Source organism: Mirounga angustirostris, unplaced genomic scaffold (genome assembly GCF_029215605.1).
Source record: "Mirounga angustirostris isolate CCGP_5_RB_7025 unplaced genomic scaffold, mMirAng1.0.hap1 SCAF_2, whole genome shotgun sequence".
NCBI lineage: Eukaryota > Metazoa > Chordata > Mammalia > Carnivora > Phocidae > Mirounga > Mirounga angustirostris.
The window spans coordinates 59,444,268-59,505,215 of record NW_026991710.1 but is presented as its reverse complement, the minus strand read 5'-3'; the positions used below and the strand labels follow the sequence as shown (position 1 = coordinate 59,505,215).

The 60,948-nt window shown below is 40.2% G+C and overlaps 1 protein-coding gene across 1 annotated transcript; it reads left to right on the top strand.

The window, feature by feature from the left end:
- Window positions 1-8,399: 8,399 nt before the first annotated feature.
- BTC (betacellulin) lies at window positions 8,400-51,567 on the top strand. The gene is made up of 6 exons (XM_045879427.2): window positions 8,400-8,711; window positions 31,753-31,851; window positions 40,279-40,396; window positions 45,595-45,741; window positions 48,283-48,393; window positions 49,687-51,567. Exons 1-5 carry the CDS (start codon window positions 8,648-8,650, stop codon window positions 48,389-48,391), a joined length of 537 nt encoding a protein of 178 aa, XP_045735383.1. The 5' UTR covers window positions 8,400-8,647; the 3' UTR covers window positions 48,392-48,393; window positions 49,687-51,567.
- Window positions 51,568-60,948: the final 9,381 nt, after the last annotated feature.

Sequence of the window (60,948 nt, the reverse complement as noted above, 5' to 3'; positions counted from 1 at the left end):
CTTACCTTTTGTTGTAGGCTATAAAGTTGGTCTAAGATTTTTAAGAAGGTTAAATACTTTTCTATTGTGGTTGCAGTGGTAGGATGTCATACCACCAATGCAGACCTCCCACATCTAGGCTCAGGTGAAGAAGGAAAGTTTATCAAGGGCCTACAAGATTCCATCATCAGGATATATGGCACCACCCCCAGAATGCAAGTATGTTATTACCTCTATTATGTCCCCTCTGATTTTATTTTACCTCCACAGCTTGCAAACGAAAAGAGAGGCCTGATCTTATGTTAGAAAAGTCTGGAGTTCTAACCCATAGGCCCTGAGAGGCCTATTTATGTCACATCCCATCTCTGTGTCCATAAGCAAGTCATTTAACTTACTTTAGCCTTAGTTTTTTTTTTTGTTTTTTTTTTTTTTATCTTTAAGATGGGAGAAGTAACACCTTGCAGGGTTATGATGAAAATTAAATGAGAAATATAACAATAGATTCTTTGCATATTATCTACACAGAGGAGGCTTTAGAAAATCAGTAGGAGATATTCGTACGGTTACAATGCTCATCTTAATCAGATTTTACCTGATTGAATAGGGGTCAGAGGAGAAAGGCCTGTTCTGCCCAGGTTCAGCTCTACCCCAGGTGGAGTTACCTAGGTTTGCATTTCCAGTGAAATTCTGGAAGACTGGAAGAAAGTTTACCATGCAGGCCAAAGTGGACCATAAGCAAAATGAAGAAGGGTAAGCAAAGATTGTCTCGGCTCTCCCTCCCCTGAGCTTTTACTGGGATCTTTCTCCCTCTCTTATTCCTTTGCCATGGCAAGCTGACCTAATTTTTGAGACTAACAACCCAACCAGTAGTCTTTAATGATGCTTTATGTAGCAATCGGAAATTACTTGTCACATCTCACCTTTTGTACAAAATTAGTTCATTGAAACTAACGTGGTGGTAAATGGTATTAATGCCTCGATGCATTAGCTTTCTCAGGTAACAACTCTGAACCTTTTATAAGCCTCCCCGGCAATTTTATTCACTGGAGAACGTAATTTTAGTGAAAGAGAGTTTTAGCAAACCATTTGAGCGCTCAGCTGGGGAGCCCTGAAGTCACACAGCTGAGTCACCAGCCTATCTGGCCAAGGAGTGCTGCTCCAGACTAGAGGGTACTGAGGAGTTTATGATTTTGAGTCTGGGGCACCGGGGTGGCATGGCCGGACCGGCTCTTGCTTTCGCCTCAGGTTGTGATCTCAGGGTCGTTAGATCGAGCCCCACGTCTGGCTCTGTGCTCAGCGGGGTGTCTGCTTCAGATTCTCTCTCTCCCTCTGCTCTCTCTCTCAAATACATAAATAAATCTTTAAATAAAATAAAATAAAATAAATAATTTTGAGTCCAAAATGCCATGTTTTATCTAATATAAAATGCCATCGATAAGATGCACCATTATTTTATGACAAGGAGAATTCTTTTAATTAAAAAAAATTTAAACTATGACCAATGCTTTCTTATTACTTGGAATTTTAATTTTACCCTAGTTGAAAGAGATACACTAGTCTTCTTTAGACATCGATTCTTTTTTTTTTTGCCTAATATTTTATTTTATTTTTTTAAATTTTATTTTGTTATGTTAATCACCATACATTACGTCATTAACTTTTGATGTAGTGTTCCATGATTGTTTGCGTATAACACCCAGTGCTCCATTCAGTATGTGCCCTCTTTAATACCCATCACTGGGCTAATCCATGCCCCCACCCTCTCCCCTCTAGAACCCTCAGTTTGTTTCTTGGAGTCCATAGTCTCTCATGGTTCATCTCCCCCTCCGATTTCCCCCCCTTCATTTTTCCCTTTCTACTATCTTCTTTTTTTTTTCTAACATATAATGTATTATATGTTTCAGAGATACAGTCTTACACAATTCACTGCGCTCACCACAGCACATACCCTCCCCAATGTCTATCACCCAGCCACCCCATTCCTCCCACTCCCCACCACTCCAGCAACCCTCAGTTTGTTTCCTGAGATTAAGAATTCCTCATATCAGTGAGATCATATGATACATGGCTTTCTCAGATTGACTTAATTTGCTTAGCATAATACCCTCCAGTTCCACCCACATCGTTGCAAATGGCAAGATTTTGTTTTGGTTTTATTTTTGTTTTTTTGATGGCTGCATGATATTCCATTGTATGTGTGTGTGTGTGTGTGTATATATATATATATATATATATATATATATACATACCACATCTTCTTTATCCATTCATCTATTGATGGACATCTTGGCTCTTTCCATAAATCAAAACCTCAATGAGATACCACCTCACACCAGTCAGAATGGCTAAAATTAACAAGTCAGGAAATGACAGATGTTGGCGGGGATGCAGAGAAAGGGGAACCCTCCTACACTGTTGGTGGGAATGCAAGCTGGTGCAGCCACTCTGGAAAACAGTATGGAGATTCCTCAAAAAGTTGAAAATAGAGCTACCATACGACCAAGCAATTGCACTACTGGGTATTTACCCCAAAGATACAAATGTAGGGATCCGAAGGGGTACGTGCACCCCAATGTTTATAGCAGCAATGTCCACAATAGAAATCGATTCTTAGTATATATGTTCTATATATACACCAGTATTACTATGTCTATGTTAGTATTATGTATGCATAAAAAGGAACAAATAATAAGTGGAATACATTGGTTAATATATTTCTAAGGCTTTTCCGATTCCAAGTCCTCCTTTTCCTAAGCACTTTCAACTTTGAAATCATCGGTATTTTTGTCTTTCCACACATTATTTTCTTTTCTGCCTTTAAAAGGGTTGGTGATGTTGCATTACTTAAAAGGGTGTTCCCCTTTGGTCTACAGGATTTTCTTCTAAGCCTCTGAGGCTATGCACAAACCATGGCAACTTCCCTGTAACTGCTGCCCGGCAGCAACACAGACCCAGCCCGATGGCAAAGATGGGAAAGCATCAAAAAATTATGCGGCTTAGGACTGATAAAATCTAAATTCATTACGATTGTTAGGGGTAAATGTTTACATTTTCAATATGCATTTTTTTCAGTGCATGAAGCTAAAACGAGCAATAATCACAGCACTTCACGCTTGTGCCTAACTCTGTAGTTGTCAAAGCGTTTTCATCCACATTATCTGATGAAAATTGCAGCCTAAAACCAAGGTTAGCGAGAGTTGCATTTTCTCTGGTGGTAGATAATGTCTTACAAAACAATAAATCAATGCGATTATCCTGCATATGTGTATTCATGCCTGTGTTCTTTCCCCTTTCATTTGCCAGCTATGGCAGAGACCGTAGGTCCACCAAAATCCATCCTTCTCTTCCCCCAGGGCACAAAATCTACACACAGTAAATTTAAAGTGAGATGTTCACTTCGTTTTCTTTGCATTGGTGGATTATAATTCTTTGAGTCTCAAAAATAACCATCTGTGTGGACCATCATTGGGTGGTAATGCTGAAGACAAAATTACGAAAGGCCTCTGGTAGTCATTAGTAGAGACAATAAACACTTTCAGTACACCAGGAATGGAAGACAAAAGCAGTAGAATATTCTGCAGGCATGATATATTTCCTGCTAAGTCACCTGTGAACGTTTTACACGTTCACATGTAAACGTTTTAACATTTTATTTTTTTTTCAAGATTATTTTTTTGAGAAAGAGAGAGAGGGAGACTATGAGGTGGGGAGGGGCAGAGGGAGAGGGAGAAGCAGGCTCCCCACTGAGCACAGAGCCGGACATGGGGCTCCATCCCAGGACCTTGAGATCATGACCTGAGCGGAAGTGAGATGCATAGCTGACAGCCACCCACACGCCCCCAGTTTTAATGTTTTAAAAATGCTACATTTACAAAAAGTTGGTAGGTATATATTACAGGGCTAAAGAAACATTTCAGGAAAAAATTATATTATGAGAAACATAAAAGCAATTTAAAGCTACCATTAAAAGAACACACATGGTTATCTCCGAAAAAAACTTGAACTCCAAACATTATGAGGTTAGGACATAACTGAATTGTTTGTGGGAATCATAAGAGTCACTAAATTATACTGAGATTAATGACAAATACACTGATGTTTCTACCTTAAAACAAAAGAAAGGTGAGAAATGTTCATGGTACAAGGATATCACCTTCCTTACTAATCCACCCCTTGAAAATACCATTCTGCTTCCATGAAAGATATTTTTAAAGAATTATTTCAAACTTAAGTCTCCTCTCCTTCCCAGTTTTGCTGCTTCTGACTTCTTACTCTCTACTTTTTCTTTCCTAAGATGTTGGAGGAAGGAGAGGGAATGAGCAACTAAAGCCTGGAGGATTTATAGTCAACTTACTTTGTTATAAGCTCATTGAACATTAATTTCTTTGACTTAAAAGATTAATTTATTTCTTTGGACTTTGGAAAACTAGATAGCTCATTTATTTAGACCTTCAAAACATAGTACTTTCTGTTTACTGTTTAATAAATTATCACACCCTGGGTTATATGTCATTTTGGTCTTTAAAGATAGTTGAAAGAGAGAGGAGGGATGGAAAGGAGAAGGAAGAAGGTCAGAAGGGTCTAAGGGAGTATGAAGAGGAAGATAATGCCCAAATCCATGGAATTTTAGGCTCAGTGTTTCTTTCCCATCAGGGCTTTGCTGGGTGCTCTTTCCTTCCCTCCACCACAACTCTTAGTAAGAGAAGGCTAGTGAAGGAAGCGAGTTCTTACTTTCTATGTACCTATAAATAGGTTTTAATAGTAATATGACAACTGTAATGCACTGAATAATTTCTTTTTTTTTTAAAAGATTTTATTTATTTATTTGACAGAGAGAGACACAGGGAGAGAGGGAATACAAGCAGGCAGGGTGGTGGGAGAGGGAGAAGCAGGCTTCCTGTGGAGCAGGGACCCCAATGAGGGGCTCAATCCCAGGACCCTGGGATCATGACCTGAGCTGAAGGTCGACACTTAATGACTGAGTGACCCATGTGCCCCCTGAATAATTTCTAATATGCAAGATCTTTGCCTTAGAGTTATATATCATTGGGAATATGAAAACTGCAAATCATTACCATTATTTTATCAATGAGGACACTGGGCTCAGAAAGGTGAGTCATTTGTGACCCAGGCATTCAGTGACACAGCTCCAATTTGAACAGAATGAACAAACTCCAAAAGCAGTTGTACATAATATTCCACCCCTGTTATCTTACTCAGAGGAGTGTCTGGAACCATGTAGAAGGGGATGAGGCCATGATGGCAGGTTTATTGGGTTGGGATGTCTAGGGCCTTGTCACTTAGGTGTTTCCCTACTTAGCCTACACCAGGGCCAGCACAAAAGCCCAGATTTTTTTTTTTTTAAATCAGAAGTTATCTTTTTTGGTGTCTATATGAATATGGGTAAAGGAAAAGATCACAATGATGAGCTAAAACTAATAGGTATAGTATCATGGAGAAGATTATATCTTAGATTTATTGGATTTGTATTAAGCTGCCCTTTAAAAAATATGGCAAGTCAAACAGATTGAGGCATATATATTAAAAAAAAAAAGGATCCTTCGGAAAGGTGGGTGGGGGGATGGATGAAATGGGTGATAGGGTTTAAAGAGTACACTTATCATGATGAGCACAGGGTGATGTATGGAAGGGTTGAATCACATTACTGTATGCCTGAAACTAATATAACACTGTATGTTATCTATACTGGAACTAAGATAACAAACTTAATTTAAAAAAAAGATCCCTGAAAGACTGAAGAAGAATGTACAGTAAAATAGATAAGGAAAAAGCCCCAGGCATCTCCTCCTCCCAGAAAAACCAGATTGTAAAACGAAATCACCTGGATACAGGTTTTGGATGGTGATTTTTCACTGGTTTTCCTTAGAGACTAGTTCAGTGATTTCCAGTGGAGTATATGAAAGCTCTCTACATATATTATACTAATAATTTTTAATAAACTACAATGCAAAATGTTTGTCATTATTCCAAAATATTATGTTTTAAAGAGTTTTTCACCCTTCATATTTCTGTTCATTCACTCACTCTTATGGAATTAAATAATGTTAATGTTAATGTTAATGACCACTAGGAAGTCTTCCTATACTGCCTTAAGGCGATCTTTTGGAGAATACGGGTGGACCTAGAATCAATACATTCCAAAATTTTCCTTTCTACCACCACATGTGTGTCTGTTTATGTGTTGTGTCCCACAAATAACCACTAGCTTATATTGTCCCGTCCAGAGGCAGGGAGGAGTGTTACAGCTGGAGGCCTCTCTGTGTGGGAGAAGATGCCCGTGTAAAGGCCTTCCAAAGGAATCCACTCAAGCCTCATATCAGATTTGGGAGGACTGGTTTTACCTGCCTAAACCTGGCACAGGCAAGACACCATCAAGCATTTCCTTGGCCAGGGAGAGTGGGGATACCAGTCCTACCTTGTGACTTTGGTGCAGTTTTGACCCACTCTTTTCTTAGTAACAGCTCAGCTTAAAATCTAAAGCATTGAGACACACCCCAGTTCCCTGAATGAGGCCATAGGAAGGTCAAACTCTCCCAAAGTTTGTAGTTGTATCACAGATTTACCTTCCTCCATGAGAGAACGAATTGAGAGAGAGAGAGATAGAGAGAAAGATGGGGAAGAGGAGGAGGAAGAAGAAAGGAAAAAAGGAATCAGGGGTAGGCAGAAAGGAAGGAAGGAAGGAAGGAAGGAAGGAAGGAAGGAAAAGGAAAGTGGCTTGACCTTGAAGAGATCGGACTTCCAGTGCCAGGAAATTTGCAAGTCATATTCTCCAGAGTACTTATTTTATTTCTGGCATTAAATAAAGCCCTTAGGGAAGGCTATTAATTTATCTCTGTATTAAATTACACTTGTTCATACTCTAGTGGCCTGAAAAAGTTAATTTACCATTTGAATGGCATGAATGATGAATACTTACATTAAGTCCGGGCACTTGACAATACTTGACAAACATTTAGCTTTTTTTTTTTTTTTTTTTTTGCTTAGATGTGCTTTATTTTTTATTAGTATCTATGGAAAAGGAAAATAAAATAGTGATGTTCTGTGGATAGCAAGGCAATTCCTTGATAGGGTACCATCTAAGAGCAAAAGATGTCTTAACATAGGGCCCTGGAGGGAGGAGAGAATATCAGAAAAGAAAAGGACGGGGGCGGGGGGGTGGAGATGATGCCAAATCCCTTGCCTTCTCCACACCTGCCCTTTTTATTTGGGATGCAGTAACCTTCTATCCCCCAACCTTAGATTTCTCTAAACCCTGTGCCTACCTACTGTATCGTATCACTGCTTTATGAGCTGTCATGTGGGGGCTAGAATGGGATTCTGAAAATTAACAGCTGATTTTTATTCCCCTGGATATATCAGTTGCCTGGGACACTAAAATAATATGAATTAGTTTTGAAATGAAATGTCGTTTGTGGAAGAAGAGTGCATAATAATTTGCTTAATTTAAACAATGGGGAGGAAAGGACAGACATCTGAACTGTATTTCATAACTAATGAATGTTTATTGGACTTTTGGATACTGTAGAAATACAACTCTGTACTGGCGGGGGGGGGGGGGCAGCATGATTACATAGTAATCTTGCAAGAGGAATATAGATCAGCATGAAAACAGCTGTACCCTTTAGTTATTTTGGAGGCAAACATATTAATCACACAAGGTAACATTGGATGTTGCTTCTTGTCTTTGAAAGCTGTGGGGGTGCCTTTGTGTTCCAGAAAATGCTTGGTGCAAAACCCTGGGGTCCCACCTCTCCATAAAGAGGAAGTGTGATGAAGTAGAAATGAGTGCTTGGCAAGCCACAGGCAAAAAGCATTCTCCTTATTTTTATAGATCCAATGCAGTACATGAATTTTTGAAATAAAGGAGAATGCAGTGAATCAAGGAGTAAATGGATACATAAGAAAACGAAATTTCTAACGTAGCTCTTGGTGAGCCAAACTCCCAGATATTCAACAAATTATATATGTAAAGGAAAGGCTTGTAAATTGTCAAATGCCTAAGGTTAACCACACTGTATGTTGGCTCTGGTCCCTCGGGGACACCAACAGTTGGTTGAAATAAGGGAAGCTAGACATCAGGGCACGCGTGGGGCTCTGATGCTCCCTCCGTGCGTTGCAGGAGCTTAGAGGAGCTTAGAGCCCGCTTCTCGAAGCACTGCCCGCAGGCCCAGCACCTGAGCCACCCCTCCGCGGGCATTCCCTCCGCTCCTCACCTACCTGTCTTACTCCCCAAAGGGGAGGGAAACCGAGAGTCAGGTGCGACCCAGCAGGGGGAGTGGGTGAGCTGGCCCGAGGGCAGCCCGAATACGTCCTCGAGTGTGGGTGTGGGTGTGGGGCAATTTGGGTGGGAACAGCGTGGAGGTTACCACCACCGAGTCCCGCGCCTCGCTGCTGGGGTGTGTGCAGAAAGAGCGAGGATAAATAGGAGGCTCCCTCCTCCCAGCCACACTCCCGGAGCCTGCCGCCCGCCCGCCCGGGGTGTTGCCTGCCCAGGGGCCCGGGTGCCAGCCTGAGAAGTAGTTTCATTTCCTGCTGGCCCGAGAGAGTAGTTTCCAGGCCCGCCCTCGGGCGCCCGTGGCCCGGGAAGGGGCGCAGGAGGAGGCGGGAGACTCGTCCAGGGGCTGCCCGGCCCCTCAGCGTGGGGTTGATGGACCGGGCCGCCCCGGGCAGCGGCGCCGGCTCCCTGCCACTGCTCCTGGCCCTCGCCCTGGGTAAGTGGCGCGCCTGGCACTGGAGCCCCAGGAGGAAAGTCTGCGGTGGAGTGGCAGGGAGGGCGAACCCTGATCCGCGCGGGCATCTGGACCCCCCGGGCGCGCTGGGGGCTGTCAGGGCCCAGGCGGAGCGCTCTGACCCCCGGGCGAGCTCGAGGTTAAGGTTTCGGCGCTTGGCACCTAGGGCTGCACCTGCTGGGGCTGCCCGAGGGCCGAAGGGATCCCGCGGCCCCGCTGCTGGCGCAGGTGCCGGCGAGTGAGGGGCGTGGGAGCAGAGCCCACCGAGGAAGGAGCAGGGGACACTGGACGGAGGACAGCTCCGGGGAGGCAGAAGGAAGGGAACGCCCTGGCTTAAGATGCGGCCTGGAAGGGCCGAGCACAGTGGAGAGCAATTTGTGGGGTGTGTGTGCGCCTTGGGTGTGTGCGAGAGACAGGGGGACGACTCCTGGAGGGCCAGGAGTGGATTAAGACCCCTGGCCCTTGTCAGGGCAGTGGGGAGGGGCTGAAGGAGGAGAGAAGACAACTTCTTTTTTTTTTTTTTTTTAAGATTTTATTTATTTATTCATGAGAGAGAGAGGCAGAGGGAGAAGCAGGCTCCCAAGGAGCAGGGGGCCCGTTGCGGGACTCGATCCCAGGACCCTGAGATCATGACCTGAGCCGAAGGCAGTCGCTTAACGACTGAGCCATCCAGGCGCCCGAGAAGACAACTTCTGAGACCTTAGGCCCCGGCTGCTGATAGGGAAAGGGAAATGGCATGTTTTACTGAGGGCACTATCTAAGCAATGCAGAGATGTTTTACTTGGAACCTATTATTCCCTATTTTAAGATGAAATGGGGGAGGGAAGACTTTCTTCATTGAGAAAAAGTAAACTTGGGCTGTTCAGTTCAGGAGCACTGGGTGCGGTTCTGCCCTGAGGGAAGAGTGGTGGGACTGGAGGAGCAGGATGCCTGGATCCGCTAGAGGTTCCCCTCACTTCCTTGGGAGGCAGCCTTGGCAGAGAGTTCTGGAAGGCAGGTGCTGGGGAGAGTTCTTGCAGCTGGATGTGGGAAGGGACCAAGGAAGGCATGTAGGTGGGAAAATCCTGCTACATCAAGACATCCCCTCTGCACCATGGTCATTTTGAGGGAGGTAGAGGGAAGGGGCAGCAATATTTTGTAGTCTTAGCTGGGCTCAGGGGTAGGGACACCTGGGCTTGAGGCGCTAAAGTGGGGGGAGGGGAGTCTCCACAGCTTCAGTGTCTCCATGACATCACTTCTGCCTTCAAGCCTGGGAAAGGCTGGATCTCTCACGTGGTGGGGAAAGAGGCAGAATCTACATGGACACTTTCATTTGGCTATGGTCCTTGGAGTAGGAGAGGTGGCTAAAAAAATGTGTCATGACCTTGGCTGGAAGTGAGTGGATCTGACTTAGGGCCATGGTTAGCGAGAAGGGGCTGATTTAAGAAACCCAGCAGAGGAAGAAGTGAGTGACAATGTAGTTGGGGCATCATGTGGAGTCTGAGGAAGAGCAACGGGCAGAGAGAGTTAGGTCCAGAAACAGTGCTGATGCTTTGGGCAGCATTGTTTGGATGAAGCAGGCGTTTTCTTCCTCCCCCTTGTCTGGATTTTCCAACAAAGTATTGACTGAAAATCTGCTATAGTCAGCAAGATGTTAGAGTATATGGGGAAAGGGGTGGGAAGAGGGCTCAAGAGATTCTGAGACATGAGTTCTGCCTGAAAGATGTTATGCTGAGGGGCGCCTGGGTGGCTCAGTCGGTTAAGCATCTGCCTTTGGCTCAGGTCATCATCTCGGGGGTCCTGGGATGGAGCCCTGTGTCGGGCTCCCTGCTCAGCGATGAGTCTGCTTCTGCCTCTCCCTTCCACTTGTGTTCTCTCTCTCTCAAATAAATAAAATCTTTTTTTTTTTTTTTAAAAGATGTTATTCTGAATTTGGGAATGCAAGACTAACCAATACGAAACAATAAGAGAAACATCCATAAAACCAGAGAAGGGCTAGCTCGCCAGGGAGGGATGGAGCAGTGGGAAAAGCTGCATGAAGGACATGAGTGGGTGTCTGGGTGCCTGGATAGGATTTGAAATAGGCAGGAGAGGCCAATGATAGAGGGTGAAGTGTGGGGCGAGGGGACAGAGCTGGGGGCCAGAAGACCTGACTGTCTCAGGTATAACCCAGGTACTAAGAACTAATTAAGGCCTAGATTAGGGCGTTGTGCCACAGCAGAAGTGTGATGGTAGAAGTGATTATTCCAGGTTGATAGACATTCTTTCCCCTTTACTATCTTGTAGTGCTTTATTATTTTTTTTCTCAAAACTTGTCATGAGACAGAAATGAAAAGACAAAACAAAACTCTAATCCAGTGCTGTTGTTACATTCAAGGTAACCTGATTGTGCAACTGTCCTGTTGAATGTTTGGCTTAGGGAACTGAATTCAGTCTCCAGATCCCCTAAAAGCTCCACTGCATGCAAAATTCCAAAGGATGTAATTTGTTGGCATCAGTGTTCCCATAAAGTGGTTTGATTTCTCTCACACACGCTTGACTTTTCAGTCCCATTCCTAATTTAGATCACATGTTAAATGTTGTTTACTTTTTGAAGAATATGTGAGCAATGTACTGTGTGATGCACTATGTGTGTGTGTGTGTGTGTGTGTGTGATGGGGGAGGGATGGGGGGAGTGCCTCGAGAACAGGCATGGGGCACACAGGAGACTTGGTTCCCGCTCTACCATTCCATGACTCTCAGATGTCCATAAATGACAAGATTCTGGACATTGTTTTTCTCCTTTGTAAAATGAAGGAGCTGCTTTAGATGAGCCTGACATCCTTAGCAACTTGACATTGTACTCATCTTTAACTAACACTTCCACTGGGAAGTTTAACAGAAATTTTTGTACAACACTATGTACCTTTCATTTACTTTGTGATGGGCTCTTTGTTTCATGCAAACTTGATCATAACAGAGAAAACCGTAGGTGCTGATTTCCTTGAGAAATATGGTAAAGAGGCAATGACTTTGGGGCCCCTGGGTGGCTCAGCTGGTTAGGCATCCAACTCTTGATTTCAGCTCAGGTCATGATCTCATGGTTGTGGGATCAAGCCCCGCCTCTGGTTCCAGGCTCAGCAGGGAGTCTGCTTGTGATTCTCTCTCCCTCTGCCCCTCCCCCAGCTCCTGCACACTTGCCTGTTCTCTCTCTCTCTCTCTTTAGGGGCACCTGGGTGGCTCAGTCTGTTAAGCGTCTGCCTTTGGCTCAGGTCATGATTCCAGGGTCCTGGGATCGAGCCCTGCATCGAGCCCCGCATCCGGCTCCCTGCTCAGTGGGGAGTCTGCTTCTCCCTCTCCCTCTGCATCTCCCCCTGCTCATGCTCTCTCTCTCTAATGAATAAATAAAATCTTTTAAAAAAGTAAATAAATCTTAAAAAAAGGCAATAACTTTGCTTAAAGTATCTTTTTTCATCTCAAAGAAATCAGATTATCTTTTTTTGATTCTGTTTTTTGATTTCTCCCTCTCATCCAGTTGCTGTATAAAAACTAAAACGGAAATCATAACCAGTGAAAAAGGTAAAAAAGTGCTACCTTTTAAAAAATGAGTGAATTTTAAGACTAAAAATATGTTCCCCACCTCATTAAAATCTAAAACATTAATATTTGGGGACGCCTGGGTGGCTCAGTTGGTTAAGCGGCTGCCTTCGGCCCGGGTCATGATCCCAGGGTCCTGGGATCGAGCCCCGCATCGGGCTCCTTGCTCAGCAGGGAGCCTGCTTCTCCCTCTGTCTCCCTCTGCTTGTGCTCTCTCTGTCAAATAAATACAATCTTAAAAAATAAATAAATAAAACATTAATATTTGTGAGTGGGTTTAAGTTCCGCCTGAGAATATGAGTGTGCTCATGCCGTGTATCTAGCTTCCAAGTTACTAAGCAGGTAGGTGGCCGCAAGTAAAAGTCCCATGGTACAAATGAAGTAACTGAAACCCCAAATGCTGCAAGATTTTAGGCTTCGCCTCTTCAGTTATACTTCTGGCTTAGAAGAGCATTAGGAGTGGTTTTTTCCTCTTCACAATCCCAGGTTTTGCACATAAACAGCTGTTACAAATTGATTTTTGTTATTGCTCCATTCTCAGTTGCTGTGTGGAAATTCCCAAATAATTCTGGAAGATCCCACCACTTGCAAGCATGCTTTGTTATGTCCAACTGAAGGTGCCCCTGCTGATGCTTTGGTCGGCCCGTGTCTGTGCTGAAGTCAAAGGCCCTGAGGACAGAGAGTCCCTATGTCTGTCTGTCCCAGGGTCTCTGCAGACACCGCTCACCCCAATACCCGGGTGCTCCTCAAGTCCTCAGAGAGACCAGTGCAAGAACCTCATCTTGTTTTTCCTCACCCTTTTATTGTAGTCAGCTCATGCCAAGACATAGACATGAGTGTAATGAGGAAGACAGTCGGGGGGACAGTCAGAGGGACAGGCATCACGCTGTACCTTGAATCACCTCTCTGAACCATGGACCATGCTTATAAACTCTCCATTAGGATTAGCATCTTCCCAGGAGGGTCCAGACAAGCCAGAATCCAGACTGCATGCAGTTAGGCCTAGACCATGATCCTGATACCCTTCCAAAATTACCATGACAGACCCCTAGATCCACAAAGAATCTTGGGGAGGGGGAGGTCAGGGTTAGGAGAGCACCAAAGTAAACTGTAAGAGGAAAGCAACTGATTAAAATGGATATGCTTGGTAATGCTAATAACAGCTAGCTTTCCCAGGCAGATTTGTATGTTGAAGAAGGACTCCCAATAGCTTAAATGAATCTTTAATTGTTAAAATTTAAAGAAATGATAGGGTATTTTTTAGATGGTTGGAGAGAGAGGGGGTATTTAATCTTAATTCAGATCACTTAGGCGATAACTTACTTTGATTATCAGCAAGGTCAATTCCAATAGCCACGAAGTACTTTTACTCATTCTTTACTTTTTTTTTTTTTTTTTTTTGAGGATATGTAGTATGTTATTTACCTGACCTGGAGAGTAGAGGCACTGGTTCCAAAATGGTGACCAAAAGTATCACTGAAGTATAACAATGTTTGTGTTCAGCCTTTTTTATTTAAAAGTGCTTGAGTTGATAGTATAACAGGATGAGTTATTAATATAACATTTCCTCCACTGCAAAGTCATAGCTTCATTCATTCATTTTTTTACTTATGTACTTTTTAATTTATTTACTTATTTACTTATTTACTTTTAGGGTGGGGGATGCATAAAGAGTGCCTGGCACATAGTAGGAGCCCAAAACATATTAGTTAACTAACTGAATGAATGCAAGTTTGTGACAATGTCCAGTCATTGAAAAAATAGCAGATTCAGTAAAGAAAACAGTTCTACTTCTTGTTGGCAAAACATGCACACAATTCAGAGATGTAGAGATACCTGCTTCTTCATCCTTTTTTTACTTGGAACTTGCTTCCAGCAATGCTAGAGAACCTTTCACCAAAGGACTTTTGTTTTGCAAGTAGTTTAATTACTTCTGTTTCTTACATTCTGTATGGGAGATTCAGACTACTCTTTGTCTCTCAGTGTTTGCTTCGATGTCAGAAGCAATCAGTCAGAATAGGGGCTTTTAAAATAAGTGTTTACATGGTGGGAGGAAGGTATTGGATTCAGGGCATTCTCTAATGGGTCGTTAAAAAATGCCATTTGAATTCTATGAGGTGTGAGGTAATTTGCTGTCTTGTTTGGTTATAACTTTTTCTTTTTTTTTCAGCCATTCTTCTTTCTTTTCTTTTTAATTTTAATTTTTGTATTTAAATACAATTAATTAACATATATTATTAGTTTCAGATGTAGAAGTCAGTGATTCATCAGTCTTATATAATACCCAGTGCTCATTACATCATATGCCCTCCTTATTGATGATTATAACTTTTTCTAATACACACGTTTCATTAGCTGGGAGTAACCAAGTTGCTATGTTCATGGTTTCTATTCAGTATTAAATGGAATAAAAACCTGTGGTGGATCCTATAGAAGTTGAGACAGATCAGCTGTGGAGGCTGACTGTGGTCTGACTTGTTAGTGTTGAGGAATCCCTAACTCTAACATTATATGTCAATATCTCATAGCAATCAATGGTCTGGATTTCTTGATGGTTAGACTGAAGCATGTGATGCACAGACCCATGCCCCCTGCCTAGGGGTGAGTCACATGGTCCAGGTCTTTCCAGAGAAAAATAGGACAGCTTGCCTCTGCCTCTTATTCCTGGAAGCCTAGTACAAAGGTCAAGAAATTGTCATAGAGGCTGAATGAGGCACTTTAGGAGATGTAGACTTGACTTCTTCATGACCACCTTCCCACTGAGATGTCATTCTGAGTTTCTGACATTTGACTGGTCCCATCTCCTAGGGTGACTGACGCACATGTTGCTGATGACACAAGCAGATGCCTGCTTGACTTTTGCTGTGGAATCTCCACATAATCCCTTACATTTGGGGGACCTTTACAGTTGGAAAATCATTTTCAAATCATTATCTCATTTGATCTTCACGCCCAAAATAATAAGAGAGCAGTTATGTCGTATGCATGCCAGGCACTGTTCTAAGAACCTAATAACTCCTTGTATCCATATGACACAACCCATCTAACACACAAGCTATACATCATTATCATTCCCATTTATATAGGAGAATATGAAACACAAAGGCATTAAGTAACTTGTCTAAGCTTCTGGCTTTATGAGCATGAACTCTGAAGATGGGGTAACAGAGCCTGGATCGTAGTAGATAAATACATGTTGCTGAATGAGGTAGACAAGAGGAGATGGGTCACCGAAGTGCAGTGCAATGACATATCATTGCATTGAAGAGGGACCCGGTTCTCCTGACTTATCAAAAAAACATTGACGTTCATACTAGCTGTTCCTACCAGCTTTGCTTTCCTTGATGCCGACCTGTGCATTTGTGGCATCCCCAGCTCTGGATATGCCTCAGGCTCTTGGATTCCTGGCTCTTTATCCCAGCCAGGAAACCTGCCTATTTATATCCTAGGCACAGGCCATCCCAGCCAATAGTGAACAGTTGGTGGGATGATGGTCCTGAGAGGACCCACAGGCCTATGACTGAGAATGGCTAAAAAGAGCATATCCTGAGGTGGTATGATGCTGTGGTCAAGAGTGTAGACTCTGAGCTAGGCTATATCTAGGCATGACCCCCCTGGTGCTATGACTTACTAACTCCTTGATCTTGAGCAAATCGTTTAAACCCCTCGGCCTCAGTTTCTTCATCTATAAAAGCCAATAGTAATATAACCAAGGCTATTATATAGACTAGATTAATTACAGCACAAAGCACTTAAAATGTGCCTGGAACATAGTAAGTTCTGGATAAACATGAGCTATTATAATAGGTAACAAGAAAGTACAGAAGAAATCATTAACTATGATCAGTATATTTTTAAAATTGTGGATATTTTGATTCTGGGTACTTCCTTAATGTAACCAGGGTCTATCAATTGATAGAAAAACTTTATTTTGCCTTTATTTCTCAAATTCCTGCTCCCACTAGTTATGAAAAAGGAAATGGCTAAAAATTATCAAAGGAGTTCTATTTGACTGGTTTTGTTAGAAAGGAACAAATGTAAAAAATAATCCTGCAAAAGCAAAATGCATATCTGCTTTCTAAAAATGTCTCTATAGAATCTTATTCATCTGCCAATTTTGATCCTAGTTTTATGCAGTGAAAAGCTCTACAGCACTTGCCTGGCATTGACACCCAAACCCAGCATCTTAAGGTTGGACCAGACACAAAAGTCAGCCTACACTAGCAGAGAAAAATAAAATATTTAGGAGATAATTTTAATATTTTAGACAATCTCATCAAAATGGGGTTATCTCACTTATTCAAATTAAACAAATAATTATCTTAATTAAAAAAAATCTGTCATTACAGAAAAATGAATGATGGCACACTGTCAAAATTTGTTTCTAAAAATCAGAAAAATGGAAAAATGAACAGAAATTGTTTTTAGAGAGTTTTCTTATGACAAAATAATGTTTTTTTCCAGATTATAAAGAGTAGACAGCTGTGCACAAATGCTGTTGTTCCATACTATTGTCTTGTAACATTGAGAAAGTTATTTAATCTCCTTGTGCTGCACCGTCTCATCGACAGAATGGTATCAATAATAATGCCTATCATCTAGGGATATAGGATTGTTTTGAGGATAAAATGAGATAATTCAGGAAAAGATTTTAGCAGGATAATTGGCTACGAAATGTTCAATGTATTATTAATATTTTCACCTTTGTGAGTATGTAGATAATTTAAAATTATTTCATAGGTATTGGCTAAAAAGAAGAAACAGAATGATTTCATTCCTTATGCCAGTTGGAGTGCTGGTGTTTTTGCTTTGATCAAAGGAAATTGCTTTAATATTCACCACTGGAAGCAAAGGGAAAAAACTAGAAATCTGCTCCATCATAACCATGCTTTCAATAGTGCTTTTAATAGTTCCATTAGAATGTAAGCTCCATGATGGCCGAGATTTTCGTCTGATTTATTTACAGCTATATTCCCAGGGCCTAGGACAGTGCTTGTACATAGTAAGTGCTCAATAAACATTTGTTCAATAAACGAATCTGAATGCACATAGCACAGGAGTCCTCCTAGACCAGTCACTTCTCATAGTCACAAAGATCAAGATATAAACTTTGTGCACGCGTGCGCACACACACACACACACACACACACACACACTAGCTTCCATAATAAAAAACAAAGAATCTTCATGTTTCCCAGTAACTCTTTATATTCCATCTTTAATGCCTCTGAATTTGCAAAAAATGACTTATTTTAGGCAGTTGTTCACTTAGATGGTAGCTGTGCCTGGTTTTACTGAGTAGGCTGACCTGATAGAATGAGATTTGCTCATGAAATTTAGGTATTGACTGCCACCACCAGCAAAACATGGACTTATCCAAACACAAGACTCTCTTTCCCATGGCATAGTGTTGGGAGTGGACTGTTAGAAAGTAGTCTTTATTTCTAAAACATGTAATAATAAGGAAGGTATATCTAAAATTGTTTGCTATTTTAAAGTGTGTCTAATACTATTATAAAGTGTGTCTAATACTGTGCTTAGCATTAAGGAGAATTGTCTAAGTATGTCATTGTCTTTCCAAAAAGAGTTTGTGTTATATTGGGCAAAAATGTTTATCAGGAATGGAACATTGTATAGTAGTTGAATACCTAACAGTTTAAATTACTAGTAAAAACTAAATATGACCTCAGAAGGAGAATTTGTTATGGGCTGGAGTGATTGGGGAAAAAAATCATCAAGGAAATAGGGACTTGAGTTAGTTATCCCATGAGGGTGGTAGAGGAAACAATGGGAGAAAAATTAGAAGGTGGACAAATTAATAATGACCTTTTCCTTGTGTGTGCAGCAGAGAGTGAGCAGGCCCACATGCCTAGAACAAAGAGTTAATTTTGTGTGGTATCGAGGGAAATATTGCCTGGGTAAGGACCTGGTTTCCAGAATGAGAACATTAGTCAGGATCCTGAATTCTTGATGCAGTGCCATCTTCACAGGATTTCCTAGGAATTAGAGCCAGGACATTTTGTAATGTAGACAAATTCAGGCATTTAGTTATAGGTTAAGACTTTACTTTAAAATGTTATGTGGTCTCCTACCTGTGGAACTTGTTTGAATACTGGGGAAATATCCAAATTCCATTTTGCTGCGTGCCCTGTAGCTTGGTGAAGAGCTGGCCTCACCTTGCTTAAGTTAAGATTACAGGCTGATCTGAGTGGTTTGCTTTGTGGCTCCTAACCATGTACTGCTAGGCTTTCCAAGGCTGGGGGTGGCTCATAATCACGAGGTAGCTCCAGGCCCATCTTAGAGTAGCAATTGCATTTGGAGAAAGAGACTAATCCAAGAGGACCAATTCAAGAGAATTAACTCTCGACCACAGAGAAAAACAGAAGGAAACGAATTTAATGAACTTTATTCTTCTCACTGACTCCCCCCACCCCGCCACCCCTCTTCTATGACAGCTCCATTCACTAACACTAAAGACGTCGTTTTGTCCCTAACTCATGTCAGAGGGCCTCCTTCTTGGGAGTGTAATAATAATGGATAATGAGTAGCTATTGTAATATTTTCAATAGGGGATTAATACAGGGAACGCAGTGACTTGTTTTGTTTTGTTTTGCTTTTTTAGAGAGAGCAGGGGGTGGAAGGGAGGAAGGGCAGAGGGAGAAGGAGAGAGAATCTTAAGCAGGCTCCACAACCAGCACAGAACCTGACAGGGGGCTCGCTCGATCTCACACTCTTGATTGAGCCAAAATCAAGAGTCCGACGCTTAATCGACTGAGCCCCCCAGGCGCCTCAGGGAATACAGTGGTTTTAAGATTAGTTTTTATGTGCAGAATGGATCAGATGAAGAGGGACGAATAAGAGCAAGTAAAGAGAAAGCAGCTGTTCTAGGCTAGGAAGTAGCCTAGAAAGTCTGGACCAGGCAATGGAGGGAAAGAAATAAATCCAATAAATGCTTCTCAGTAAGATTTTATGGGATATAATGACAAGTCATGTGTAGGTAAGAAAGGGGAAAGAGGAATGAAAGCTGTCTCCAAGACTGCTAACCTGAGAGAGAAAAAGAATTTATGGTGCCGTATATGAAAGAAAGCTGCTTTTTTTCTTTTGGTGAGAATGCAAAATGCTTTTGAGACATTCAAATGTCTTATGAGCATTTGGAAATATGGAAGTTGACTTCAAATTAGAGCAGTGGACCCCAAATCTGATTGCTCTCCCAAGAAATGTAAAAAGTACAAATTATCAGGCCTCTCCCCAGACCTACTAAAGTCTGATTGAGATGTTCCCATGAATCTAAAATTTTAAAGACCTTCCAGGAGAAAAAACAAATTTTCCTTACAGAGTAATTGCAAATAATATATGTAGATACTATCCCATGTAGGAGGTCCTTTTGAGTGTAGGCTAGTTTCCAAAGAATAGAGCATGAACAGGAAAAAGAAAATGGTAACTTTACAGTGCAAAAGTCTGGCACACACTACCTTCACTAAGTGGCCAAGTTCAATATCACCAATGATGTCATGTAGATGTCATGAATCCCTCATGTAATGTGATGAGGGGAACACGTCTCTTCTGTAGAATTTGCTCCTAAAACCCATAACCCCAGTCCAATCCTTATAAAAATATCAGACAAACCCAAAATTGAAGGGCATTCTACAAAATACCTGACTAGTACACATCAAATTTGTCAATGAAATCATTAAAAAAAAAAACAACAAAAAACCAACCAACAAGGAAAGACAGAACCCATCATAGATCAGTGGAGACTAGAAATCCTGACCGAGAAAGCACATTAATGGAAAATTGGTGGAGTTAGAATGAAGTCTTGAGTTTAGTCAACTAAACTCAATTGGTACATTTAGTAATGTACCAATGTTGGTTCTTCGTTTTGGTAACTGTGCCACGGTAATGTAAGATGGTGACATTAGAGGAAAGAAAAGTGGGTAAGGAGGATACAGGAATGCTCTGTATTTTGCAACTGTTTTATAAATCTAAAATTATTACAAAATAAAAAGGTTAGTACAAAAAAGATCCTACAAGAGGTCCTAATGACTAGCCAGTTTGGACAATCACCTGGTTAGAAAATAGGGCTGAAAATAGAAAGTAATCATTTAGCTGATTGTAATTTTAGACTCCACCACAGTGCCTAGTGATGATTTCTAAGTAAATATTTATTTAAATGCTGAGACCATGGGTGTTTTGTGACATGGAATGGCATTATGAAAAAGAATACCAAGGCAAAATCATAGGGATAGAAAGTAGAATGGTGTTTGCCAGGGGCTAGGAGAGGACAGGTGGGGGGTTACTGTTTAGTGGGTATAGCATTCAGTTTTGCAAGATGAAGAGTTCTAGATGGTGGAGATGGTTGTACAACAGTATCAATATGCTTAATACTACTGAACAGAGCATTTAAAGATGGTTAAGATAGGAAATTTTGTGTCATGTGTGTTTTACCACAATAAAAACATTTGAAAAAAAAAAGAAGGCTGGGAGTAGAGTGTTGGTGGCGACCATATATGTGGTGTGGGAGTTGGAAAAAGAGCTGGCAGAGTTGAGTGAAGAGGGAAGGACAAGTCAGGAAGCTGAGAATGGGGGTGGATTTTGGATGGAAGACTTGGGAAAGGCAACCATATCAAATACTGCAGAGGGAGGAGGCTGAGGTTCAGGAAGAGGTCACTGGTGGGTGAGCTATGAGGAAATCATTGGTGTTCTTAAAAAGCCAGAGACAAGACATTGGTAGTAACTGAAGAAGACACACACACACACACACACAGACAACTGAGAGGATAAAAGTTGGAGTGGTGGCTAGAAAAGAGAAAATTTTGGTTTATGAGAGCCAACTTCAAATCATTGAAAAGTTGTCTCAAGAAAGGTTTCCTCTGTGTAGTTCAGAGGGCACAGATTGGATTAAAACTAAAATTCCAGGAAGGTAGCTCTCACCTTAATTTTCTCCCAGGTAGAGCTTTGAAAAAAATGGAATCAGTGGCTTGGGATGTGGTGAGCTTCCCATGCCTGGACATGTTTATGGTCTGGTGGCACTTATGGAAGTTGTGTAAGGGATTCTTGAGTTAGATAGGAGGTGTGCCAAATGACCACCAAGGGTTCTTGTGTCTCTACAAACACAGCATGATGTTACTGCCATTTGGGAATGCTTTGGAGTTTGGAAGACGGGGTTTCAAATTAAGACACTGTCAGCTGACTTCTCTGGGAAGAAAAGAAGAGGCAGGACATTTGAAACCTTGTGAACCAGTGGTGAGGTTTTTCCTTCTTAAACTGTATTCAGTGACCTTGTCTTCTCATGAATGAGATATCAAGGTTAACATCACTAATGATGTCATGTGGATATGACATATTCCTCATATGATGTGATAATAGGATATCTTGGAATTTAGTACCAATCCCATGCCCCAGGCTCAGGTTTGGCCTTATATTTTACCATTTATTAGGATAATAACTTATCATGGGGATTCAATTATGAATTGGAAAAAACCCTGGCATAACTATAATTGATACATGATATTAACAAAAGTTTCAAATGTGATTATTGATTATTTCAGGAGACACATTTTCAACATTGTCATTCTTTCATAGAAAACTTCTATGAGAAAATTCTCTAATCACTTTTAGATACGTGACAATTTTCCTGAAATGGAGGGTAAGATGAGTGATTGAATGTGTGATTTAGATGCGAGGTGAAACTACACCTAAGAATAATAAGCTACACTTCACATTTGCTTTTGCAGAAGCATGACAAAGGAAATGCATCCTGTTCTCTCTTAGTAATTTCTATTCAACAGTATTCACCACTGTTAAATACTTCTTTTTTTTTTTTAAAGATTTTATTTATTTATTTGAGAGAGAGAGAGAATGAGAGAGAGCACATGAGAGGGGGGAGGGTCAGAGGGAGAAGCAGACTCCCTGCCGAGCAGGGAGCCCGATGCGGGACTCGATCCCGGGACTCCAGGATCATGACCTGAGCCGAAGGCAGTCGCTTAACCAACTGAGCCACCCAGGTGCCCTGTTAAATACTTCTTAACTGGTTTTCTAGACTAGTCAGAATCTTTATTGGGACTCTGTCTTTCGGATGTGCTGAACAGACATTGCAGAATTTCAACTGGAAATATGTGGTGTGACCATGTCTCAATGTGTCTTATTTTCATAGGTAACACAGGAAAATCAATTGAATTATTTCACAGTCACACCACACACAACAAGAAGGCCCTTGTTCTTAATACTCTGTATAATTGTTCACTCCAGCTGGACAGCTTTACTCAGTATCTTCCAAACACACTAGGCTCATTTCTATGTCATTGCCTTTGATCCAGTTTTTTTCCAACCTCTGTGAAACTTTTCCTTATGGATTCTCCAGCTCAACACATTGCTCTTTTTTGGGACTCCAATAGAATCTATTTTCTATATACCTGACACTTAAAATATACTGCCTCATCTTTCTTTTTACTTTTGGTCTCTGCAAATAGTTTTGTTGATAAAGATAATAATGGGTTAATGTTAAGTTGGATTGGCTTTCCCTAGCTCATTTTAAGAGCCTAAATTCTGGGGCTTTTTCAGGTTGGGTAAGCATCTACTCTTAAATTCTATGTTCTTTCCCTTACCATTATTAAAGTTTGATGACGGTTTCCTCATGGTTCAGAGACTGTGTTATCACTAAATCCAGAGGCCAACTCCACATTTTCTCCTCATTTTGCAATCGGATAATCCTTCCTGATAACAAATTGTTCTTTTGCTTGGTTCCTTTCTCCTCCTCTCTATGAACTATTATGGAAATTCAGTGAGCCCAGAGCTTTCCATTTAAAGTATTATAATGTCTGACTGTCTGGAATGGTCTTATCATAAAGGAATGGGAATCAAAAAGTCAAGTTTTGACAACCGATGATTTCTAAGAAACTAGCTCTAGGTTATATGGGCTTTCCATTCAATTTAGTCATTGTTGTCACAGATTTAATAATGGTCATGGTGAGAAAAAAAAAAGAGGTTGATTTACTGGCAAAGGCATTATTGTAGTGTTGACAGTTTTCAGATATATGAGTTAGCTTATGTATGACAGGTGGTTAAATTACTTCCCTCTCTGGGCTTTAAAAATATAAGATTGTGGAGTACTTTTATAAGTTAAAAAAAGTGTTATCCATCATTCTTAGCCTTTCTTAAACACCAAGATGCTGTTTCTACCTTTTGGGATAAAATTTTACATGGGAAGAGGAAAGAGTTCATCTATTACTTTCCCGATTTTGAATGAACATAAACTATGAAGACTCCCTTATTTTTTTCTGTCCTGTCTCTATCCCTTCCTAGCCCTGAAAATCCAGAAGCCTGTCTTTGAGTTTGATAGTATAGGCAGTTTTCCAGGTGATGTGATTTGAGAGACCTTGGAAAAGTCCCTCTTTATCTTAGAACATGGCTGTCCATGAGATGTGTTGATGCCTCAAATGCTCATTGGACCAGGGCACAAAAATATGCCCCTCTGAAGACCCCTTTGACCACTTCCTTTGTCACTATTTAGCTCCCCACCCATACTGGGTTGCCCTTTGTTTTGGGCTTGGATAACATCATGTCCAGGGCATGAGTTCTGGCCTCTCATTCAGCAAAGGGCCAGAGATTGAGGCCATTAGTACCCATTACATGGAATTTTGTCCAGGAAATGGGTGATGAAAGTGATTGGGGCAGACATATTTCTCCTTCATTCTTTCTTCCATGAACTACTTCAAGATAAAGTTTTTTTTGGTTTTTAAAATGCTTTATATAGCTTATGTATGAGTGAACATGTGGTCTGAACAGAGTTTGGTGTCGCTTTGTGGTGCACTTTGGAGCTGCATCTGTGTGATGGGCACACACATTGCATTGCTTTGTCTTCTTCTTTGCTTCATTTCTTTTTTTCTTCCTCATTCTTGTGACCCCAGAACTTGTACCTCCCAAATAAAGTGAGAATCCCTTCATAGGGACCTTTCAGGTTCTGCTTTCTAGAAGACCCAGTTTGAAGCACTTGAGTTCAGAGTATTTGAGTTAAGTAATTTCTCTCCTTGCACATCTGCTTTGAAAGCAAACACATTTGGAAAGGAAATTATATTTAAAAGTTACCTTCTATTTGGGGAATGTCAAGGCAGTACAAAAATATTGGTTTATAGGAGGGCAATACAACAATGAAAAAAATGGAAAAGGAGTCAACAAAAATAGATGGACGAGAATGCTAATGTCAAACTTCACCTGTTTTAGTTTTTGTCTCGGTCAGTCACAAGCCCACAATAATAAACATCATTCCATTCCCTAATATTTTTTTCAACTGCATGTTATTTTTTTCTTTTTCTTTTATTTTGAGAGAGAACGAGAAAGAGAGAGGGAACGCTCTTGCGTGTCTGCACAAGCAGTGGGGGAGGGGCAGAGGGAGACGGAGAGAATCTTAAGTAGACTCTGAGTTGTGTGCAGAGCCAACTCGGGGCTTGATCTCATGACCCTGATATCATGACCTGAGCTGAAATCAAGAGCCAGATGCATAACCAACTGAGTCACCCAGCCGCCCCTTCAACATGGTAGATATCGTCTCATTTTGGACTTAGAAAATGCTCTCTGTATAGTATGCATACTCAGGATTCTGTTTTTCTTCTTGACAATGAAGATACAATGAAAAAATGTCCCAGATCCTTATAGCTTTTACTCTGAATGTTGATTAAAACTTTAAAAACTTTATTAACTTTGTTTTTCTAAAATTAGAGATGTAATTTATAATCTCCTTGGTTGTTAGCACCATTCAAGATCTGATTTTATCTACTGTGTTTGTATCACTGAATCACTTAACCAACCCACTGACTCAGTAACCCTGTCAGACATACACAGTATGCTGAGTCACCAGCAGAACTGTCCTGAGAATACAAAGAACCATACAAGATGTCATATTTCTCTTCATCAACTGAGGTGCATTCACTTCAAATGTCTCTTAAAAATGCTGGAGAGAAACAGAGTGTGGAAAGGCCAACACATTGTTCTGCCTCACTAAGTACATACATATAACCACACTGTAGGAATGTGGTATGTGTATGTATATTTATCTTTTGTACCTTATTTCATAGCCATATTTTACACAGGAATCAAATCATAGCATAAATGTAGAAATATCCACTTAGGAGAATGATCATCTACTGTTTTACCAGAAGAATTTGAATCCTTTTTTACTTCAACTCTTTTATTGCTGCTATTGTGTTGAGTACCTACCCTGTGCCAGGCATTACCAAGGTTAATAATTCATAATTTATTTTTTCTCTTTTTTAAAGCACATAACTAGATCTCTACCATGTAACTTCCTTATTATGGGCCTCATTTTACAGATGGGGAGCCTGAAGTTCAATGTTGAGTGACTTAATCATAATCATAAAGCTAGTGATTAGAAAGTGCATCCAGGATTCAAATCTGGTGCCATTTGACTCCCAGTTTATCTCTTTCCCACTAATCTATACTCCTTTCTTCTAATATAAATAGAATTTTCGGGATTTGACTATGAGATATTCTTCCAAGTTCTGCTTATATTCAGAGATTAATAAATTCTCCTTTCTTTGATTTACAGTTATATTTTCTAATGGGACATGGAGTGTGGTTCAAATCCTAAAATGAGATTGATACAATATCATAAGAAATCATTGGATTTGGTAGATACAAGCAGAAGTTAAGATATCCAAGAGGATGTCCTAAGTCATCAGAACACAGATGAATGCTGTCAAAAAAATTATTTTTTGATAATGTTATATTTATTTTTAAAATATAAAATGCATTTGGCTGTAAAAATGGAAAATTCAGCTCAGAGATGAGGCAAATACAACATACATAACTGTTTCAGTTGGTCACATTTGATCTTTTTAAATAGTTGACCCAGCTGGTGTACAACTTACCTCAGCATTTAGCAGTTAACTATGAGACAGTGGGTCATGCTCCTTGTCAGGCTGGCTCTCTTTCAATGCTTATATTGTTCCCAATGACTTCATTCTCCATGCTGGCTGACAGGGATAATACTTTTAATAAATTCTGTAATTTTTAATTTGAGCATCTCGTAAATGGAGCCTTGACTCATGAAAGTAGAATTGGGTTTCTTTTCTTTTTTGTCTTTAGTTTTATGAGTACAGTTGATATTTAAAAACTAGCACCAGTAATAGAGACTCGATTTCCCATCACTTAGCAAACACAACTAATCTAACATTATTTTTGTTTTATTTTGTTTCTACTGTTTTAATGCATCCTTCAGAAACTCTGCAGGTCACGTGAAGTAGGTTAAATGAAAGAATAAGAAAAAAAGATTGTGAAATATTTGACTGATAGGTGAAATCTAATACAATTTTTAAAGAGACCTTTAAAAAGTCTAAAACCATTTTTTTAGGTAAAAAACAAAAGTGAAACAAAACAGAGCCACAACAAAAAAGAAAAAATAAACCCATCAGTACACTGCTTCCCAGTAGTACAAGAGATATAGGAGTTTCCTTTAATTGCAAACAGACTAAAACCCCAGTATTTAATCAGATAGCCAAAAATGGCTGATGTGCTATGGGACTGCATTACCAGAAATATGGTGCCTACAACGTGCGGGACGAGAGCCCCATTCTAGTCTGTCTTTGCCAGACCATGTGAAATGGCACCTTGGTTTGACTGCACAATTAAGGGACCATGGCAAGGATTATGAGGGTCTTGATGATGACAAGTAAAATGTGGTTGAGGGAACCAGGATGTTCAGCCTGAAGAAGAGGAATCCTTTCAGGAAGATTTGATAGCTAGCTTCAAGTAAATGAGAACCTGTCATGGGAAAGAGAGGTTAGGTTTAGCCCAGGTGATTACAATGAACAGAGTAAAATTATGGGAAGGAAAAACCAGCTTAATGTAAAGAAGTATTTATAGAGCTTTAGAAATAAATGCTTAATAATCTCTTTGGATGAATGAACGGCTGCAATTGAAAGAATGGATGAAAGATCTCACTGAAATGGAACGCCTTAGAAGAGAGTGAAGACTCGGTACTGAAATTGTAAGGCAGGCTTGAAGAACTCTCCCAGAGGATGATTTCAGGGAAGTTGAGAGTTGGTTGGTAGCATATTTTAATTCCTCTAAGGTTCTTACTAATAAAACTGGTGACTCTTATGATATGAATGAAAATCTTATTATGTTTTCCACATCTAAGTATCGTATTTTCTTTTATTTTCTCTAAAGTATAATCCATACCTTCCCTGATAAAGATAATGACCATTTTAATAACATATGTTTTTTTAAATAAATTCTTTTGCTATCTTATTTCTTTTGATTTTCATGAACCAGATTATGGGATGGGCAGGAAACCCATGATTCTAATTTTTCTTGATGAAAAAGGTGAGGATAGATTGTTAATTAGCTCAAGGTCACACGGTGAATTAATGACTGAGTTCGATGATCTTTCCACAAGATAATGAAACTTTCCCAAAGAAATTTTTTAAGAAGTCAGAATTTGAGCCTCTGAGGCTGTGTGATTGATTTACATTAAAGCAACACATTCAAAATGAAAGCTATATTTTGGATATAAAAATATTAAAACAGGTTGGAGAGAATGCAATAGTTCTCAACCAGGTCAGTTTTCCTTTCAGGGATATTTAGCAATGGTGGGAGATATTTTTGATTGTGACAACTCAGAAGTAGGGGGAGAGGTGGGGGTAGGATGTTATCGGCATTTGGAGGGCAAAAGTCATGGCTAATCATTATTCTGTGATGCACAGCCTCCCATAACACGGAATTATCCAGCCCCAAATGTCAATAGTATGAAAGTTGAGAAATCTTTGGATGTTTTGCATTCATTTTAAGCCAGAACTTGGATTCCTTTGAACAATGAGGTGAGATATATAGAATGTAAAATACCTTTAAGCTCTTATTTTCTAAAGACCTTTCATTTACTGAAAATAAAGTTATATTTGCAAAATTACTAACTTTGACTGCAAAGGATCATACACTGCAGAAGAGGCCCTGCCTTTCAGGCTACACTTTGTAACCTTTTCTGCCTTTACTGGTAGCCCATCCTTTGCCTCTTTCCTATACCTTTGGCTTCTTTCTATTGATTTTCTCTCACGTTAAGAACAAAAACAAAAACAACTCCCTTTTTTTCTTTATCTATTCACTCATCTTTCCCCTCCCTTTCTCAGTTGGACATCTTTGAAGAGTAATCTGAAATCATTTGCATACTTCTTATGGCACTAGTATTTCTCCTTAATGTTTGTCTTCTGGTGTCCCATGTATCTGTGATTGATACCACAGTCCAGCCAGCCACTCAAGTCCCAAACTCTGGGGTCATTCTAGACTTCTTTTTTTCTCACTTCCCACCCTATCCCACCAGCCACCAAGTCTTTTATATTTTACTTTGTGATTATCTCTCATGTTCATTTCTTCTTCTCCATACCCAGTGCCACCACCTAGGTTTAGGTGTGTCTGAATCACCTATCCTGGTGTTCAAGCAACCTTTTCAAACAAACACACACACAACAAACAAACAAAAATATTATGCTTATTTCTCTCTTAAAGCTTTTCAGTGACCCCAAATTAAGTGCCTAACAGAATCCAGAGTAATTAAGATGGTCATATTTATTTGCCCCCCAGCCTCCTCTCCATCACAAACCCCACCTACCTGCCAGACAAACCAGACAGGTTGTATTACTTACACTGTGTCCTTTTACAAGCTGTCCCTTTTGTTTAGAATGCCTTGGCTAGTTACAACTTTGTTTATCCTTTCCGTAAAAATTAATTTCATTTTTAATAAAGTAATAAATATACATAGATTTTAAAAAATCCAATAGGACTAAAAGGTTTACAACAACAAATAGCAGATCTTGGCACCATGGCTTCCTTCCTCTCCATCTCCTAGAAGCAACCATTTCTGACTCTTTTAAGTGTTTCTTCTGTATTTACCTCCGTCTTGCTAAATCACTTGCTTGTAATACTATTTGTTGAACTGGCAAGTTTAGATTTTACCTACTGAGTTTCTCTACCCTCCTAATTTCAGTATATCACTATAGGGGTGATACTCAAAACATTTAAGAACTGGCACCGCATAGATACTGATAAATCACCACAGTTTCCCCACATGGTGTATGTGGGCTAATTACTGGTCCTGATTTTATGATAATTTTTGATATAATAATTTAAATTATCAGTATTTACATTATTATTACCATATAAATCTTGTCTACTGCTGAAACAAATAACCTCAATGATTATGTTATCCTGCTTACACAATTTTTATCTTCTAGAGGTTATTAATTGATGTTTTAAAAAAATCATTTCTTCCTCGTTAAAAACTCCCCACAATGCTCACCTTCTCTATCAAGTCTGCAGCTAGGTAGATTTGATTCTCCAGCCTGTGTCACCTCCGCTGTTGTCCTTACTACACTACACCTTAAAGATTTGTGTGTCTACCTTCCTTACCAGAATGCGAGCTCCTTAAGGTCAGTGATAATATCTGTTATCTTTGAACCTTCAGTGCCTTGTGTCATGGTACTCAATAAATATTTGTTGAATTATGGATGGAACAGGAATGCCTTTCCTCTTTGAAGCAGTCTTCAGTATTGAGTAAATGGTTTTGTGAGCATTTCTGTGATTCCTGAGTCACTTCGCACAGATCACAAACTGAAATGCCTGTCAGGGTCTAGGCAGTTAGAGTAAATGAGCGCAGCAAGCCTGATGGAGTCTGTGGCATTGAAGGGGGTCACCTGCTGCTTAGCCTTGCCCAGCTGTTGCTGAGAAGGTGTTTCACACCTGTGTTGCCAGACCTTCTGCTTTTTCAGTGGAAGCAGAAAAATCCGGGTTTAAGATGAACTGTCATGATTCAATTTCTTAAAACTATGCAGATCAAGAAAATGTCTCTTCAGGCGGATTTGGTTCATGGCCACTGGCCTGTGACTATAATCTGAAGTTTGTGGGTGGGGAGAGGAGTGCAGGCTACCCCAGTGCCTTGTGCTTGCTGCTTGGTTTGCCTGAGCGTGCTTCCTCCCTAGGAGTCCTGTCCAGACCTCTCCCCAGTGGCATCCCTTCTGCAGCTGTTGCCAGCATGTGGAGTGAGTCATAGCAGAAGAGAGTCTGGGCACAGGCCCCAGCCTGCCAGAATGCTTGAAGGCCCTGGGCAGGGTTTCAGTGGAAGCAGGGCTCTCTCTTTTAAGTGGAAGTGGAGAACGATGGGTTAAATTATAAGTGACAGAAAGGAGTGTGAGTGGACTAAAAATTGTGTACTAGGTGCCAAGCCACGTGCCGTTTCTTATGTTACTTAATTTTATTTTTACAATAATCTCTAGAAGGAGATATTGCCATCCCCAGTTTGTGGATGTTGAATCTCTGTAAGATTTAGAGCGTTTTGTAAAATTCCCACCATTAGAACAGATTAACTCCAGAATTAAGGCCTCCTGATTCTGCCCATGGAGAAAGCTCATGTATGGGAATTTAAAAATGAATTAAACCTATTTTATAATAATAAAGAAATGGATTGAGATTTTCCACTAGAAACGGATACTGGGATTTTTTTATCTGAAAGTTGTTTTGTTCTTTTATAGATTGTTTTGTTCATTCTTTCAACATTTGCGTTCTGTGTTAGTTACCAGGATTACAAAGATGAATAAATATACAATCAGCGTGCTTGGAAAGCCCTAAATGATTATATGTTTCTGGTTTGTTATAAGTGTGAAAGGAGGGTGGCAGGTATTGGGATAAAAGATATGAAAAATCTAGAAATTTCGTGGCCAAATTGTGTGTGTGTGTTTTTCAATTGGGGAGACGCTCCTTTTTTTTTTTTTTTATTGTTGTTGTTTTTTATTGTTGCAACAAATAAAATATGCTACTAGAAAATTAGAAAGTGCAAAAAAGGAAAATTTTGCAACTAAACCTTTTTAATGTATCTTGGATCATTTCCTTCAGAATAATTACTAGACATTCCTCTCACCCCCTTATCTTTCCATGATGTCTGTCCTTCTCAGCAACAGGGATACTTAGCTGAGGGAAGCTACAATTTTCAAATAATTCCCACAAATTGAATATCTAGTTCACACATCCCAAGAAGGAAGTACAAACAATAGTCAATACCCGAGAAACACGGAGTCTGTATGGAATGGAGAGAGTACATTTACACGTGGGTTTGTCATCCAGTCTCCCTGGAAATTCATCAGTGTATTTGTGCATCGGCCGAGAACTCTATTTGTCTGCTTCTGTGATGTCTCCATCACAGGCTATGGCCAAGTCTCTTCACTCAAGACGCACAGTTACATGTAAGTGATGCTGGCTTGAAAATTCTGTCTTTGTCATTGAGCTTAAAAAAATTAGACTCGTTGGCCTGTGTACCCACCCCCACCCGCCTTGCTGTGGGAGAAAGCCTTGGAAATGGAAGTCACAGCCTTGTTATTTTCATAAATGGGTCATGACTTTGGTAGAGTGCTTTGCATTGAGGAAATATTCAAGTTTTCATGCTTGTTTTGGTTCTGTTTTGAACTTGAAGGTCTAGTGATCCTCCACTGTGTTGTGGCAGATGGGAATTCAACCAGGAGTCCTGGAAAGGATGGCCTCCTCTGTGGAGATCCTGGGGAAAACTGCACAGGTAATGCTTAACAAGTGATGCATTTGTATTTTATCAGCCTCGTGTTCAATCTTGGGAAGCTGATTTCCCTAATTTTAATTTTTAATACTCTTGTAATCATAAAACTAGGTGGTTTTTTGAGCACACACTAATATCCCAGGCTCTCTGCCAAGTGCTGTACGTATAGTAATGCCTTCACTCCGCACAAGGGCCCTCTGAGCCGGATAGTATGTTTGACTTCATTTCAAGGTGAAGCCCAGAAAGATTAAGTAACTCGCCCAAGGTTACAGAGCAGGTAAATTGAAAATCTGGGAGGCACACTCAGGTCTTTCTGATTCCAGTGCTTCCATTTTTAATAATTACACTATTTTAGGAGTCGCAGGTGTGTGCTCCAGACTCAAGCATAGAATATCTTCAATGAGATTCATAAAAAGTTGGCACATTCTATTCAAATTATTTTTTTTCTATTCCACACTTAAAAGAAGGGAGTAAGGCAATGACTTTTACATGTTTTTACCTTAGAGATGCTTGATTCAGTATTCTCAAAGCTAGTAGTCCAAAGTAGGGATGAGCCTTGATCTAGAGTCAGATAATAAATATTTTAGGTCTTGTGGGCCATGCCGCCTTTTTACAGCTACTCAACTTGGACATTGTACTGCGAAAGCAGCCATAGACACCTTGCGAACGAGTGGCGTTAGAGGTACTTCAATAAAACTTTATTTAGAGAAACAGGCTGTGGGCCAGATTTGGCCCTTGGGCCATAGTTTGACTGACCCCTAGTCTGTTCTTTATAGATCGAATGGTCTGGTCTTCTACAGGGTCTGTTTCTGATTTAAAACAAAACACAGGCCAATTCTAAAAGTAGGTGGGAGAGAGCCTCCTATATTCCCTGGAAACTTTTTGGAGCTGAGAGGGTAGTGACTTGGTGTTAAGTGTGCCTTTCCTAGCACCCTAGAGAAGTCATAACTGAGCCAGGAACATGCTGACCAAGTTGTCCTGATGTGAGTCATCAGTTCCAGCCCAGTCTTCCTCTTTCTTCCTTCATACTAGTAGGTGGTCTGGAAAGTGCCCACAGGCTGTGGAATCCATTGGTGTCTTAGGTCATGCTTGTGTGGGTCTTGTCACTCACATAGAGAGAAGAACAAGGCCAATTTTATGTGGTTGTGTGCTTTTCTTCAGCTGAGTTTTAAATATCTTCAATGATGGCATTTTCATATTTCCTTTGGGGGATTATTCTATCATCCAGTGATTGACAGTGTTAAAAAACCTGCTTCATCATTATCCTAAATGTGTTACCTATTTTTTTTTTATTTTAGTAAGAATATTTAAACATGGGATCTACCCTTTTAACAGAACTTTAAGCGTACAGTATAAGATTGTTAACTATAGGGGCGCCTGGGTGGCTCAGTCGTTAAGCGTCTGCTTTCAGCTCAGGTCATGATCCCAGGGTCCTGGGATCGAGTCCCGCATCGGGCTCCCTGCTCGGTGGGAAGCCTGCTTCTCCCTCTCCCACTCCCCCTGCTTGTGTTCCTGCTCTCGCTATCTCTCTCTCTGTCAAATAAATAAATAAAAATCTTTAAAAAAAAAAAAGATTGTTAACTATAGGCAGGATGTTGTACAGTACATCTCTAGAAATTATTCATCTTGCATAACCCAAACTTTATACCCATTAAACAACAACTCCTCATTCCCCCCATAATTACACCCCCCTGTCCTGGCAACCACCATTCTACTCTCAGCTTCTGTGGATTTGGCTATTTAGATACCTTTTTAAAGTAGAATCATGTGTTCATTCTTTTATAACTGGCTTACTTCCCTTAGCATAATGATCTCAAGGTCCATCTGTGTTGTTGCAGATGGCAAGAGTTTCTGCTTTTTTTAAGGCTGAATAATATTCCATTGTTTGAATAAACCACATTTTCTTCATCCATTCATGTGTTGATGGATATTTAGGTTGTTTCCACATTTTGGCTATTGTGTATAGTACTGCAGTAAACATGGTAGTGTGAGTATCTCTTTGAGATTCTGATTTCAATTCTTTTGGATAAATACCTAGAGGTTGGATTGCTCGATCATACGGTAGTTCCGTTTTTCAGGGTTTTTTTTTTTTTTTTTTTTTTTTTTTTTTAGAAAACTCCATAGTATTTCCCATAGCAGCTATAGGTTCCCTTTTCAGTCTATTAATTGTTTCTTTCCCATGCAGAAGATTGTTAGCTTGTTTAAGGTCACACAGTAAGTGGAGTAGCCTGACATGAATTTGGAGAGACTGGTTCCAGAATTATTGTTAATCACCATGCTAAACTGCTAGAATCATGTGGGAAGATCACAATGCTGAATATGCAAAGAAAATTCTGAAAAATAATCCTTGAAAGTAAAGTCCAAAAAGGACAAACTGTTCTTGAAAAGGAATTAATGTGGAGCAGGAGCATATTGTCTTTATTGACTGTGTGACCTCGGGCAAGTCACTTAAGCTTTTAGACATCAGTTTGCAACTTGTAAGATGAAGAAATGAATCAGATGATCTTTAGGAGTTGTTCTGGTTTCTAAATGACTTTATAATTTTATTTTCAAATAGCCCCAATCTCTAGGCATTTCATTTTTAGTTTGTCCTTTTCTGCCTTGAGTAAGGAATGTATTCATTCCTACCAATACTTCTGTGTACCTGCAATGCAGCAGGCCCTGTTCCAGGTACTCCAGATGCAACAATGAACATAGTTAAAGATGAGGCTGGAGAGGTAATGGAGAAAGAGAGGTAATGGGTAATGTCATGTAGAGCCTTGCTGGGGATTATAAAACCTTCAGCTTTGAGTTTCAATAGCAAAATGGTGTCTGTGTGCAGATGAGACAGTTAAGAGGGGACAGACAGAAGCAGGGAGACTAGTTAGAAGTTGTTGCCATGGAGACTACTTCCTGTCTAGAGATAAATATCAGGCTTAGACCAAGGGAGTAGAGATGGAGGGATGATTCTGCATATATTTTGAATACAACCAATAGAATTTTCTGACGAATTGGATGTAGAGTAAAAGAGAAAGAAGTCAAAGTGACTCTAAGATATTTGACCTGAATCACAGAAAGAATGTAGGTATCATTTACTGAGAGGAGGAAAGACCAGATTTGAGGGGGGAAATCAGGTGTTCCATTTGGATAGTGTTAATTTCAAATGCCGGTTAGACAACCAGGTAGAGATGTTCATTGGACTCTTAGACATTGAAGGAAGAGATCTGGGATGGAAACATAAATTTGGGATTGTTACCATGAAGGCGTTCAAAGCCAGGAAATGCCCAGAAAGGGAGTGTAGAGAGAAGAGATAAGAAAGCACTGAGTCCCCATGCATTGCAAAATTTAGAGGCTGGGGGATATGGGAAAGAACCAGCAAAGGAGACGGAGCAAAGGAGGCATTATATATACCAGAATCCCATAGCTTGCACTCTTGAAAAGCTAAAGAAATACAAGTTCTCTTCCTGTTCATTTTTCTTTGTCTGCCCCCCAGCTGTGAATAATTTTAAACATGTAAATACACTTACACATCAACACCAAATTCTTTTTTCTTCCTTTAAAGGGATAGAATGAAAAGGGCAGCTCTAAGTGAAGACCCACTCCTGTAAGCTGAGAAATCATTGGCCTAGCCCTCCTGGTTAAAAGACATGCAGATCTGTTCTGATTAGCCTCCTGCCTAAGCATATTCTAGTAACACTGGAGGGTTAACAAGTACATCTGTGAGATCTATTTTTCTTTTCCTGGAGTCACCAACTCTTTTCCATTTCTGTAGGAAATGGCATTGGATGCAACACAAATGGGAATCCTCAGATAAGAGAGATTTTCAAATTTTGCACTTCTTCAAGGACAGTGTGAATTTATATTCCCCCATCTCAGGGAGATAGCAGGCAAGATAAAGAAGGAAAATTAACTTAGAAAATATAAAACTTTCTACCTCATCTCCTGTTTTAAGAAGGTTGTTAAAGGAGGAAACCCCTATTGGGAAGTTGCCAGGAAGCCAAGGATTGGAGGTTAAAGGCTTAGCCTCTACTTCATAGACTAGGAAGAAACTTCCCTGCAAACTTAAACTGTGACCACTTAAACTTTTCTGTGCATTAGCTGCTCCCTTTTTAAGGTCAGACATCTCTGTGGGAAGAAAAATCTATAGGTATTTGTTTTACTCCTTCTCTCTCGTTAACACTGTTGGGACTTTTATCTCAAAATTTAGGCCCTCCTTTTAAATCTCTTGCACAGAGATTTAACTATGTATTTAACTAGGGGGTTAGAGATACTATGAGGTTATCACACTGTAATGAGAACTACATAAAATATATTACACTTCGAGTTGATTTTAGAAGAGCTGCTGATATTAATATCATTTATAAAATCATTAAATAGATTTGTAATGAGCACAATTGGAAGAACTAAGTGAATGTTTTATGAAAAATAAAGCTAATGTATAAATTCTGAGGAGTTTTAAGCATAAAGCATCACAAGGCCTGTTTGGGTTTGAGAATAAGAATTGTGTACAAGAAAGATCAGGGAACTGTGCTATTTAATCAAAGCAGCCATCAAACTGAGAAAAATTCCGTACTTAAACTAAGTCATTTGAGTGTGCGCTCTATTCCTCCACTTAAGTTTGACCCAAGAGAATCTATCACATCTCATCTAACTATTCATATGATCCAAGGAAGGTGACCACTTCTTGTCTATTTGCCCATATGATCGAAGAAAGATGTTCTTACTTAGAATTAGATGTTGTCATACACCTACCTACAGGAACCCTCGTAGTTTCTTATCTAATTGGCTTTAGAATCTTTGGAATATGGCATCTCAAGAAGAGATTGAGATACGTTACTTGTGGTGCCCATCTGCTTAGGAGTTTGTGTTGGAGTTTTACAGTGCAATTTTGTGGGACTGACTCACTCCCAGAGAATGTTTTGGTTTTGGGAACGTGGGTTGGAAAAGAGTAAGGTAGGAGGGATAAAAGATCAATTAGGTTCCACCACCCTGGTATCAGGGGAATTTTCATGTTAGGTTTTCAAGACCAGGTCATTCGTTTCTCAACAAAGAAACAATACATGGGACGAATCATTCTTTTGTCATAGGATTAACTTTTCCTTCTTGATAAACATCTCTGGAATGGAAAGGTAGGTCTTGCCATCCCCTGCCCTATGTCATCAGGTCTCATGATAGGTAGAAAATGTTAGATTTCACAGTTGTTCAATTTTCAGATAATGTGACCTTGATGAATAATAGATGAAGAGAACTGGAATCGAAGGTGCGTTTTGAAAGGGGGTATGCCGATAAGCCTTCTCATTTCCATTAGAGAGAAGAAATGATCCCATCTGTTTGGGGAGGTGGGGGGAGGGCGGCACAGTATGTGTGATGTATTTTTCTCCAGTTTTTCAAGTTCCATAGAGAAATCACTGGACATTTTCTGCTTGGTGGCATGGAAGGGTTTTTAAATCCAAATAATTCTGGGAATATTTAAGATCATGTTTATTTGGCAGAGGAGAGAGCTCTGTGAATGATCCAAACAGCGCCTGGCAGCCATTTCCTTGGCACGGGTCTGTGCTGCTTGGATGGGCTGAGGCCGGTCAAGTCACTGCAACCAGCAGCTGCTGGTCAAGGCACTTTCTGGTATCTCACTCTGTATGGTGTTTATTAAAAGGCTGGCTACATTTAAAGGGGCCTAACAACTAGAGGAAGTAGTAAAGCTCAGGATATAGAGCCATATGGCTCTTACGCTTAAAGTCGGGGATGCTTTGCAAAGTAGGAAGGACCTTTCTGGAGCACAGCAGATCTGTCACTAAGTCCTATTGCTTCTTAAATTCATCTCCTAGACCTCCGTGCCCCTGCTACAGGCCCACATCACATATGTTTGCATGAGTCAGCCAATGCCTTTCTCCTTGCTCCCAGCCTCTTTCTACTCTAATCCAATCAGCAGCTTTCTACCTAATACACTGATACAATGTTAAACTCAAAAAGAGTAGCTCTTACATATACCATTTAATGTAATCCATAAGACCTTTCTTCAGCTCTCCCTTGCCTTGTATTTCAAGTGTAAACACCTCAGCCTACTGACATTTGAGGTTTCTAACTTCCATTCACAGCCGTCCTCGGCTGCTCCCCACCAGCTCCCCTACATCTCCATTAAATCTGCCTCCTACCCCCTGCATGATCAGGCTTGCGTATTCCTGACCCTGAGCTTTTGCTCCTAACATCCTCCACAACTGAATAGCTTGCTTACCTCCTCTTAAAAAAAAAAAATCCGTATTTTCCAGAACATTTTCTTTCATTAGATAAGCACTCTTTGTAATGATAACAAGATTTCTCTTAGAATTGTCAAGATTTTCAAAATTCTAGCATCAACTCAGTTACTGAGGACTTGATTGTCTGGGGTCCTCTGCTAGGAACATCCATGTGAGTTCTTATTTGAGCTCCATAACAGCCCTCTAAGGCAGATGCTATCATCTTCAGTATACAGGTGGGGAAACTGAGGCACAGACAGCTTCGTAAGCTTGCCCAGACCCATGCAGCTAAGGAAAGGCAGAGCTAAAAACACTGATTTCTTTCCTCCTAATCTGGTCTTCTTTCTTTCCACTGTTTCCAGCATGCCACAACTGTTTATGTGGTTACTATGGCTGTTCTTATTGATGGGTTGTTTATTATCGTCTTTAATGTGTTTTGTTGTACCAATTTAGATAGACGAGATATGGTTTACTCTTCTGATGTTTCCCAGGGCTTACTACAGGGCTCTGGAAATAGCAGGTACGAATGAAAGTTGACTGATAAGTTTATTTGTCAAAACATACAGATCTTTGTTTTTAAGACACTTTGCAGTTATTTCTGGAAGAAATTTCAGTAAGAGCCCCATTGACTGGCATGCATGGGAGCAAATGTTGGCATGCACAAACTGTCAGCATAGCTGGTAATCAAGTCACCAACCCAAACCAGGTCAGCCAGTTCCTCAGCAGCATTCTGCCACCCCCTGAACCTTTGTGACCTGGCATCACAGGAATTTGCTGTGTATAGATCATCCGAAGTTCTTGGCAATTCCTCTCCTTGGTGGCCCTGGGCAATAATATGTACTCATTTTATTGTATTAATTAAGAAGTTTTAGGAGTCATTACTATTCAGGTCATTGGGGTGCCCGGTGCCATACCAAACCTCGTGCGAAACGCCCTTCTGAAGTGAACATCGTGGTCTTTCTGGCTCCACAGGTGTCTGAGTCCTGTATGCTGTTGGTCACACCACAAATGTGGGAAAGTCCAACCCTGGGCCGGAGCTAGCTAGTTAGCTGTAGTCTCTGGGTGTGGGCACATGTCTGGTGTGGATCAGCACATGGAACAGCAAGTCCGTATCTCTGTACTGTTTCTCTTGTCAATCCTTATTTATTAAAACCTTCTACATGTAAGCAAGGGAGAAATTGTTACATATTTCTATCCCCAGCTAAAAAATTAGGCAATGAAAACTCTAAAAGGTAAGACAAGGAAGTTGGAGCAGGATCGAAATCCTGGATATGAAGCTTCCAGGATTTTCCTCTTTCTTCAGGGCAAGAGAAACCATTCAGAGGTTAACTGCGAGGGAGAATCTTTCATTCAGGCAAGCACAACTGGGTGCAGCAGGCTGAGAGCAGATGACAGCTCCTTGCTGAACACCTGGCTTGGCCCAGCACCAGAGTGAGACGATCATGGATTCCAGGGCAAAACCTACTGCATCTGAGTCTCGCTTCTGCCACTTAGTAGCTGTGTGATCTTGGAAAGTGACTTAGTCTCCATGTGTTGTTCTTTGTTCATCCATAAATGGGAGATTAGAATGATGCTTACCTCACAAGGCTGTTATAAGCATTGAGTTGTTATATATTAACATATATATATATATATATATACACACACACACACACACACATATATATATATATATATATAAAGTATATGACCAGTATCCAGCACTTGGTAAGTGTTATGTGCATGTTTAAGGAAAGAAGAGAAGGAAAGGAAAGGAAAGGAAAGGAAAAGAAAGGAAAGGAAAGGAAAGGAAAGGAAAGGAAAGGAAAGGAAAGGAAAGGAAAGGAAAGGAAAGGAAAGGAAAGGAAAGGAAAAGAAAGGAAAGGAAAGTCATTTTTTGAATGAAAAATAAAAGGCTCTGATAACCTTCCCAGAAAGAGTAGTCTTCTCTCATCGCAACTATGCTTCACCCTTTAAGCAACACCAAGGTTTCTAAGAGGTAGGCTGGACACAAATCTTAATTAAAATAAGCAACATTCCCACCAGGATCCCCAAGACCCTATCTCTAGAGCTATTTGGGGACCACAGAAGTCTGGCTTTTATCCCAGTGTGGAGAGAAGGAGAACCGAGAAATTGGAGTATGTTCTATAGGAAAAACCGCGGCAAAGAGGAACAGGATTCTAGGCACCGATGTGTATCAGAAGTGAGTGGACTGATGGGGCTTTTTCTCACTCGGCAGCCACCACCACGCAAGCCAGGCGGAGAGGCCACTTCTCGCGGTGCCCCAAGCAATACGAGCACTACTGCATCAAAGGGCGATGTCGCTTCGTGGTGGCCGAGCAGACGCCGTCCTGCGTGTAAGTGGAGCGCCCCGGCCAGCAGGGAGAGGGGTGCACAACGGTGCCGGCCTGGGACTTGGCAGGACTGGAAAGTCTGAGCTAACTGAGCCCTCCGTCGGGACTCCGTTCCCCGGGTCCTGCCGCCGGCCACTTGCTTCGGGGGCCGTTGGGCAGCAGCTTATGGAGAAACGGACGCCCACTTTCCTCCTGAAAGGGGAGCCTGCCAGAGCCCGGGTCCGCTGGCAGGCTATGTCCTCTGCTGCCTTCCGCAAGCAGAACTTTCTGTCCGGTGTGAAGCATGCTTTTTGGCTCCATTAATCTCCTGGGTGGTTCGAATGGAAGCAAATTCTTCTGGCATGTGTGAGGTGGTTTGTAGTTAATGTAAATATGGAGGGTTTTCTGCCACATTAAAAGCTACTTTTGCAGGTGTCAATGCATTGCAAGGAAATGAGTCTGTTTATAAGCAGAGATTTGCAAAGCCTGTTTATTATGAAGGGGATTGGAAGAAAAGTGCTCTTTCCACCTCTTAGGAGATTGAGTCCAAGTTTAATTTTGTTCAGGCACAGACAATCTTTTTGCATTTAAAAAATCTTTGTTTTCTTCTAAAGAGATGTCCCTCTCTCTGAGACCTCTCCTGATGGATGAGCAAGGTGATTTTTTAAGTATAATTTTGACCTAAAGTTCATAGAATGTTTATGTTTTTATGTGTCGGTTCCCCAGTATACATTTTTTTTATAAGTGTCTCAAAACAGCGATTCCAAATCTTAATTCAGTGGAACATTTAAGGGTCATGGACTTCATCAAAATTTAATTATAATTAAATCTAATTAAAAAATAAATATACTGGATAATACTTAGAGGGGCATAAGAATTGCTAATGTAATGTGTGTGTGTTGGGAAAGAAAAGAGCTGATTTTTTTTTTTTTTTATTCCCTCTAATTGTCCACTGGCTTAGGAGAATATATTGAGTTTTAAAAATATTTATTTTTATTTATTATTATTATTTTTTTTTAGAGAAAAAGAGAGGGTGTGCATGCTCACACAAGCATGGCGGTTTAGGGGGGAGAATTGAGAATTTTTTTTTTTTTTAAGATTTTATTTATTTGACACAGAGAGAGAGAGATGGTGAGACAGAGAGCACAGCAGGGGGAGCAGCCGAGGGAGAGGGAGAAGCAGGCTCCCCACTGAGCAGGGAGCCTGATGCGGGGCTCGATCCCAGGATCCTAGGATCATGACCTGAGCCTAAGGCAGATGCTTAACGACTGAGCCACCCAGGCGCCCTGAGAATTGAGAATTTTAAGCAGGCTCCACACCCAGCGCAAAGCCCCACCCAGGGCTCCATCTCATGACCCTGAGATCATGACCTGAGCCGAAATCAAGAGTCGGACACTTAACCAACTAAGCCACCCAGGTGCCCTGAGTTTTAAAATATTAATGCCCTTTAACGCAGTACATTTTTGTAACTTGTCCCTATGTCTGCAGATTTATTGTTTTTTAATACTGCTGCCTTCTAAAATGAAAACCACTATATGTAAACTACCTGCCTAAGATCAATACACAGCTCGTCCCCTTCAGGGGGTGGTTAAAACTCATTTCCATGGCCTCCGTAAGCTCCTCTGATCCTGGCTCACCCTTCTAGCCCTATCTCTCACTGTATGCCCAGATGTTCCTCTGAAATCCTCCGTTCCTTTTCATGCTTTATCACACATGCTCCCACGGTCTGGAAAGTTTATTGTTACTGATGTTTTAGTTGCAACTCAGACATCAGCTCCTCCTGGACCCCTGCTTTGGCACTGACTTCCCTCTTCTTGGACACACACTCAGGTGTGTTAAATGTCCCTTCTCTGAGATCCAGTCACCCTCCTATGAAAACTCTTCCTCTGAAGCATAGCTGTTGGTTTCCTTGAATCACCCTTCTGTGTCTGTGAGCACCTAAAGGTATGTCTCGTGGCTTATTCATTTTTTGTGTTCTGGTGCCAAGTACAGGGCCAGAATTTAATAAGTGTTCAGGAAATGACTGGTGAATAAGTCAATAAGTTCCTCTAGCATGGTCCATCTAATGCTATGCTAACTGTCAAAACCAAGGCCTTCCTGTGGGCCAGGAACAGCTTCTTAGTGGTAAAATGCTATAGAACCAATGGGAAGCCGAAGAGCATAGGAATCAGGACACAGATTTTGGAGTCAGATAGACCTAAGTTAAGATTTTGTTTGCACCAATTATAAGCACTGCTAACGGTGGGCCAATTACCTTCCCTGAGCTTATAAAAGGGGATAGTAATATTTCCCTATACAAGGAGATAGTAATATTTCCCTATAAAAGGGGATAGTAATATTTCCCTCTCAAGTGTTGAAAATAAAGCATTATGTTAAGCAAAAATCCTTATTATAGTAGCCAGCACAGAGTAGATGTTCCATAAATTGCACTGCTGAGATGAATGGGACATATTTGACCTGGGCCTGAACTTTTGGGTGGCATAGCATAGATTCAGGCAAAACTCTCTTGCCATGGGTAACTCTGCTACCCTGAAAAACCAGAGGTACCCCCTTTTGCTTGGAATTACAGGAGTTGTGGACTCCTGCTTTTTACATTAAAAAAAGAAGTGTGTTTCTAATAACTCAAATCCCCTTAGTCTTCTCAGTATTTTCTCGGAATGGGGATGATTTGTTTCCAGACACATACTTTTTATTTATTTATTTATGCAGCACAGGTCTTTTAAGCAGTGTTGTGTGTGCTTGGGGCATAAACTTGAGAGTCAAACTTCCTGCACTTGAATCCCAGCCCCACTCACTTAATTTCTCTAGACCTCCGTTTTCCCATCTGTAGAACGGGTTAATAATGGCACCTATCTCAAATGATGTTATAAGGATCAATTGAGTTAATAGTTACAAATCTCTTGTAATAGTATCTGCTGATTATTTCAGAATAGTGATCCCAAATCTGATTTGTCAGAGTCCTGAAGGGTCATGGGCATCTTTAAAAATTATTTTACATTTTATAGAATGCTTATTAAATAAAAACTCATTTATTCAATTATTCAGCATTTAATAAACATCTGCTAGGATCTGGCACTCTTGATCTCTTCCTCTCCCATTGAACTGACCATTAGCTGATATGTTATTGGTTTGCTGAGAAGGGAACTGGCATGAGAGCCACTCTGTAACTGGCTATGGAAAGGTTTGACCTTCTAGCATGACTTTATTAGGTTATAGCTTGCAAGAAGTACTGCTTACTGAGAAATCCAATTAAAGCATGGTTACGCCATGAACCCAGAACTTATCGTTAGAAAAACATTCTAAAAGAGCAGCAAGCAATGGCTGTAATTTTATAGGCAAAGTTATTGTTTAAAAATGCCATATTCAATAAATTTGTTAGAGAAACAAGCTAATTGGAAGACACTATATTTGTAAGATTTCAATTATGACCTTAAAAAAAAAAACTCTTTAAAAAATCTCCCTCCCACACTTGCAATTAAATGTGATTTTCCCCTCCAGCTCCAGTCCTATGGAGATAGGATATTTCTAAGCTCTTTTCTTGTGATCTTGACCTTGAGACAAAGATGTCTGGCTATCTGGAAGGCAGCAATTTTCCCTCATACATCCTTGGGGTCCTTTTACAATAGATACCATTAGATATCTTTTCTCTTTGGCTTGCATTGAGCATCACCTTTCAATTGATGGTTGTGACCAAGCTAGTTTTTTTTGTTGTTGTTTCAAGCATTGTATCAGTTATAATATTGGCATTAAGGGATCTCCTTACTTGTGCAAGATAGGCTTTATGGGAATTAAATGCCTTGCACCTGTCAAACATAACCTATAGAATGGCCCGGCAAATAGATCCTTTCTTTAAAAAATAAAAACAGAACAAAACAAAACAAAACAACAAACAAACAAACAAGCAAAAAACCAAGGTTACAGAGAAATCTTTTTAAGAAGTGGAATTTCATCTTTTTGAGATTTATATAATTATATATGTGACCAGTATCTCTTTTGTTTTGAACGAGTCTGAGGAGTCGAAAGGGCAAATACTTGTTAATGCAAAGGTATTGATGTCACAACATATGCTTTCGGTTTTGAAGTGTCCTCAGACAAACTTCTTACGTACCTTTGAAGCAGAGAATACTATGGAGAGTCTCCAAATCACTGAGCCTTTAGCTCATTGAGCATTGCTCAGACAGGCCTTGGCTGGGCCAAAGGGAACCTGCTGTGTTGGGGTAAATCCTAAGGCTGTGTTGATAAAGAGTTGAGAGACTGAGGAAAGTGAATGTCTCCCTTGGAGATTTGTTGCTGTCTGGTTGCTGCACTTGATGAGGGCCACGGAGAAGGGGGCCACTTACAGGACAGTGGAAGGCATGGTGTACGCAGCTGAAAATGGACTCTTGAGCATCAGATAAAGGAGCTGGAGAGGACAAGACTTATTGTGTTTGGGGAGGATGTTGTTGGAGAGTTGGTGAATGGAGGAGCATCATGTCCTGTGTGGCCACTTTGAGTAGCAGAATCAGAATTGGTGGGTGGAAGTTGAGCGAGAGAGAGAGGAATCCTGTTGAATCACATTTATGGAGCTTTCTATGTGTTAGGCATTGGTCTATGAACTTTCACACACATTACAGTGTTGGATCATACAAAGCCTGGTGATGGGTATTAAAGAGGGCACGTACTGAATGGAGCACTGGGTGTTATACACAACGAATCATGGAACACTACATCAAAAACTAATGATGTAATGTATGGTGATTAACATAACATCATAAAATAAAGTTAAAAAAAAGCAGTGTAATTTTTAAATAATTTGTAGCAAGAGAACTTGGGCATGTTGGGTGCCCTACAATGAAATGGGAAGTCCTGGGGATTTTGAATTCCTTGTCATGGTGCTAATTACGTGCTTGGGAAGGCTGCAGAGGGAATTTTACCATCCCCTCTCTTTCAAGCTCGGAATCCAAAATTTTAAGCTAAGTTTTAGTAAATTGCCATCATCTCTGTTTATTTATGTTAGCCATATTGTTACTGTTCAAGTGATGACAGGTTTTCAGCAAAGCAACGAAAGTGAAATTATTTGTGAACACAGTGGTGTTCAGCTTAATTGGAAAAAAAATTTTTTTTAAAGGAACTGCACCCTTTATTAATTCCAGTTAATGACAACAATGTTAGTTTCTTCAAACAAGAAATGATAGAGATTCTTCAAAGTCTTTTTCACTGTTTACCTTGTTTTATTTTTCCAGCTGTGATGAAGGCTACACTGGGGCGAGATGTGAGAGAGTTGACTTGTTTTACCTCAGAGGAGACAGAGGGCAGATTTTGGTGATTTGTTTGATAGCAGTTATGATCATTTTTATCATTTTGGTGGTCGGTGTCTGCACGTGCTGTCAGTAAGTATTTTTTAAACTTAATTTTAAGTAAATCTGAGAAATTGTATTTTGCTGTTTCTTTTCTTCTTTCCTTCCTTCCTCCCTCTTTCTTCTTTCCTTTTTGCTATGATTTAAATAAATCACTTTCTGAGGTTTGCCATCACTTTTACTGAAGTATCTATTTACAATAAAACACACGATGCATAGTTTGTGTCATTTTCCTGCGCATAATTATTATAATTAAAAAGAAAATATGCATAAATCTCTTGATTAAAAAAAAAAGAAGGTGGACAGAAAGTGTGAAGGTGATCAAAGGTATAAACTTCCAGTTGTAAGATAAATAAGTACCCCGGGATGTCACGTATGTTTAGCAACCGTAGTGAACAATACTCGATTGTATATTTGCGAGTTGCTAAGAGAGAAGATCTTAAAAGTTCTCATCACAAGAAAGAAAAATTTTATAACTATGTATGCTGACCAACGTTAACTATCCTTACTTTGGTGATCATTTTGCAATATATACATATATTGAATCATTCTGTTGTATACTGAAACTAATACCATGTTCTATGTCAATTGTATCTTAATAAAAAAAGCCAGTTATGGAGTCTTGAAGTCAGTCATATTTTATGTGGGTTTGTTATTAGGCTCAACAAGACTTTTATTATCTTAAATTGTACCATGACACAGTAACTTAGGAAGGTAGAAACAGACACACAAAAACATTTCCCGCCCCCCCCTTGGCCACAATAAAATAATAGATTTTATTTACAAAAGATGATTACACTGTTTTTCCTTTTCATTGCGTACCACAACTTTGAGAATCAAGAAACACCTTGATTTTTTTTTCTCTGAGACAGAATGTTTTGGTATAATTCTTAAGTTAATTTCTTTTGTAAAGCTATAAAAATTTGTATCAGACCAGGACTCCAACAGAATATGGTAAACTGCCATTTTTTAAAGTGCTCTATTTTGGGGGTGCCTGGGTGGCTCAGTCTTAAGCGTCTGCCTTCTGCTCAGGTCATGATCCCGGGGTCCTGGGATCGAGGCCCGCATCGGGCTCCCTGCTCTGCGGGGAGCCTACTTCTCCCTCTCCCACTCCCCCTGCTTGTGTTCCCTCTCTCACTGTCTCTCTATCTGTCAGATAAATAAATAAAATCTTAAAAAAAAAAAAATAGCCTAATTTAAGTAGTCAAGAAAGAACAATAGTTTTGGCAGCAAAATGGAAACTATAAAAAAAAAAAATCCAATGGAAATACCAGAATTGGAAAATATATCTTTAATTAAGAAATCAATGCTTGGGCGCCTGGGTGGCTCAGATGGTTAAGCGTCTGCCTTCTGCTCAGGTCATGATCCCGGAGTCCTGGGATCGAGCCCCTCGGCAGCAGGGAGCCTGCTTCTCCCTCTACCTCTGCCTCTGCCGCTCCCCTTGCTTGTGCTCTCTCTCTCTCTGTCAAATGAAAAAATAAAATCTTTAAAAAATATATAAAGTGCGATATCATTGCCCTGAGAAGCTAGTCTAGCCTCCTAAACTGCTACCATCACTTTTGGGCTACTGTACACACCCAAACAGGATGTCTCGTGACTTCTTTCTTCACAAAAAAACTTTAGTGTAGCTACCAGAAGTCTACAATCTTTTATTTTTATCCCAGCTCTGCTATTAGATTTCTTTGAGAACTTGGACAAACTTCTTAACATCTTTATTTTTTTTAAAGATCTATTTATTTATTTAATTGACAGAGAATGAGAGAGAACATGAGAGTGGGGGGGAGGGACAGAGGGAGAAGCAGACTCCCCGCTGAGCAGGGAGCCTGACGCTGGGCTCATCCTGGGACTGCAGGATCGTGACCTGAAGGCAGATATTTAACCGACAGACTGAGCCACCCAGGCGCCCCTTCTTAACATCTTTAAACTGGCATTTTATTTTCTATAAAACAGGATGATTAAACCAGATAATCTGTAAGATTCCTTGTAGTTATAAAATGGAAAGATATTTAACATTTTTTTTTACCTGCATTATGGTAAAAAGGAGTTTTTATAACACCAGTTTTAGGGTAGAGCTGAGAAATGGCTTATTTTATCACATCGGTTTTGAATTACACTTTAAGAAACTGGACTTCTGTCCAGAATATCTAACACTTTTTTTTAATGTATCTATAAGCTTAATTAACATATCCATAGGCTACCCTCACTCTCTTGGTTTTCTTCTGTCTGTTTCCAATTTGTACTATTTCTTATTCACACACTAAACAATGCTTGTCAGTTTTATAAAATAACTTGTTCTGAAAATTTTTCTTGTGCTAACCAAGCTTCCTCAACAACCAGGTACCATATTCTTTCTATTTAAGTAACTCTACTCTATTCATTACATTGGCCTACTGTGGCTATCATTTGAGCCTACAGAAAGAGATAGGTTAAGAGAGAACCTAACATATTTAAGAAAAAAAGGAACCTACAAACTTTTAACCGTCTAGAAATAAGATCATAGGCCCTCCTGATGGTCGATTTTGTGTTCCCATGAATAACAGGCCCATACTAATGTCTGACACTTTGTTTTCCAAGTCCTCTTCGGAAGCGTCGTAAAAGAAGGAAGAAGGAAGAAGAAATGGAAACTCTGGGGAAAGATATAACTCCAATAAATGAAGATATTCAAGAGACTAGTATTGCTTAATGGTGAGTGTGATGAATTTGGTAGATGGGATACTCTTCAGGTGACAGTTACTTGGTGAAATGGGGCTTAACTTTACCTAGTAAATCAGCGATTGGAATTTGATTGTGCTTCGAAACATCTAAAAGTAAATTACTTTTTTTCATAGAATCCGAAGCCAAATAAAAGACTTTCTCATATCTTTCTTTTGTGTGTTACCACATTGAGAGGCATGTGGAAAGAGGACTTTTATATACTTTTTTCTAGTGTGCTGAGATCAACCTGCTTTCTAATTCTACATGGTTGTGGTGGTTAGTTTATACTTTTTCTTCCTCATTTTGGGGCACAAAGAAGAGGTATTTTAGTTTATACATCTCACATTAAAAAAAATAGCAATAACCATGTTTTAATAATAACCACATTAACTGAGCATTTACCCTATGCCGAACACTGTTCTAAGCTCTTTAAATGTTGTATCAATTAGGATCCCAGCAAGATCCAACAAGGAGATTTTGACGAGGGATTGGGAGGGCAGGGTTGAGGAACCCACGGGAACTTCGAGGCTCCTGGAGTCTAACACTGGCAGGAGGCTGCCCCTCTCCCATGCCTGAAAGGGCTGGGGAAGGTTACTTCCGCCAGAGGCCCTATACTCTGTAGGAGCTGTATCTGTGGATGAAAGTAGCCACTGCAGGAACCAAAACAAGGAAGAGGAGGAAAGGCAGATGCACCCCAAACTTTCTCACCTCCTGCCTTCAGATCTTCAACAGGCACCTCCCATTAGCCAAACCCAACCAGCACCTGGGAGGCAAGGGAGCCCTTGTGATGTGTCAGCCCCCTCCTCCTGGAGTGGAGAGTGTCGGGGGTGGTAAGCAGAGAAAGGCTCCAAGGGGACAATCGGAGGATGGCTAGTGCCATCAGCTAGCTGGGTAGTTTGGCTGTGATTGAGGCAAACCCAGTCAGACCGATTTAAAATGAAGGACGTGTTTTGGCTCACATGAACTGGCAGTCCAGAGGGAAGGTAGTCTGCACACCTGGGTGAACCAGAGGCTCCCACACTGGGAAACATTTTTTCTCTTTTTCTGCTCACGTATCCAAGAGTTGGCTTCATCCTTGGCTAGTTCCTCTTAAGTCATAGCAGTAACAATGATCCACAGGCTTCCTGTTCACCTCCAGCAAGAGAGAGCAGTGACTCTCATTGCTCCACCAGCAGTAGAAAGAATTTCCTTTTCCAGAAATGCTGGCTCTAAACTTTTTTTTTTTTTAATTTGCATAGTACATTTCTTTTAACTAGCTTGCTGTCTTTTTCCTTATTCTTACAGGCTATGAAGTTACCTCCAGGCTGGTGGCAAGCTGCAAAATGCTTTGCTCATTTGAAAATGGACAGAATGTGTCTCAGGAAAATAGCCAGGAGAAATGAATTTTAAATGATATCTTTACTTTATGTTTGTAACGTTAGTCGGTGTTTTTTATTATTTTAATAATAATAAGTAATTTTATTATTGTTCAGTAATTGGGAAAAAGCACTCAGTTAAGAAAGTTTAATCAACTTCCACTTAAAGTTTTGTTACCAGGATTACTAGTCAAACAAAAAAGGAAAGTGGGAAGGAGTTTAGATTTTAGGAACTGAATTAATAATAAAGCTACCATTTATCCAGCCCTTACATGGACCAAGAGTTTAAAGTATATCATCATTTCCTTTAATCCTTTTAAGAACCTATGAGATATCTCTTATGATCCTCATTTCCCGTATATGGAACAGACAAAAAGAAGTTAAATAACATAACCTGGATTTACAGAGTTAGGAATTGATGGAGCTGGAATTGGAACCAAGATTTACTCAATTTTAATTTGTGTTCTTAACTATCATTTTTGTTGATGAGAGTGGGTGTAACCCAACTCACTAATATAACCAAAGACTTTATACTAAACTGTGTTTTGCCATGACTCTGAGGTGCTGGGGCTATATTCCTGCAGAAACTCAGGTTGGAGAGTCCTGGATATATATGGTACTGTTACCATCATGTTTTCTGCAGCATTGACTTCTATTATGTTTCTTTGCTCCTTTATAAATTCTCCGTGGCATGAATAAATTCTTACATTAGTAAAGCAAACAGATTTGCTCCATAGCTAGGGTAATGAATAAAGATGGAAAGAAAATGCCTGAGAGTCTTTAAGGCCTAGGTAAGTGTTTATGCTCACTAAGGGATAAAAGATATCCCTGGAAGAAGAGGCTGTTTATTCCTGGGAAATGGTCAGTGACACCACAACAGAGCCCAGGCACACATTGTTTGTGACTATAGCCTCATTTTTGTTCTTCCAAAGCACAGTACCTGTGATTGCTCTCAAGTGGATGTTGATGCAATGAAATCATGACCGTAAGCATCTATTACTTGGGACCATCTTGCCAAATGTTCCTTCAACACCATAGCATATTTAATAAAGACTCTTCTAAAACTGAAAAAGCTAAATCTACATTTAGCCAATATTCCATAGAATATGAAACTTTCTACATTGACCAGAATTTACAAAAACTGATGGAAGATGTCCCCAAATTGCTATATTTTTGCTGTTGTGATGTTAGCCAAGCAGCTTTTATTCCAGAATCCTAGCAGATTTTACTTTGCGGTGTAGACTTCATACACAAAGTAAAGTGGAGAATTCAGACCAAAGATGAATTTGGATGTTACCTATCACACATTGTATTTTGAGTGAGAATGAGGCTGTCTTCACAGAAATAGCTCAAATATATTAAGAGCTAAGCCAAACAACTAATCATCTTCTAAATCCATTTTTCCTTCTGACTTAATAGCCATCCTTGAAACAGGATTATATCCAATGGATTCCTGCTGCATATGTTTTATTTTTCAAAAGTCTTCTGGGCTCATTTATGCCCTTGCTTTTTCTCGGTGTTCTTTGATACCAAAGTGCTTGAAAGAAACGCTTGTTATAGCATTTAAAAACAAAACACAATGCTGTAAATGTTTCTTCTTCCCTGAACTGATATTAGTTGACCAATGGAATCTCTCAAGCCAAGTCAGGCTTGGGAATGTTGTTTTGATCCTAAAATGTAAATGGTGTCTTTTAAAATTTAGTAGGTCCAATATCAAGAAAGAACTTCAAAGATTTTCATATCTTTTAAAAAATGTATTTTATAATTGTTTTGCATGTTCTAAATGATGTTTATGTAAACTGTCAACATTATTATATAATAAATTTATTTTTAAAACAAAGCAAACATATTTATTTGGAAATTTTTTATCAATACCATGATTATTAAGAGAAAGAAATTTGCAGATTATTGCTTTAAAAAACTTTATATTTGGGGCACCTGGGTGGCTCAGTCGTTACGCATCTGCCTTCGGCTCAGGTCATGATCCCAGGGTCCTGGGATCAAGCCCCACATCAGGCTCCCTGCTCCAGGGAAGCCTGCTTCTCCCTCTCCCACTCCCCCTGCTTGTGTTACCTCTCTCTCTATGTCTCTCTCTGTCAAATAAATAAATAAAATCTTAAAAAAAAAACAACTTTATATTTTATAGAGACTACCATTCATACATTTGAAATAGTCCATTTTGATTATAGGTTTTTCTTAGAAACTAACGAATTTGGAAGTGTGGTGGACACCTATGAGATTGCCCAACAGCCTGGCCATATTTTTGAACCCCACAAGTAGCTGCATTTGGTTGGTCTAAGGTGAGCACTTCATGAAGTTGGGTGAATTGGAGTCATTCCCAGGGGGACTGTGAACCTGAACAGAAGTTAGTCTTTCTGGGTTCTTTGCACATTAAAATGTGCATTTTGAAACTTTTGCCCCATGTGGCCCAGAAAAGCAAAAGAAGCTGGTCAGAGGAGAACAGAGACGAGGCTCAAGTTTTCTGACAGTCTGAGTCCCCATCATGTGTAATTCTCAAAGTTTAGCCTCATTCTGTTCCTGTCTGTGGGCTCTAGGAGACATATTATCATTATAATAAATACTTCATCTGGCTTAAGCTAGTTCTATTTGGATTTCTGGAACCTGAACCAAGGTCCTGACCAAATCTGGTGCATCATGAGATTGTGGACAAGTTTCTTTTTCTTTTTTTTTAAAGATTTTATTTATTTATTTGAGAGAGAGAGAGAGCACAAGCAGGGGGAGCAGCAGAGGGAGAGGGAGAAGCAGGCTCCCCACTGAGCAGGGAGCTGGATGCGGGGCTCGATCCCAGGACCCCAGAAACATGACCCGAGTTGAAGGCAGATGTTGAACCGACTGAACAAGCTAGGCACTCCTGGACAAGTTTCTTAAAACAGAAATGACATCCTCTCTGAAACAGAATATCAAGTTATGTTTTTCAAATAGTGCTTTCCATTGTAGGAGAGGAACATTTCTAGCAATATTCCATCTTTCACCATACAACCATTCTAAAGGATGGTTGCAGGTGGCATGGAATTCAGCAAGCATTGCCTGCATACTTACTGTTCTAGGCACTGTGCCGGCCACTATGACAAGTGCTAGGCAGGAATAAGACATGGCCCCTTAGGAAGCTTACAATTTAGTGGGAGAAACAGCTACTCACTGATCATTTCAATACAATTTGGTGCTCTGGGAGAGGTTCCAGGTAAATGAGATCCGAGAAGAAGATGACTAAACCAGCTTAGAAGGCATTGTGGAAGGCTCCTGAAGGATGTTACATCCAAACTGATGACTGTCCCTGAGAAATAAAGGTCTCTGACCCAAATTCTGGGCCAGGCCAGATAGTTCTTGGATCCTTGTGAAATTCTATAGAATTTCTTAGAAAGTTCTAGCAGTGGAGGAACAGGGACTAAGAGAAAAGAACAAATCAAGGCTCTCTGCTTAGTTCCAAAATGCCCTGGGCATGATATGATAGAGTACATGGACATGTGAGCTGATGGGTGAGATGTTCCTGGTTCCAATGATGTTATATTATTAAGTGATGGGCTGAAATGGGACGAACTTTTGATTTCCTTCCTGAGGTGGATTATGGGGACCTTTCTCATTTCCCATTTCATGTCATTGCCCCTGGAGTAGGCAAGTTACACAGAGAATGGGGTAAAATGCTCTGGGTTACATATTTTTGGAAAAACCTCTGGTCAGTGCAAAATTTTGTGAAGGAAGTTCAGGATATATTTCAGTGCCGTGGCTTTAAGACCAAGCTGATACCTCAAGGAGACGTTCATTTTAGTATGTTTTGCATATATTTTGTTATGAGAGCCTAAACACATTGGGGCATTGCTATCATTCATTTATTCAAAAATATTTAGTAAATGCCTACTAAGTGCCAAGTATCTTAGGTGCTGGGGTTACATCAGTGAAGAAAATGGTTAAAAAAAAAAATCTGTGACCTCATGGAGCTTATATTCCAGTGGGTATAATCTTTCACAGCATGGAATTTAAAACAAGGACTACCCAAGAAGTTATGTTATCCAGAGGATGTTATCATTAATTAGACTTTTAATCTATGCCACTGGCTTGGAGCATGAAACTCAAGATGAGCACTCACAGAAGAACTCATTCTGTAGAAGGATTAACAGATTTCCCTTGATCTCCAAATAATTTACTTATTTTAATAGTGACTATCAAGAGCAAAAGAAGTATAACCATGTTTCTTTGGTATAAAAATCTTGGTTTATGCCTTTTTTTTTTTTTTTTTTTTGTCGTGGTTAATGAATAGGGTGCTACATCTGGGCATCTGTTCTTCTTCAAAGAATCATCTATGTTTCAAAGAATTTTTCTGAAAAGGAACCTGTTCCCATGTGATCATCTTTGACAGCTGAGCGTTAATGCCAGAACATAACATGCAAATATTTTATTCTTGCCTGTTTGCTAATGTTACTGAGTCCTGGGAATGTGTATCTTATAATAACATCTAGTTGGCACTTCTGTAAACTAATTCTTCCCCAGGACCTTTCAGCTATTGGTGTTTGAAGTCATCTGAAATTCTGTATTAGGAAACTAAATAAACTGTATAACTTCAAAAATTGATTCAGCAATTAATTTTAGGAGCTAAATTAGGAGGAATGTTTCTGCTACTGGAAATTTCAAAATGTGGATCTCCAGGTATGTTTAGCCAACAGTTCCAGTCAGTACTTGTATTTTAAAAACAATGGTAACCAAACATGTTTTAAGACTTTCCTCCATGTTTTACTTTGCTTACTCAAGTTTAAGTTACACAAAAGTAAACGTGCAACAGAGGTACCTCAAGAGCAATCTTCTTTTTTCTTCTCCTTTGTTCTATTTAAAAGAAGTCAAACAAACAAAATTCTTCACAAATACAGAGCTCCTTAATATCGCTCGCTGTGGCAAGTGTAATTATTTTTATAAGATGTGTGCAGAATAATAAAATATGCCAAAACTCTTGAGATCCAAGCTGGCTAATGATTTTTCATATGCTGGGTTTTAGTAATAAGTGAGAAAGAACCTTTATCTGACTTACCCTGTAAAATGATTTTTGAAATATTGCAATATGTAAACTGATTTTGATATCTGTTTCTAGCATATTATTGTTTAACACCTAAAAACATTTGTTTACTCAATGAACTAGAACTAGCAATTCTAAAAAAAAAAAAAAAAAAAAGAAATCATGTATACAGTGTTTTTTGTTGGTTGGTTGGTTGGGTTTTTTTTTACTATTTTTTTATTATGTTATGTTAATCACCATACATTACATCATTAGTTTTTGATGTAGTGTTCCATGATTCATTATTTGCATATAACACCCAGTGCTCCATGCAGAACGTGCCCTCTTTAATACCCATCACCAGACTAACCCATCCTCCCATCCCCCTGCCCTCTAGAACCCTCAGTTTGTTTTTCAGAGTCCATCGTCTCTCATGGTTCATCTCCCCCTCTGATTTCCCCCCTTCATTCTTCCCCTCCTGCTATCTTCTTCTTCTTCTTTTTTTTTTTTAACATATAATGTATTATTTGTTTCAGGGGTACAGATCTGTGATTCAACAGTCTTGCACAATTCACAGCACTCACCATAGCACATATCCTCCCCAATATCTATCACCCAGCCACCCCATCCCTCCCACCCCCCACCACTCCAGCAACCCTCAGTTTGTTTCCTGAGATTAAGAATTCCTCGTATCAGTGAGGTCATATGATACATGTCTTTCTCTGATTGACTTATTTCGCTCAGCATAACACCCTCCAGTTCCATCCACGTCGTTGCAAATAGCAAGATTTTATTCCCTTTGATGGCTGCATAATATTCCATTGTATATACATACCACATCTTCTTTTTATTTATTTATTTATTTATTTATTTATTTATTTATTTATTTATTTATTTGACAGAGAGAGACACAGTGAGAGAGGGAACACAAGCAGGGGAAGTGAGAGAGGGAGAAGCAGGCTTCCCGCGGAGCAGGGAGCCCGAGGCGGGGCTCGATTCCAGGACCCCGGGATCATGACCTGAGCCGAAGGCAGACGCTTAACGACTGAGCCACCCAGGCGCCCCTATACCACATCTTCTTTACCCATTCATCTGTCGATGGACATCTTGGCTCTTTCCACAGTTTGGCTATTGTGGAAATCGCTGCTATAAACATCAGGGTGCATGTACCCCTTCGGATCCCTACATTTGTATCTTTGGGGTAAATACCCAGTGTGCAATTGCTGGGTTGTATGGTAGTTCTATTTTCAACTTTTTGAAGAACCTCCATACTGTTTTCCAGAGTGGCTGCACCAGCCTGCATTCCCAGGTTGGTTTGTTCTTGTTTATTTTACTCTTGAAGATAATCTTGTCTTGGGTACTGGACCTCCACCCTTCTTCTTCCTAACTCTGAACTTCAAAATATCTGAACTCTTAACCAAACCAGTGCTCCTGATCATTCTCTCAATGGCATAGGGATGGGGGAAACTTGCTTCTGAACTGTTAAAATGCAAAGGTTACAAGCACAGGATTTTTGTTCAGACAAACCCGGGCTTCACTCCTAGGTATCTCACTTACAGTGAGGCCCTCGGCAGATTGCTTCACCCTATGAATGTTCTCAGCAGCAGGGTGAAAATAAACAATAAATAGGGTGGGCTGAGAGGATTTGATGACATAATGCAAGCAAAATGCTTAGCTCAGCACCTGCAATGTTTTAAATACTCTTCAGGTCAGTGTTCACTTAATGTTAGTTATTATTAGTATGATCAATAATAATAGTGACAATGGTGATGATGTTCTCAAAATACTGTTATAAAAAACAAGGAAGTCTTTTCTGAAGTTAAGTCACTGCCCTGATGCAGTGAAGGCTTCTATATTTTTCAGGATTCATGATCCCTCTGTAGAGGCGTGTCTTTCTACTCTTGTCTGAACAAGCCATGAGCCATGGTGAGGTGAAGAATTCCAATTCAGGGACTGACCCTATGAAACTGCTTCATTTCTCTCCCCAGATTCTTCCTCTTCCCCTCCTTGAAAATACCCAATGAGAAAAATTAAAGAAGAATTATTACAATGCTGGTGAAAATACCTCAAGGCCTAATACTTTTGAAATGGTGCTGAGATAAGTTTGTTATTTTTGGAGAGGGGTTGGACTTCACTCCTCAAACACTGACCATCATGGAAAGTGTTAAAAATAGCTTGAGTCGGGGACTGGGAGTAACCTGTCAGGACTGCTGTCCACAGTGTGCTTGCCCAGTAATAATTATGATACCCATTTCCCTGACGAGAAATCTAAGGCTCAGGAAGCTGCCAAATCATACTACTAGGAAATCCTTGTCATCTGCCTCTTAACTTTGGTATCTCAAATCTTGAAAGAAAAGTACACTGAAATTATCTACCTTTCAAATGGAAAGAGACAAAAATGTGTTGTTCTGGACTCTGCCAACTGGCTAAATAAATGATTACTAAGACTAGGGTTGACAAATCTTTGGAACATTTTAAAAAGTTTCCAGAAACTTTTTTAAAGTTTCAGTTTAAAAACTGAACCAGAAGACAAATGAGAAAATTCTGTAGCAACCAGCTGATTCATTTTTTGTTTGTTTGTTTTTAAAATTCAACCTTTCAGCCAAGTTTGTCAGGCTTAGTTATTTTTTCTTAAGTTAAAATGTCTGAAAATAAGAGAAAAGGACTTTATTATGTAATAAAACACATATTGATTGAGCAATATGGCGCCCACACTAACTTAACATACGCATATCATGCTCTTAGTGGAGCGTGTTTAATTTGGTGGGGCCAAATAATTTTTTAAACCACAAAAGATATGAAGAGGTAAACAACCTGGGAAGAATCTGGCTTTACAAATTAGTAAAATTTGTACAAACTGATGTAATTTTAAGGATTTTTTTTATAATTAAAATTAATTCCACATTGCCTAAGTCTCTTGAATTCAATGGAACTTCATTAATTTAAACCCCACCAATCCAAAATTTTGGACCATTCAGGCATGGACTAGGCAGATGTTCATGAGAACTAAGAAGTAGCATTTTGTAGAAACCATAGAGGAGTATCAGTGTTATAAGCTTTTCCAATACATTGAACATTACACTTGTAGAGCAGCATCTTGTATTTTTTTCATGGTAATATTATCACCTCCTGTGACATCAGTTATATGTTTAAAATCAAACTCATCATTTTCAGATCCTAATTCAATTGTTTAAATACTATCAAAAGCTGATAATGGGCACACACACAAAAGTGTCCTAAGTGCAGGGAGGGTGAAGAGAACAAGAGACAGCGTATTTTTCAAGTAGGAGAAAAGACAGACACACAAATAGCTATAAGAAAAATCAGATTAAATTCATTCATTTGCCCAATGAATATTCAACATTTACTATATGTATAGCATAGTGCCAAGTGCTCAAGATAAAAGGATGAATGGACTAGACTTAGCCCATGTCTCCATGAATTTTGTTCTCTAGTAGAGAGGATCAGAGTTTTACATGTACAAAGAATACCTTGCTAGTGTGTACTAGGGATTGTGGTGGTTAGGGAACTCAGAAAAGGTGACATTAATCTCAGCCTAGAAGAATGAGTGGGATGTGGTAGGCAAGTGTAGACACTCCATTGGGAGGTTCAAGCTGAGACCAAACTAACCCTTTTCCACTGTCTGTGTGGAGATGCTCTGAGTAAGCTCAGCAGCCCACCTTGAAGAGGTGGCTGGCCAGCCTGTGACCAGGAGATGGAGGACATTCACCTACTTTGCCTGAAAGTGAATGTATACTAACTATATTGCAGACCCATTCCATCCTGAAGAGATTTCAGCAATTATCTCCGGACTGTTCAAGCTAAGAACAGGTAGGGAGGAAGTTGGCCTCAATCGGGCCCATCCCAGGACTTCAGAGGGTCTTCCTGTCCCTAAGGTCTTCCTCTCTACTTCCCCTCCCAGTATTCTCCCTCAAGTCTGCTCTCTCCTTCCTGTCCCTGGATCCCATTCCTCCTTGATCAGATCTCAGTGTCCTCAGGTCCTTCTGGGGTCTCACAAGTTTAGCAGCCTTAGCCATAGAATGCCTGTGTCTTTTCTTTTTTTTTTTAAAAGATTTTATTTATTTATTTGCGAGAGAGAATGAGAGACAGAGAGCACGAGAGGGAGGAGGGTCAGAGGGAGAAGCAGACTCCCCGCTGAGCAGGGAGCCCGATGCGGGACTCGATCCTGGGACTCCAGGATCATGACCTGAGCCGAAGGCAGTCGCTTAACCGACTGAGCCACCCAGGCACCCTGCCTGTGTCTTTTCACAAGAAAGGATGGGCTTCATCTCAGGGTCTGCTGGCTTCTTTCCTACCCCCTCCTCAGGCAAGGTGGAGAAAGAAGGAGGATTTCTGCTATTTCTCTATTAAGTATCTAAATAAGCAAATTTGGTCACTAGAAGAATTTATTCTCTACCATGCCCCTCCCAAAGAAATGAGTCCCTATTATTATGAAATTTTTATGCTATTTTTGAAAATGAACAACTTGGCATTATCATTCTAGACAAGCATTTCTGCCTCCCACCTGTATCCCTTGAGTTACGTCACAAAGATTTCTCTCTTTAATAAAGAGCACCTTATGGTGATCTCAGCGTGGTGAGATTGAGCCCTGAGTCAGACTCTGTGCTCAGCAAGGAGTCTGCATAAGATTCTCTCTCTCTCTCCCCCTCGGCCCTTCCCCCTCTCCCCTGCATGCACTCTTTCTCTCAAATAAATAAATAAATCTTAAAAAATAATAGAGAAAGCACCTTAGGAAAAAGGGAGAGAGAGGTCTTGGGTTTACCTCACTGCAGATGAGGTCTATGCCCCAAGAGGTAGAGGAGCTGGATGTCTTCTATGGGTAAGAGATCTATGGAATGGATGGGAGATCAATAAGTGAGAGAGCAGAGGAAAGAATTCCCCTTGAAGAGAACAACCATTACGGACGAGATCACATGGGTTTATAAATGAGGGCACATTTGGAGAAGGTGTTGTGAGATAAGTGAAAGACACCCAGTGAAATTTGAATTTCAGATAAACAAAAAATAACATTTTTTGTATAAGTATTTCCAAACATGCTATCAAGGTGGGCATTCTGTATTTATTTGCTAAGTCTGACAACCTTAGTGTGGGAGAGTGGAGCATGGAGCGTTGAAGAGGAGGCTGTTGGGTAGGGACGGGACAAGATAATACAGCACCTGCCATGTCATGCTAAAAATTCTTGGACTTTACTGGATGGGAAGGACAAAACGTTTTGGGCAAGCAAGTGACACAGTAAAATATATCATTTAGGAAGATGATTCTGCAGGCATTGTGAAGGGTAAATTGGAAAGTTGAGAGTTGAAGGACAGGAGAAATGCCTGGAGCTAGAATACGGAGGTATAAATATTAAGGGCATTTTGGTAAGAGAATCAACATGATCTCGTGATCTGTTGAATTTGGGGATGTGAGAGAAGGAAGAGGCAGAGAGGACTGAGAGCTCCACACTCATGATCAGGCATCTCTTGTTGTGTTTAGTTGAAATCTGGATTGAGGAGGAGGAGGCAGGGGTGGAGGCTTGGGGATAGGTAGTCCACAGGGCGACTTCTGCTTAAAAAAATTGAGGACTCTGAGAACATCTTTGTAGAAGAGCCAGCAAACAATGGGGAATGTAGACCTGAAGTTCAAGGCAAGTCCAGGTCAAGAAAAAGACTTGCCTCAAGCAGGAGAAAGACATCATGAAATAACAGCTTCAGGAAGCATCATCCAAGAGTGTTGGAGATGGACTGAAGAGTATAGATGCTGGGGTCATGAAGAGAAGCTTGCATGTTGATGTACAGTTGCTTGAGGTGCAGTAATAATGTAAACGTGGGAATGGAGAGATAGGGGTGAAACCAAGATCCACTTGGCATTAGATTTGACATTAGAAGCAGTTGGGGAGGGGCGCCTGGGTGGCTCAGTCATTAAGCATCTGCCTTCTGCTTGGGTTGTGATCCCAGGGTCCTGGGATGGAGCCCTGCATCAGGCTCCCTGCTCAGCAGGAAGCCTGCTTCTCCCTCTCCCACTCCCCCTGCTTGTGTTCCCTCTCTCGCTGTGTCTCTCTCTGTCAGATAAATAAATAAAATCTTAAAAAAAAAAAAAAGAAGCAGTTGGGGACAGATGAGAAAGGGAGGAGACAGAGGTGCCTTTGATTCTGTGAGCAAGGGAGACTGGGCTGTAGAAATGCCCCGT

Coding starts and splice junctions, on each gene's coding strand:
- BTC (XM_045879427.2), top strand. CDS start 8,648: ATGGACCGGGCCGCCCCGGGCAGCGGCGCCGGCTCCCTGCCACTGCTC. Junction 31,852..40,278: donor TCCTGGGGAAAACTGCACAG/GTAATGCTTAAC, acceptor CTCACTCGGCAG/CCACCACCACGCAAGCCAGG. Junction 40,397..45,594: donor GAGCAGACGCCGTCCTGCGT/GTAAGTGGAGCG, acceptor TTATTTTTCCAG/CTGTGATGAAGGCTACACTG.